Genomic DNA, 70,405 nt, shown 5'->3' with positions numbered 1-70,405 from the left:
TTTGAGACAGGGTTTCTCTGTGTAGACCAGGCTGGCCTCGAACTCAGAAATCCGCCTGCCTCTACCTCCCAAGTGCTGGGATTAAAGGCATGCGCCACCACTGCCTGGCCAGCCTGAAACTTCTGAGCCTTTACTAGCGCAGGGTGATGACCCCCACAGGCTCAGATACTTGATTGTTTAGTTTCCAGCTGGTGAGCTGTTTGGGAAGGATTAGGAGGTGTGGCTTTATTGGAAGAAGTGTGTCACGGGAGCAGGGGTGGTAGGTGATGGGTGATGAGGTTTGAGGTTTCAAAAGCCCATTCCAAGGCCAGTCTCTGTACCCGCTGCCTGTGGATGAAAATGTAAAGCTTGTAGGTACTGCTCCGGCACCATGCCTGTCTGCTTTCAGCCATGATGATAAAGAGCTAACTCTGACACTGTAAGTGAGGCCCCATTTGATACCTTCCTTAGAAAATTATTTATTTTACATTACACGTATGGGTGTTTTGCCTACATCTTATGTATGTGTATACTGTGTGCTCCTGGGGGGGTCACAAGAGGACATCGGATCTCCTGGAACTGGAGTCATCCATGTTTCTGAGCAATCATGCAGGTGCCAGGAACTGAACTCTGGCCCTCTGTAAGAGCAATACATGCCCTACCTGCTTTCTTTTACAAGAGTTGCCTTGGTCAGGGTGTCTCTTCACAGCAACAGACCACTGACTAAGACACTCAGCTAGGGTGTGCTAGCTAACAGGGCTGATGACACGTGGGCTCCATGCTTGCCCTAGGTTGCATTGAGCTCTGTTGTTTCCTGAAAATTACTCCCCAAACCTCTCTACAAGAGAGTACCAGCAGAGGCTCTGAGGCCCCAGGGGCCTGGGTCCTGGAGCTTGGAGCAGCCATGGACACTTAGTATCTGGGGTCATGGAGCTTAGAGCGGCCACGGACACTTATTATCTGTCAGTTACAATTAGGTAAGGTTGAAAACAAACACATTTCATGCTCTCAATGACCACACAGGGACAGTGGCCATTGTGTTGGACACAGGACAGACCCAGAACACTCCCATGAAGGCAGAAGTTTCTATCTATGAATGCTGCTTTGGACTACAGCCAGCCCTTCAGATAGCGGTTGCTTGGCCTTCCCTGACCCAGTTCTAGATCCAGGGAGGGCAACAACGATGTGGCTCATCACGTGATCATCATGCCTCTATCAGAAGCAGGGCAGTCGTCAAGGCCCGGGACCAGGAAGCCACGGTGAGGTCAGAGAGCTACAAAGAGGCCTCAAGAGTTAACGAATTAATTCGCTTTAATCTCACCTTGATCCACTGTTTATGGCGGGGGTCATACCTATAAAGAAGGTTGGAGGCTGCATTCCCTCCGTTGTCTCTCGAGAAGCTGCCACCAGCAATGAAGATAAAGCCCCCCAGCACAGCGACACAATGGTGGCTCCGGCGGGCCGGCAGGGATGTCTCCTTCACCCACTGTTCGTTCTTGGTGTCTAGGTAGCAGGTGTCATCGCTCAGCTCCAGACACCGCTCAGAGACCTCACCACCCACGAAGAGCAAGCACTCCTCGGAACGCAGCAGCGTCCGCTTGGTCTGCAGGACAGGCTGGGCCACTAGGCTATTGTGGTAGTGCATGGCCTCTTCCACAAAGCCCTCGCCGTTGGCCTCGCTGGGCAGCAGTGAGCCCATGGCCAGCTTCACCCGCTGTAGCAGGATGTCCTCGGGGAAGAGGGGGAAGCGGATGTTCTCTAGCACGCGGCAGGTGTGCACCTCGCGCTCGGGCTGCTGCGTGAGCCACTGCAGAGCCGCCTGCAGCAGGTCATATTCCCACTTGTGCTGTACCTGGCCACTGCTCAGGTACATACATAGCTTCTGCACAGAAATGGACTGCAGGAAGTCGGGCGTGAAGGACAGCGTGCTGAAGTGGCTCAGGACGAAGCTATCGATGAAGGCGTCAAGCCTCTTGAGGCTGTAGATGGAGGCCAGCTCCTGCAAGTATAGGTAGTTGTCCTCGCTCACCTCCTGCTCCAGGTACTCGCAGCAGAAGTCCACCACCGTCCAGATCTGCAGCAGGTGCGCCGTCTCCAGGATGTAGTCAATGTTGCTGCCGTCCAGTTCCAGCTCGCTGGTGTAGAGGAAATCCACCACCGCCTTGAGCCCCACGTAGGAGGTGCCCACCAGCTCCACCTCCTTCTGGAAAGCTTCGCGCATGCCCAGTGTGAACATGGAGTTGAAGTAGTCGCTGCATACAGCCAGAAGGTTGCGGTGGGCTGGCACTTGCTGCTCTTCGACCACAAGGACCACGTCGCAGAAGAGGCCGTGCAGCCGCTGCTCGTTCAGCCTCTGCAGCACCGTGGTGGGGTGGTCGGGACAGTGGTACACCTGCACAAGAAGGTGTGTCAGGGGGAGGAGCACTAGGCTGCCACCCACGTCCTGCCGGGAGCTAGTGATACGATTGAGATAAGATGGAACACGAACCCTGGAAGTAAACCCCAGAGCGTCACAGTGCTTCTGAGAGCATGTGTCTCCTTCCTTCTTTCTCTCCCTCCTGAAATAAGATTTAAAAATTTGGCTGGGCATGGTGGCACATGCCTATAATCTTAGCACTCAAGAGGCAGAGGTTGGTGAGCCTCTGTGAGGTCAAGGCCAGTCTGGTCTACTTAGAAATTTCCAGGCCAGCCAGGACTATACAGAGAGACAGGGTCTCAAATAAAATAAAACAAGCGAGTAACATTATGTATTAGCCCGTGTGCACATTCGACGACAGTGTGAATGTGGAAGGGAGAAGACAGCTTTCTCTCATTCCATCTGAAACCTCCGCGGTGCAGAGCTCAGGTTGTCTGGCAGACTTGAGCAGTAAGGGATTTTCCATGTTGAGCCTTCTAGCCAGCCTCACTATATATATTTCCTAGAAACTGTCTGCTTGGCAAATCTCTGTGAGTTCAAGGCCAGCTTGGTCTATAGAGGGAATTCTGGGACACGCAGGGCTATTACACAGAGAAACCCTGTCTTGAAAAACCAAAACCAACAAGAAACTGCTTGCTTTCTGTCTTTCTCCTTTATAACCAGGAGTCCAAGAGTTTACTTTTTTCTGTCTTTCCTTTCTTCCTTCTTCTAGGTCGTGACAGATGTTTTGTAAATGTTTTCCCATCCAAAAAGTGGCATTCCCTAGGGAGAAGCCCCTAAATCCAGATGGACCAGCTCTGCCTCCTGCTGGCTGTGTGGTCTTAGGTTAGCCACCGACCTTCTGTAACTCTGCATATTTTTATAATTTAGAGTTAGGGATCGGTCCATGGGACAGCCCAACAGGCACTTGAAAAGCTTTGTCTGTGCCTGAGGCCCTGGGGGCGGGGGCAGCCTTCTCTCTTCTTACAAAAGGCTGAATTCACACGTGGTAACACCTCTCCCCCATCCACTCACTGCCCAGTCTCAGGAGCCCACAGCTGTCACCACCTATCTGATGCATGTTCTTGGATCCTGGGCTGAGAGTCCAGGGACATAGTTGCAGGAATGCTGTCCTTCTCAGGGCTCATTTTGTGCTGTCCACAAGACAGAAGCAGGTGAGAGAGGAGAAGGGAGAGGATGGAGAAATGAGAGAAGGAAAAAGGAAGAGGAGGAGGACAAGAAGAAAACTCAACATAAGGAAGAACAGACTGTTCAAAACAAATAGCTGGTCCGTTCACGGAACACCAACTGAGAAGGGCTAGCCTGAGACCCAAGTGTGGAGGGAACAGGAAAGTGGGAAGACAGGCTGATGGTATCTGCTGGCCCTCACCTCCCTGAGTAACTAAGTCTTCTCTGCACAGTTCTGTGGCAGGGCTCTATGTATCTATCTATGTGTCTATGTATCTAAGTTTCTGTATCTATGTATCTATGTATGTATCTATCTACATATGTATTCATCTATGTATCTATCTATATGTATATATTTATCTATGTATCTATGTATCTATCTATATGTATATATTTATGTATCTATCTATATGTATGTATTATGTATGTATGTATGTATGTATGTATCTATCTATCTATCTATCCATCTATCCATCTATCTATATATTGGGAAACAGGATCTCATGTACCCCAGGCTGGCCCCAAATTCTCTATGTAACTGAGGAAGATTTTGAACATCTGGTCTTCCTGAGATTACAGGTGTGTGCTGGAATTACAGATGTACACTACACATGCAGTCCTGGGGATTGGGCGAAGGGTTTCATGCATGGCAGGTAAGCATCATAACAACCTAGCCACATCCCAGCTCCTTCCCTACTTCCCCTGCAATCTGCTCCTTAGCACAGCTGGTGCCTTCCTCCCACCCCTGGCTGATGCCCTTGGAACTGAATTTCTTTATCTCCTCACGCTTCTATGTCCGATCACTCTGTCTATCTTGCAGGCTTGTGGGAAGGAGCAGGTGACCTTCCTACAGACTGAGGAAGATGACAAGTCCTCCCCAAGGTAACCTTCTTCTTGGTTCAGTTCAAAGGGCTAGGCTCTCCTGCTTGTTCTTCTGTGACAGAATGGCTGCTGTCACTCCCCCCCCCCCCACACACACACACACCTCTGTGGCTCTTTCTTCTGTCTACCCTCTTATAGGGAGGCCAGTTGGCCTTAAGCAGGAATGCTCTGGGCTCTTTCAGATACTAGCCTGGGGACTCTCCCAGGGAAAGAAGGAAACTGGGATAGACCATGGCCACATGTGACAGGGTGCTGCAAAGGCCCAGTGTATGCAGATGGTTGTGAGCTGGTGAGCTGCTGGGGGTGGGGGGAAACTCAACCACTAGACCTGATTTGGGTTCCATATTACCAACTATGGTTCTTCTCTTCCTGGGTCTCAACAGCAGTTTGCCCTGGCATTGTGACACAGCTGCAGATAGCACCTTTAAACACACCCACCACTCCCAACTTCAAGGGAATACCAAAAGAGAGTGTCAGCACGTCAGGGAATTAGTCACACCCTACACAGCATTTCTTGACAGTCCTATACAATTATTAGTATTATTACTGTTGTTTAAGATGCAGTTTCTTTATTGTAGCCCTGGCTGTCCTCGTTCAGGAGCCCAGGCTGGTCTTGAACTCAAGTTTACCTGTCTCTGCCTCCTTGATGCTTGATTAAAGGCATGTGCTACCATATGTGACTCTAAACCATCGAATGTCAGGGGTGGAGGGACCCTAAGTGGTCAGGAGTGAGAACAGAGAACAGCAGGTATGGAAGGATGTCTTCTATGATAGAACTTGATACCACTGCAAAGCAACCCACTTTAGAGTGCTCCAGAGGACAGTGGCATTGCTCTCGCGGTGAACAGACTCCATCGCCAAACAGGAGTGCAGGAGCATCCTGCCTAGACATGCTGGCGGCTCCCAAAGCCTCAAGAGGTCTTCCACTGTTTGAAAGGTGCCAAACATATACAGAGTGCACATCAGTAAATCCAGCAGGACCAGGAACAAACAGAAGGAGGCAGGAGGATGGCTGTGAGTGCAGCCACCACCAGCATTTGGTCATGTTCTTTCTCTTTTGCTTAGGAGCTAGTTACATGGGCGTGCCTGATGCCACACTACATACTAGTTACACGGGCCATAGGCATGCCTGATGCCCACACTACATACTAGTTACACGGGCCATAGGCATGCCTGATGCCCACACTACATACTAGTTACACGGGCCATAGGCATGCCTGATGCCCACACTACATACTAGTTACACGGGCCATAGGCATGCCTGATGCCCACACTACATACTAGTTACACGGGCCATAGGCATGCCTGATGCTCACACTACATACTAGTTACATGGGCCATAGGCATGCCTGATGCCCACACTACATACTAGTTACATGGGCCATAGACATGCCTGATGCCCACACTATATACTAGTTACATGGGCCATAGGCATGCCTGATGCCCACACTACATACTAGTTACATGGGCCATAGGCATGCCTGATGCTCACACTACAGAGCTCATTATGATTTAGGCAGTTTTTTTTTTTTGTTGTTGTTGTTGTTTTCTGTTTTCCAGAGAGGGTTTCTCTGTATATCCCTGGCTGTCCTGGAACTCACTCTATAGACCAGGTGCTGGGACTAAAGGTGTGTGTGCCACTGCCTGGCTTATTTCTTTTATTTTTTTCACTACTAGAGATTGGAGGGCTCCATTGAAACCTCCCACTTCAAAAAAAAAAAAAAAAAAAAAAAGAAAGAAAGAAAAGAAAAGAAAAACATGTTAAAAATAAAGAAAAAGTAAACTTTCTGCACCCCAGAGAATCGTTTTTTTCACCCCACTGGGGGCAACACTGCCATCTCAGAGAGTGTACCATCCAAAACAATCATGAGATTTAATATCCATAGAGAAACCTTTGAAGAAAGCAGGACACCATTAGCACATGCAGTTAGGAAATGAATGCATAGGACCATTGGCCACACAGGAGTCTCTCCCAAGGCTTGTCTACAGCAGAGGCGGGGCAGGACCCACTATGTACGACACAGCTCCCACCCCAGCTCTCAGCTTAACCAGAAGACACCCCATCATCTCCTTTCTTCTTCCCTTGGGCCTTTTTGCTGTTGTTTTTTTGTTTGTTTGTTTGTTTTTGTTTGTTTGTTGTTGTCTTTCAAAACACAGTTTCTCTGTGTAGTGCTGGCTATCCTGAAACTTAGTCTGTAGACTTAGACCAGGCTAGCCCCAAATTTAGGGATTTTCCTATCTCTGCCTCCCTTATGCTGAGAAAGGCATGGAACACCGTGCCCAGCCCTCCTCTCCTCTTGCTATGCAGCTGAGGGTGAGCTTTAATCTCGATCCTTCTGCCTCTACCTCCTGAGGGCTAGGATTACAGGTGTGTTCCACTCTTCCCCATACATCCAATGTTGGTCCCCAAACTCAGGGATCTACTTGCCTCTGCCTCCCTAGTTCTGGGATTAAAGGCATGCACCTATACCCACACCCACCCCAACAGGCTGTTTTTGTTTGCTTGCTTGCTTGTTTTTTGAAAGGCGATCTAGCTATGTAACTCTGGCTGGCTAGCCAGACTGGTTCTCATTATGTAGCCAGGGCTGGCCTTACACTCATGATTGTCTCTATGCCCCAGCCTCCAAGTGCTAAGATTATAGATGTGTGCCATGTCTAGCTGGGCAATGGCCACTCCCCCTGGATTCTTTCCGGGCTTGCTGAGGGTGATTCTAATGAAACCAGCTTGATGTGGGCTGGGCCACAGACCAATGAGTCAACATTTGTTCACTCTTGGGATCCCAGGGAGTTGGATGCAACAGGGAAGAAATCCTTAAGGTCTGGAAGTTGAGTTCTACTTTAAAGTCAGAGGCTGCGTTCTCCATGAGACTCATTGGTTGGTAAGCCCCACATGAAGGCAGAAGTCCCATGGTTCATTTCATGTCACCCTCATGGCGATCTGTAGAACGGAGTGGGCGATACCCAGAGCTCCTCTGCAAACCCACGTGTGGCCACAGTTAAGGAGATGTCAGCCAGAATGAGGAGGTCGGAATCGATGCCACGGGTGGGGAGGGACTGTTCACGTACCTTTGAAGACTCGCTGATTTTGTATGGCCGAGACACGCGCATCTGCTTGCCTGCCTCCATTGTGACCGATTTCAGACCTGCAATGAGAATGGCAATTCCTGAGCATGCAGCATCAACTCCGGGCTGGCTGTTCGCTGCAGGCCCTGCAGGCAGGCACCGTTTGTCAGCAAATGAAGAAACCATCCCGTGGAGAGAGTGAGAGAGAACAAAATACTGTGTGGTTGTCATAACTGCTGAGTGTAAGAACTAGGTTCACAGAGGGAATTGAAAGAACAGAAACAGAGAGACCTCAACCACAAGAGCAGATGATATTAATGTGAAGGATGTCTCGAGACCTGGCACACAGGAGAGCACACAGTCTGTACAGTTAAAGTTCTCGCTGTCCTGGAACTTCTGTAGACAAGGCTGACTTTGAACTCACAAGAGATCTACCCGCCTCTGTCTCCTAAATGCTGGGGTTAAAAGTGTACAAACGACACCAGGCTTAAAATAAGTTGGTTTATTTGGGGACTGTGGGGCAGAAGACAGACTAGTTGTTATTATCAAGACCTTAGGTATCTGTAAGGGTATCAGAGTTCCTGGAACTCTGAGCCCATTTTACAGCCTTGGCTGGGAGCAGGGAGCAACGTTTTTACTTCTATTTATTTAAATCATGCTCTTTTATCATCTAAAGTCTGACACACATCACAACGTTTAGTCTGCACCTGGTGTTCATGTTTTCTCCCTTAAATTAAATTTAATTTGTTTATTTTGTGAAAGTCTGGGAGAGTTTGCACTCTCTCTCTCTCTCTCTCTCTCTCTCTCTCTCTCTCTCTCTCTCTTTTCCTCCATCTTTCTGGACCCAGGGATTGAACTTAAGTCGTTAGACTTGGTGACAAACATCTTTATTCACTAAGCCATCTCAGTGGCCCAACACCCACCACCTTTTGATGTTTAATCTAAAGTCTACCTTTGGGCTACGGCAGAGTTTTCGTGAGAGTCATCATTGTGGAGCCTGGACTACAGTGTGGATCCAAGCTAAGGGACTTCCCTGGCTGTCTCACTTAATTCCTCCCACACCTGGGAGGCTAATGGCAACTGTCCTACTTTACAGATGAGGATATTTCAAATTGTCATAATGCCAGTTAGTGTCTGACCACCCAAACTTGGGCCCGTCACCTCTGCAGGAAACAAGGCCCAGACATGACCAGTGTCACACTTTCAGATTCTCAAGAGGAAGTGGAGGGTGAGAGACAGCTGTGACAGATGGGTACAGAGTCTGTTCGGGGTGCCATCCTCAGGGCTTCTGTCTTTATTAATTTTCTCCCAGGTAACTCCACGAGACCACCCCCATCCTGTCCTTGATTCAGAACTCAAGAGGTCACAATGGGGGTGTGAAACAACCCACCCAGCATTCAGCAATCAGGAGAATGTGCAGAGCCTCCTGTTTCTCTGCACCCCGAAGCTGTACTGTCTGGTTGCAGGAGGGAAGAATCCGCAGGGAGAAACCTCCCCTGAGGCTCTGCTTTCACACTACATGAGTAATCTTGCTGTGCTGACCTTTCTGATCAAATCGACAGACCTGACACATGATGTTCCTACCTGCATTAAAATACCAAGGATCTTTGAATACCTAGGAGCCAGGCTTTGGAGGACTTGGAAGTCTAATAGGTGGACACTGGCAGGGGACACCCAGTTAGGAATAAACCTGTTGGGCTAAATTCAGAGAAATTCTGCTCAGGAATTCCCTGCCCCTATATGTTTCAGGGTGAGAGCAATGTGGAGGCCAGAGTGGGGAATAATGACACACTGCAAACAGCCCGAAGTTAACACCTGCAAGTTCCCTACCTACAACTTGAAATAATCTAAGCCTGCCCCAAAGCCCCACCCTCCCCAAAAAGCCCCTCCGTTTCTAGAAGGTTGGAAAGTGCAGCCTCTGGCTGGTTTAGTTAGCAGCCCGTGGAAAGGAGTCTTGTCTTTTCCTGTCTCAATTCTGTAACCCCTTTTCCTTATAAAACCAACATGGGCTAGGCTCATAAGACGAATTTTCCCTCAATTCTGCTGAACCCACATGAAGAATCATTTTGTTACCTATTGAACAAAGAGACTTTGCTAAAGCAGAACAATGTGTTAAGTCAGCACGGCTATGAGATAAATGGGGAGAGCGAGGGGGCTCTAGTGCTCCCCATGGAGGAAGAAATCGGGACATTCCATCCCGTTCGACTCTCCCTGGGAGAGAGGACAAAACTGAATCTTTCCGAGAAAACTAGTAACTTTGTGACTAAGCTGTATCGGTGTAGGGACTCTCCAGGCTGCTCCCGGCCCAGAGAGAAGGGAAACGTTTCATCTATTAAACAGCATCTAATTACTGCATACCCCTGATACCTCGGTTCACCTTGGTGGTCTGAGAATGGGTACCATTGATCCCATAGTGATAATAACATACCGTGGGTGGGCAGGTAGCTGAGGGGTCCACCCAAGGTCACAGACAGGAAACACAGATACCCTCTCTGCCCATCTACTTAGGGCGGCCAGCCAGGTCTCTGGTTTCTCACGGTCTGGAAGCTTTCTTTTCTAGGCCAAGGGATCTAGAGAGAGTTCTCCAGTGCCAGGCTCGCCTTAGTCTTCCGGACCATGTCTCCGGCGCCTAGCTGCGTCCCGGACTATGTGCAAGCAAGTGAGGTGAAGGTGCAGAGTCCCCCACCCGGAGTCCCCGGGAGCCAGCACGCAATCCAGGCTGAACTCACCGTCCCAAGTCCCGCCCCGAAGGTGCTGAGGTGCCAAGGGAGGCGTGGGCTGTACCTGTGCACCCGCGAGCCCGGATCGCGCCCGCTTGCGAGCCGCTACCAGAGCAGCGCACGCTGCGGGGCTACCGGGCCCGCCCGAAGCGCAGCCATCCCTCTGCAAGGAAGTACGAGCCTACACTGTCAATGGCGGCTGGGAGGCGGGGCTGGGAGGCGGGGCCGACAGGCGGGGTCTGCAGGATATGGGGCGGAGCCTCGTCTGAGGGGCAGGTCTGTGAAGGAAGAGTGCAGCTTTAGGGGCGAGGCCTGGATGAGGCTGGGAGGCAGGGGGTGTGGCCTTAGGGGCGGAGTCTGTGGATGGGCAGGAGCTGAGCTGGTTAAGATCTGGAAGAAGCCCCCTGGGTCCCTTACTATTGATAGCACCTGGCTGGACCCCAGATGTCCCCCCTAGGCAGACCAGGCATGCGCCGCAGCTTGCTGGCGCCCAAGGCCCAGGCTCCCGGCCGGATACGAGGTGGCTCCGTGGGACAAACCTCAGGGTGGGTCAGAGGTTCCAGGATGGCTGTACCCTCCTCATCTTCCCTCATGGGCCGCTTCTGCTCACCTATTCTGTCAAGAGGTCTTTGTTAACTACTCTGCTAGTAGCCACACCTCCTACACCCTGTGGCCTGTTTTCTGCTTCTCCATGCCTTTATCCCAATCTATTATTACTTTTTTTTTTTTCAAGCTCAGGAGATTAAGCCCAGGGCCTCAACCACCACTCTCCTCAACTTTGACCTAGTTGATTCAAAATATTTTAAAATAATTCTTTCCTTCCTTTTTGTCTTTCCCTCTCCTGTCTGCCTGTCTGTCTCTGTTGTGTGCGCTCTCGCTCTCTCTCCCTCTCTCTCTCTTTTTTTTTTTTTTTAAAGATTTACTTATTTATTTTGAGTACACTGCAGCTGTCTTCAGACACACCAGAAGAGGGCATCATATCCCATTACAGATGATTGTGAGCCACCATGTGGTTGCTGGGAATTGCATTCAGGACCTTTGGGAGAGCAGCCAGCTCTCTTAACCGCTAAGCCATCTCTCCAGACCCTCTCTCTCCCTCTCACTCTCTAGCTCTTTCTGTTTCTTCTCTACTCAAAGCCCTCCAGCAAACTTTCTGATCTTTTCTGGGCTTTTATGGCAGGTACATAGCCTCTCTGTAAACGTTTGTTGATCTTAGATCATTGTTAATTCATCTATCAATTATCAAACTTCACTCACGTTATAGTCTGGAAGAACCTTGAAGAGGTTTCTCTATGTGAAAGAATCTAGATGCAAAAGGACACTCCCAGCTGCATTTGGTGGCACACAGCTGTCATCTCAGCCCTTGGGAGGCTGAAGCAGGAGGATCGAAGAGTTGAAGGCCAGCCTGGGCTACTTAGAGAGACTGTTTCAGAAAAGCAAACCACTTGAAAACAAAACACATAAGTAACATGTTCAAACAGGAAAACGGGAGAGCCAAGAAGCACAGTAGAGGATGCCAGGGATGAGGGAGGTGGGATAGTTAATAAATGAAAATTAGGGACTTTTGGGGGTGGTGATAAAAAGTTTTGAAATGAGAGTATTGTTAGTTGTATGCCCACGGGAGTATAAATCTGTCTGTTCACCTATTATCTATTAAAATATACCAAAAAAGAAAGAAAGAAAGAAAGAAAGAAAGAAAGAAAGAAAGAGAGAGAGAGAGACAGAGAGAGAGAGAGAGAGAGAGAGAGAAAGAAAGAAAGAAAAAAAGAAAGAAAGAGTGAGAGAAAGGGCAGTGATGGCACATGCCTTTAATCCCAGCACTCGGGAGGTAGAGGCAGGTGGACTTCTGAGTTTGAGGCCAGCCTGGTCTACAGAGTGAGTTCCAGGACAGCCAGGGCTATACAGAAAAACCCTGTCTCAAAAAACCAAAAACAAAAAAAAAAAAACAAAAACAAAACAAAACAAACAAACAACCCCCCCAAAAAAAAACCCAAACAAACAAACAAAACAGAAAAAAGGAAAAGAAAAAAAAAGATATACCTAGAGTTTTAAAAAGTTTTTAAGGTAGATTAAGCAGTTCTACTGCTGTTTGCCATAGACAGCCTAACTAAAGCTTTTTTTTTTTTTTTTTTTTTTTTTTTTTTTGAGACAGGGTTTCTCTGTGTAGTCCTGGCTGTCTTGGAACTCACTCTGTAGACCAGGCTGTCCTCGAACTTAGAAATCCGCCTGCCTCTGCCTCCCAAGTGCTGGCATTAAAGGCGTGCGCCACCACTGCCCGGTTTAACTAAAGCTTTTAATAATGGATACCTACCTTCACAGTACCTGAGGTGTTGGGTTTGGAAATCCAAACCAGAAGACGCACAGCCCTGAGGTGGGGGCTGTAGTCAGGCCTTGGACAAACCTAGAAATCCACAGGTGACCTCGGCCTGTAAGCTAGCCCGGCCTCCTCTTGTCTCCCTAGGAACATGGAGTGAACTGACTTCACTTTCTGCCTTGTGATAGCATTCGGTTTCAATGTCAAAAGTAGTGAATGCTGGCTGATCACACTGGATCACACCTGTAATCCAAGCACTCGGGGAGCAGAGGCAGGAGGATCCCCATAAATCTGAGGTAGGGCCTTGTTCTATGGCCAGGGTTGGCTGGAAATCTTGGTTTCTGTCTCAGCCTCCTAAATTCTGAGATTACATCATTTCTAAACAATAATAATAATTATGCCATTGCTGGTTACGACGTACAGGTTACAACCCTGCAGCTTACCATGCCCTAAACATTGCTCTTAGGTCTGCATGTACAGGAAATCATTCCATCTCTTGACCCTGGGAGGAAGGTACCCCTCCCTTCCTGTTTACAGATTCTCGGAAGGTGAGGCCTGGAGAAGGAAAATCCCTGAGATATCTCACTTTTCAGAAGCCGATCTCTGATGCCACGTGCTCAGCATCTAGACCTTGCAGCCTAGCCTGGGCCCTGCTACCAACAGTACCTCATAGTGACATATCTTCCCCACAACGAGCCCGGAAAACAGGAGTAAGGAGGGAGAAACAGCAGCTACCAACAGTGAACAGCGTGGACATTTAAGGACACATGGTACCCACCTTTAATCCCAGCACTTTGGGAGGGAGACGCAAGGTTATCGTTTTGAGTTCAACACCAGCCTGGTCTACATAGCGAGTTCTAGGACAGCCAGGGCTACATAGAGAAATCCTGTCTTTTAAAAGCCAAGACACACAGCTTAAAGCTTTACCTGTAAATCTGTGCAAGTGAGATCACATGACTCAGTTCTTTGACAACATGAGGTCTTTTCATGTCGGAAGTCTCTCCTGTAGCATGATCCTAATGGAAGTGTCTGGTCCTGCAGTCGTGAGGATGATACACTGGGCCGTCCCTGTTGGTGGCTGTGCAGTTGGTGTCCCTCTCATACATTGCATGGGGGTGAATACTCTTTGCTCTTTTTTGTGTACCTCCTCTAAAGGAAGGTCTTAGTGGATGCCCCAGACAGGGACTCCACACTGTCACCTCAGAGATGCAGCTAAATCAGGACAATGCCCCAGAGGGTCTGCTCTGGACCAATCTAGACCAACACAGGTTCTGGAGTGTGTGTGTTTGTTGTTTTTGTTTTGTTAATATAGGGTCTCACTGTGTAGCTCTGGCTATCCTGAAACTATGTAGACCAGGCTGGCTGCAAACTAACCTGCCTCTGCCTCCCAAGTGCTAAAATGAAAGCCTTGGACCACTATACCAGCTTCCAGTCACTGGTGTTGGAATCACTATCTCATTCCAAATTCCCTGGGACATAGGGAGGAAGAATCAGGAACACTTGTAGACTGTCACAGGCCACCCTGCCCCACACTGAGTACTTTGCAAGGCAGTAAGTACCCACAGGTCCCTCTCGGGTGATGGAGCTTAGTAGGTAGGAATAAAGGTCTTCCTTGGCCCAGAACTCTTATTGCCTGCTCCACCATCCCATCATGCTTTGCACACACAGGACAAATGCAAGACAAAATAACTCCAAATGTTAAGCCAGCTTTGGGCCTTTCTGAACACGGGGTCTGTGTAATCCCTAGAAGCCACAGGCATACACTGCAGGCTACAGAAAACAGTTTGCATTGTCACCGAAGAGGCCCGCTCTAATGGTGTCTGTGTTAATTCTATGTCTACCCCCCCTCTGCTCAGAGATAGATGTTGGGGCTGTGGATGTGCCTCAGGGGCAGAGTACATTCTTCAGGACAGCATAAAGACATTTAAAAAAAAAATCGAAGAAAGTAAGAAAGAAAAGGAGAATCGAAGAGACAGTGGAGGTCGGCTGGGCTCCAGGAGTCGAAAGCTGGGCCCAGAAGGTGGGGCCAGCTCTCTAAACGCTGGATCCTGCTTGCCAAAGGTTTGTTCCTGTCCTTCCTCCCAAGGGCTGAATAATCTAGGTAGTTGACACTCGGCACAAAAGAGCGGGCTTGCTGGTCAACTCAAATCATGTCTTTGTTGGGAATCCTTGGCGGGTCCACCCTGTAAGTCTGTAACTGTTAAGCTAAGAAGCCAAGAATGCTTTGGAGGGTGAGGCTTGCCTGCGGATAGGGCCATAGTGGGCATATAGGGGTGGGGATGGGGTGGGGGTTCCCCTCATCTCTGAGTAGAGAAAGAAGACCTTCATGTGGCCTTTTTTGTTGTTGTTGTTTTTTGTTGTTGTTGTTTATTTTGAGACAGGGTTTTTCTGTGTAGCCCTGGCTGTCCTGGAACTCATTCTATAGACCAGGCTGGCCTCGAACTAAGAAATCCACCTGCCTCTGCCTCCCAAGTGCCGGGATTAAAGGTGTGTGCCACCACTGCCCAGCGAAATTGTGTGGGCTTTTTAGCACCCCTTCCTCCCTTCCCTTCAACATATTTCCCCCAGCCTGCCCCACCCCGTCTGCCCCCCCCCCAGTCCGCCCACCCTCCGCTTCTGGGATAAATCCCCGAAAGGCTGTGCTCTTACTTTGTGAGCTGCACAAACTACTTTACCTCGCCTTCCTTGGACTACAACCTTAAGGCCCTGAGTCCTCAAGCCTTTTAGTCTTTTATTGCTTAACAGAAAGAGAAACTCATCGTAGGGTGGCTTCTCCGCCTCTAACGCGCTTCTTCTTGGTGGTACCATCAAAGTCAAGTGAATTAAGCCACGATTTCATCAAACTGTCTGTGATATAGCTATTAACTTTAGCTATATCACAGGCAAGACACTCAGCAGACCACACGGGCACTCTTCCGTGTAAGCCCTAATCCCTGATTAAGTTGTTACCGTCTGGCGTGGACACTCTCGAGCCTTTTACAGTCAGACCACCGTCTGCTTTAGGCATTGCTCAACATCACCCTTTGATGGGAGGGGTAGGAAGACACCAACCAGCTTGGACAGAGGCCTGGAGGAGGGACAGGGGCTGCTATGTGCGTAGTGAATGCATACAGCAACTCTAGCATGTTACCACTGAGGTCCCTCGTCCCCTGGTAGTGCCCACAGCCTGACTCCCCTGTGATGCATGGCTCCTCACAATGTGTTTCTCTTTCTGTTAAGCAATAAAAGGCTAAGGCTTGAGAATTCAGGACCTCAAGGTTGGAGTCCTTGAACTCTGTCCCAGCTCAGCAGGTTGTCATCCGGTAGTCCAGATCCCCCATCACAGCCATTCACAGCCCGCATAAAACCCCTCCCAGAATGCGGTGGCATAAGGACAGCGAAAGCACTTGCTTCATTAATGACCCTTTTCTTCCCCTGTGGAACCTGAAGTCAGGGTATTTCTACTTGACCTTGTATACGCTTTGCATTCTGAAATCTGGCATTAGTCTTCGGGGATAAAACTCTTAAGCTCCTGGCCGTGCTATTCAGAGCAGCTGCTGTCAGCTATGGATGGCTATTTCTAACGTCACCTTCAATTAGTTAAGACTTATCAGCCGGGCAGTGGTGGCGCACACCTTTAATCCCAGCTCTTGGGAGGCAGAGGCAGGTGAATTTCTGAGTTCAAGGCCAGCCTGGTCTACAGAGTGAGTTCCAGGATAGCTAGGGCTACACAGAGAAACCCTGTCTCGAAAAACAAAACAAAACAAAACAAAAAGACTTATCTATAATTATAAATTCAGATCTCTACACACTGGCCACATTTTAAGTCCTCAGTAGCCACATGTGGCTAGTGGCTGTCATATGGGACAGTGTAGAATCCAGAATGCTTCCATCCTTCCAGAAAGCTCTATATATATAGGGTGATGCCTTAAAGTAGCACTTAGCAGCTGCCTAACTTGGAGCAAGCTACTTACTGTTCTAGGCTCTAGGTTTCCTCGCCTGCAAAATGGAGATTCCCCTGCTCCTCAGCAAACACTTAACTAAGTGCTTGCATGGCCAGGTAGTATTTTAGGAGCCTGGGGTAAAACATCAAATGGCACAGGTATAAAAAAAAAAAAAGTCCCATGGACAGACCTTTTAGAGGAAGGACAATGGCATCTACCTCTGAGGGTTAATTTGAGGACAGAAGTAGAAGACATGAACACATGCTAGCACAGTTGATGTGCTTAATAAATATTACCTGCTATTATTATCTGGCTTAGGAAGCCCAAGCCAGCCTGGAATTAAGTCCTTTTACCTCAGCCTTTCATGGGATGAGATTACCAGTGTTTGCTACTCTGCTTAGCTGAGCTGCTACTGTTGCTAATAATTTCCTACTGTTCTGCCACTCTGGTAAGTCTGTAACACCCGGGCCTCCACTTTCTATTCTGACTCCACGGCAGACATTGCTAATCGAACACCGCACTTTTCCCCCAGTTCTAAGGTAGCAGTTGGACTCTTGGAGCTGAGCATCAGGCTGCACTGACACGTATTCCCAGGACTCTGAACAATCCCTGTGAACTTTTCCTCTGCTCCCCCACTCCAAACTTCCTGACCTACATAATCCTGGAGGCTGAGATCTCGTAGGTCCTAACCATAGAGTTAAAAGCTTTCCTCTTGTGACTCTTTAGAAGAAGCAAGCATGAGGCTAGTACCTCACCAGCTGCATAGCTGCTCCTCTGCTGGTTCCAGTCACTGCCTCTTTGCTGGCCTGTTGGGTGTGGGACTCTGGCTGGTTTCTCTTCAGGTGTCATGGAGTCTGAGACGGTCTTCTCTCTCTCTTTCTCTCTCTCTTTTTCTCTCTCTTTTTCTTTTTCTTTCTTTTTTTTTTTTTTTGGTTTTTCAAGACAGGGTTTCTCTGTATAGCCTTGGCTGTCCTGGAACTCACTCGGTAGACCAGGCTGGCCTCGAACTCAGAAATCCGCCTGCCTCTGCCTCCCAAGTGCTGGGATTATAGGCGTGCGCCACCACTGCCTGGCCTTCTCTCTTCTTCGAGAAAGAATGGACCATGTCTCAGCTGGGCAATTGGTACTGGGCAAAAATGGCTGAACGCTGCCAGCCCTGTATCTAAAGTGTGGGGAGACAGATGCCGAGCTCGGTTACAATAGGAGGAGATAAGGGAGGACTGATACTGGCTCTGCCCCCTGGGAACTGAGGGAGGCAAGAACACAGGGTTCCGAGGAAGAGTCTGCCCACATGCACAAGGAGCTGCCCTTTCCCAGTCACCCTGCCCAGCATCTACAGCCTGACCCCATATAATGCCTGTCCTATCTAGTTCATCTCTCTCCATGGCCTGGGCCAACTCTGCAGGCTATCCTGGCTGAACCTCTGGGCACCTAGTTTTGTTGGTTTATTTATCCAGGTACTTATTCAGTATATCAGACCTTAATGATCATGGCATAAAGACAGATTGACTTTATTTAAATCTTGCCCTGCCGCTTGGCAGCTGTGTGGCTTTGGGCCAGTTACACAGAAAATAATGTTTTCTGAGGCAGGGGTCTTCAGCTTAGGCTGCCTTCCACCTTGCTATTTGGCTGGAGACAACCTTGAACTTCTGATCAAATCCCCATGGTGGTTCTTGATGAGAAAGACAGTCCATGCTTGTCCAAACTGTTCATTCATGATGAAGACGGTGCATACAACTTACTCAGGGTGGACCAGAGATTAAATACCTTTTGCAGGAAGAAATGTCTGGGAAGGGAATTTATTGGCTGAACCCTCGTGGTGGCCCATCTAGATACCTCATTAGTGTGAAGGACTTTGGGCTCTAAGATATCCAACTAGCTGTCACGGTGGTCATGTGCATGCTCCAGGACAGGAACCAGATGGGGAGGGAATTCAAATGTCTACCATTCACTATTATGAGAATTGCTGGGGTTCCTCGATCTGCTCAACCTTCCCAGTTTTTGGTCTGGTGACACGGTTCCACTTGTCCCACACATGACTATAGGAAAAATGAGACAGAGAAGCAGACTAACTAGAGTTCAGCAGGCTGAGACTGCTTTATCGGAACAGCAAGGTGCCCGAACCCTCTCCCGGGATGAAGTTGTACACCCCGGGAACAGGGTGGGTTGCTTTTGATACCCTGGTATATTGTTTCTGTAGATGGAACAGGAATCGTCAGACTGAGGCTAGGCCATTCTTTACAGCTAGGGGCTATTGCTCAGAACAACCTGACTGAATTCCTCATCATCCGCGGCTACTACTCAACAATGGTGAAACTCCATTTCTAAACAAACAAACAAATACAGCTTCCACTTTGAAGTCTCCAGGCTCATTTCCCATAACCCACAGCGGGCTAGAGGCTGCCTTCCAAGCCTGAGCAGATCCTGGGTTCCAGCCATGCACCTGTCTCTTCTTTTCACAAGTCTCTGACTTATTTAGAACAAAGGAGAATGGCCTCCTGCCCTTACAGCCTGGGTGGCCTCAGCCCTTTAAGGCAGCCTGAAGCCATGGCTGAGCTCAGACAACCAGGGAGGTCTTTCTTATTGCTCCTCTCCTTTGGTGACTTAAGGACAGGCTGAGGCTGGCCTCTGGTGGAGGCACCTTTTTGCTGGGAATAAAGAGTCTGACCCCCACCGCACCTTCATTTCTTCATCTGAGTCCTCCTGAGTGGACCCTGGGGTTAGGGCTCAGGTTAATCTGGAAAGTGTTCCCAGGAAACACTGGCTGGGCTGTGTAGGGCTGGTGTCAGGTCGGGAAGGGAAAGGAAAATATCCTAAAGTGCTCAAGTCAAGCAGTCATCGCTAAGGGATGCTGGCAACTCTTGGGGGCCAGGAGGGATGAATTAGAACACTGACCGGCCAATCCTTTGGGGATTGGAGGACAGCTGCTCTCAGGTGTTCAGCAGTTGGCACTTCAAGTCCACTAGGCAGCAGGCAGACACACCCTCTGTGGTTTGCGTTGGCGAACATTCAGCAGGGAGGCAAGGCCCAAAGGACTTGGGTGGAACATCCCACCTCACCCCAACTTTATCTGCATCCCAAGGCCCTGCCTCAGCTTCCACTCGCTTTAATGACTTTGGCCATGCTTTGGGTTGGTGGTCTGCTTCTGTGTGACTAACACACTCTTAGCCACTGAACCATCTCTCCAGCTCCCGAAACCTTTCTTTGTAAGGATGCCACCTAGCTGATTTGTCTTCACCGACCCTCTAGGGTCACAGATGTGTCCCCTCGTGTGAGATACTAGCAGCTGTCATTGATGTACCAGACCTTCCTCCCTTTCCTTCTCACACGGCTGTGTGTGGGTACAGAATCAGTGTTGGCTGCCAGGCTGTGGTGGCAGCCGTGCTCATGACTGTCTCTCATTGCCTAATTAAATAACTTGTACCTGATGAAGCAGAAGGGTAGAAGCCAGTTCACATCTCTACGAAGACAGAAGCAGCTCTGGGAGCCGGGAGGGAGGGAGAGAGGGAGGGAGGGAGGGAGGGAGGGAGGGAGGCTGGGAGGGAGGGAGGGAGGGTAGAGAGGAACTGTGACTTTGCATGAATCTGCTGGTGGAATCCACTGTCAGCTGGATCGACGACGAAAGCAGATGCTTAAGTGGAGGTGGTGGGTGAGGGGGCTGAGGCAGGAGGATTACAAATTAAATGCCGCTTAATGAGGCAATGAAAAGCAAACAACAACAAAAACCACCACCACCACCACCAACAAAACCTGCAGATAAAGTTCACTGGTAGAGTGTTTGCCTGGCAGGCAAGAGGCCAGTTCCACCACTGTAAAAAAAAATTCTTCCAGATGCTAAAGAATGCTGTGTTAGTTAGGGTTTTACTGCTGTGGACAGACACCATGACCAAGACAACTCTTATAAGGACAATATTTCACTGGGGCTGGCTTACAGGTTCAGAAGTTCAGCCCATTATCAAGGCTGGAGCATGGCAGCATCCAGGCAGGCATGGTACAGGAGGAGCTGAGAGTTCTACATCTTCATCTGAAGGCTGCTAGCAGAATACTGACTTCCAGGCAGCTAGGATGAGGGTCTTATAGCCCATGCCCATAGTGACACACCTACTCCAACAAGGCCACACCCACTCCGACAGGGCCACTTCTCACACCTTCTAATCATGGTGCTTCCTGGGCTGAGCATATACAAACCAACACAAATGATTTTTATTTTATTATTTTATTTTATTTTATTTTCCCTTCTCTTCTCCCTCTTGCTCCGGCCCCACTCGCTTCGCCCCCGCTTGCTCCGGGCCCACAAATGGTCTTTAAAAGAGGGCAAATAACACAGGGTGTACAGTTATGTAAATACGGCACTGGAGATTAAGTTTTCTTTATCTAGGTTTTTTGTTTTTGTTTTTTTCAGAGACAAAACCTTATTTTGTAGCTTATGCTGTCCTAAGTCTCACAACCATCCTCTTGCCTCAGCCTTCCAAATTCTGGAGTTACAGTTTGTTTTTGTTTTTGTTTTGTTTGTTTGTTTGTTTGTTTGTTTTGAGACAGGGTTTCTCTGTGTCGTCCTGGCTGTCCTGGAACTCACTCTGTAGACCAGGCTGGCCTCGAACTCAGAAATCCGCCTGCCTCTGCCTCCTAAATGCTAGGATTAAAGGCGTGCGCCACCACTGCCCGGCTGGTTACAGGTTTTAGTAAGTCATTTGTGGCTTAAAATTTATAGTATTTGGGTGTGGTGGTACACCCCTTTATCCCAACTCTTGGGAGGTAGAGGCAGGTGGATCTCTGTGAATTCAAGGTTAGCCTGGTCTACATAGCTTATGATTAGCCAGGGCTGCACAGGGAAACCATGTCTTGAAAGAAAAAAAACAACAAATAAACATTAGAAACTTGATATTTCACTTTAAACGATACTTTCCCAACGGCTGCATGTGCTGTCACAAGCTGTGGAAAACCTGGGAAAATCTCACACAGTGCCGAGTGGCTTCTTATTTGCATATTTGTATTTACATATCATTTCCATTAATTTCTTCCTCCCCCCCCTCCCGCCCCCGTGGGCTTTTAGCAAACAATCTTTTTCCTTCTTCAGCATATAATAAGCTTTTTGGTGGAAATTGTATGTAAGCCTGGCATCACGCGTACGTAATCCACTTTTTACTAGTGAGTGTGTATGTGCTGTGTGTGTGTGAGTTCAGGTGAGAGTGTACCATGGTACAAGCGTTACATGCTGAGCCATCTGGTGAAAATGATCAGGTGCCACGGGACATGGAAACCGGAGAGAGTAGAGGGAAGGCTTTCCCTTCAGCCAGGATGTAGTCTTCAGTTCCCACGGTGGAGTAGACTTTTTTGAGAGAGAGTCTCATTTAGCCCAGTCTACACTTTAACACACCGTGTAGCTGGCACTTGCCTTGAACTTGGGACCCTCTTACCTCAGCCGCGCACGCGCATGCGCACACCCACGCGCGCACGCATCCAGGGCCTTACACAAATTAGGCAAGCGCCCTGCTCCTGAGAGCACCCACAGTCGGGATGAGCCAGAGCACTATAGGATAAGTTCTTCCCCAGTTCTGGGTGTGAATTAAGTTCCGTAAGCCCTGACCTGTCCCTCCATCTTGGTTTACTCATTCTGAACTGGCTGCAGTGGGCAGGACGGAGAGGCGGGGTCTTTCCCCCAGGGCTCTGTCCAAGGCTTCCTATAGGGTCACCCCTTGAGGGACTCAGATGTAGACTGCCATTTAGGGAGGGAGGGAAGGAAACCAGGCAAACAAGTTGGTCATGTGCTTGCTTGTGGAACACAACGTCCAGGGCAAAGCAGTCAGTCCTTTGCTTTGTGAAGCTGCCCCTGTGTGGGGTATTGCAGGGTGGGGTGGGAATCCGGGTGGGGAGGCGTGGTGCTGTTAGTAGTTCATTTCCGATTGCCATTTTTATTTTCTATACTGTCAGGATCTCTGTCTATTTATGAAAGACTCAGCTTTGAACTTAGCAACTGTTTGCTTGCATTTATAGTTTAGCTTGTTATTTTATATATGATTTGAATGGGGGGGGGTACACCTCTTTAATCTTCTGCACTTGAAAAGCAGAGGCAGGTGGATCTCTGAGTTCGAGGCCAGCCTGGACTACAGAGTGAGTTCCAGGACCGCCAGACATATACAGAGAAACCCTGTCTCAAAAAAGTAAAAAAAAAAAAAATAATTAATTAATTGAGGTGTTGGAGAGATGGCTCAGTGGTTAAGAGCACTGATTGCTCTTCCGGAGGTCCTGAGTTCAATTCCCAGCAACCTTGTGGTGGCTCACAACCATCTGTAATGGGATCCCATGCCCTTTTCTGGTGTGTGTGAAGACAGCTACAGGTTACTCATATACATAAAATAAATAAATAAAAAATAAATGAATTGAATGCTATTTTCTCTAGTCTATTTTAAACTTTTTAAATTTATTGTTGTTTAAAAATGTATTTATCCTGAAACTTGTTTATAGACTGGCCTGGTCTTGAATTCAGAGACCCTCCTGCCTCTACCTCTCGAGTGCTGAGATCAAAGGCATGTGCTACGACATCTGGTTCTTAAAGATTTATTTTATTCTAAATGGTGTGTGCGTACATGCATGTGTGTATGTGTGCCTGTGTGTGTGTGTACATGTGTGTGTGTGAATGTGTGTGTGTGTGTGTATATGATGTTGAATTTGATCTGCTCCTATGTATTATAATGCTAATACTGGCCCCCAGGTCTGGCTGCCTCAGCAATGTGGAAATCCTCACGTATTCCAAGTGATGCCAAGTAACCTTGTTCCTTAACTTAAAACTCTTGGCTGAATAAAGATGCCTACAGCCTATAGCTGGGCAGAAGTAGGCAGGGCTTCAGTTGCCAAGCTTGGAGTCTGAGGAGGAGCACAAGGAGGAAAGAGGAGAGAGAAGAGAGAAGAGAGAAGAGAGAAGAGAGAAGAGAGAAGAGAGAAGAGAGAAGAGAGAGAAAGATTCCATGGAGTAAGAGATGGTGAGAACTGGCCACAAGGACTGGCCAGTCAGAGTATGAGCTGCCCAGACAGAACATGGCAAGTTCTATCTCAGGGTCATTGAGGAAAGTAGGTAAAATAGCTTGGAGGGTTGACATCTGCCCAGCTCTGGTGTTATTAAGGGTTATTATAAATATGAAGGTTTTGTGTCTTTTATTTGGGAATTATATAATCAAAGGTGGGGTAGAATGTCCTGTTAATTTTAACTACAACAGATTAACAGTGCCCCTAGAGGCCAGAGGAGGGCATCAGATTCCTGGGAGCTGGAGTTACAGGCTCTTGGGAACTGTTTAAACTTTGGATAGAGACTGAACTCTGGTCCTCGGAAGAGCTCTGAATCATTGAGCCATCTTCCCAGCCCCTAGTTGTTTTTAAGCTAACAAGTTATGATGATTAGAACAGAAGAACAACTAAGCAAAAGACAAATCCCAGTTCCATGGAGCAGCTTGACTTGTCAGGTTTCACAAAAAAAAGTGTAAAGCTTGGTGTTTTAGGAGCACAGCCCTCTAAAATTAGGCGCAACTTTCTTTCTTTCTTTCTTCCTTTCTCTTTTTCATTTTTATTGGATACTTTCTTTATTTACATTTCAAATGTTATCCCCTTCCCAGGTCTCCCCTTCAGAAACCCTCTATCCATCCCCCTTCCCCCTGTCTCTATAAGGGTGCTCTCCCACCCACCCACTCCCGCCTTCCTGCCCTGGTATCCCCCTACACTAGGGCATCGAACCCCCTCAAGCCCAAGGGCCAATCTTCCCACTAATGTCCATCAAAGCCATCCTCTGCCACATATATGGCCAGAGCCATGGGGCCCTCCATGTGTACTCTTTGGTTGATGGTCCAGTCCCCTGGAGCTCTGGGGGGTCTGGGCGACTGACACTTTTGCTTCCCTTATGGGGCTGCAAACCCCCTCAGCTCCTTCAGTCCCTTCTCTAACTCCTCCATCAGGTACCCCGCGCTCAGTCCAATGGTTGGCTGTGAGCATCCGCCTCTGTATTTGTCAGGCCCTAGGAGAGCCTCTCAGGAGACAGCCATATCAAGCTCCTGTCAGAATGCACTTCCTGACAACAACAGTAGTGTCTGCATTTGGTGACTGTATATGGGATGGATTCCCAGGTGGGGCAGTCTCTGGATGGCCTTTCCTTCAGTCTTCACTCCACACTTTGTCTCCATATTTCCTCCTGTGAGGATTTTGTTCCCTCTTCTAAGAAGCACTGAAGCATCCACACTTTGGTCTTCCTTCTTCTTGAGCCTCATGTGGTCTGTGAATTGAATCTTGGGTATTCTGGACTTTTGGGCTAATATCCACTTATCAGTGAATACATACCTTGTGTGCTCTTTTGTGATTGGGTTACCTCACTCAGGATGGTATTTTCTAGTTCCATCCATTTGCCTGCGAATTTCATGAAGTCATGGTTTGTAATAACTGAGTAGTATCTCATTGTGTAAATGTACCACATTTTCTGTTGTAGGCACAATTTTCTAATATTTTTATTCATATTTTTATTCATATTCTGTTCTTGGTGCAGCCAAATGTTTGCGTTGTTTTCTAAGTTCCTATTTTTTCTAAAACAAAACAAAGAAAAAAAACACCCCATATTTTTTCCTCAAGTCTGACCATCCTGAAGCTGGCTGAGCCCCCTAATAGTATAGAACCCCAGGGATCACCCCAGCATGCCCCTCCTTAGACATTATGATAAGGTACTGGCCACTGGTAGGACTCGGCCACATTGCCTTCTACTAGATCTATGTAAAGGCTGTGAAAAGGATACCTCAAAGACAGGCTTCAAAGCAAATTCCAAGGAGACTTTCCACAGCTGCGTAAAAATTTCGAGAAAGAAATATGATCCCTGCCTGAAGTGTAAAGAACTGCATCTTCAAAGTGAAGACGTGTGGGCACCTGCTCCAGTGACTGAAATCAACCTCACCTCGAAAGAAAAACAAAACCAAAACACCTGTCTTCATAGTTAATGATGCCAATAATTGGACATATGGTTTCCTTTCAAAAAAATTACACTTAAAAATTATGTGTGCATGAGAGGAGGGGCACACTTCAAGAACACAGTTTATTTATTTATTTATTTATTTATTATTTTGAATTTATCTGAAATGGGCCTGCCAGATGGCTCAGCCAGTAAGGGGGCTTGCTGCCAAGCCTGAAGACCTGAGTTTGATCCCCGGGACCCACATGGCGGAAGCAGAGAACTGACACCCACAAGTTGTCCTCTGACCTCCATATATGCACACTGGAGCATGCCCACATGCCTTTCACCCATACACACATAAAATAAACATTTTAAATGTCAAGAAAAGACACTGAGGCAGGCTTGGGGCTGATGCCTATCCAGCCCTTTATCAATAAGAAACCCTAACCTTTGTGCAACCTGGGCTTCCATCCTGGGCTTCTGAGTAGAACCTAAGTAGCATTGCCAACAGTCAGTTCCCACTTAGGCAGCTTAATCTTTCCGAAGTTCCTGAGGGCCTCTTTGTAAAGCGTTGACAATTGGTGAGATCAGCTCACTCTAGAAATAGACCTGTCTATAAATATCCCTTCCCAGGGAGGCACCTGTCTCCAGGTGCAGCCGTTTGCAGGAGGAGGGAGACTCGGGTGTATGCTTTGCCGGGGTAGGGGGAGTCGGGTGTGTGCTGTGCAACCTGGCAGTTCAGCTGAGGAGAGACTCTTTTCTTTCAATTCTCAGCCCCAAGGAAAATGAGTCTGTCAGGTTTCTGCAAGAGTGGAAACACAGCAGCCGGATATGATGGATTTTTTTTTTTAAAGATAACCAATTTATTTTTACTTTATATGCATTGGTGTTTGGCTTGTATGTGTGTCTGTGTGAGGGTGTCAGATCCCATGTGGGTGCGGAGAATTGAACCCGGGTCCTCTGGAAGAGCAGGCAGTGTTCCTAACCTCTGAGCCACCCCACCTGCCCCAAATATGATGGATTTTGCTGGTTTGTTTTTAAAGATTTTTTTTTAATGTGTGAGTGTGTGTGTCTGCATGAGTTTACGGATGCCGTGTGTATAGATGTCTGTGGAGGCCAGAGGGGGCTGTAAACCCTAACACTGGAGTTACAAAGGACTGTGTACCATAAAATGGGCGTTGGGAATCATCCATGGATCCTCTGAAAGATCAATGAGTTCTCTTAACCACTGAGCCACCTCTCCAGCCCTTCGTTTTTGTTTTTGTTTCAAGACAGAGTCTCAGGTAGCTCAGGCTAGTCTTAAACTGGCTGTGTAGTCAAGGATGGTCCTGGACTCCTGATCCTCCGTTCTCTGCCTCTCCGGTGCTAGAGTTACCTTTCTATCTAGGTAAATAGGGCATTCTTGAAAACTCAGCCCAGAGTCCTCTCAAAGGCCAGGTAGCCTGACTCCGTCTCATGATCTCCAATCTCTGCTTCCCGATGAAGAAGCATGGTCTCAGTGCATGTACACCTGTAATCCCAGTACTCAGGAAGCCGAGACCGAAGGATTTCAAGTTCAAGGCCAACCTGGCCTACAATTATGAGAGGCTGTCACAAAAGAAAACCTGCTCTGGAGAATGGCTTCAGCTCTCACCTGGGTTGATACAAGGCCAGAGCCGATTTGAGAATTAACTGAGAAGGAGCTGTGAACAGCCAGGCACTTAATCCTAATGGAGTACGTTTGTAATCCTAGCCCCTGGGGGCAGAGGCAGCAAGACCAGGAGTTGAGGCCAGCCTGGTCTCTAAGAGACCTAAGATCTAAGGATCTTAGAGACTAGATCCTTAGTCTCTAAAAACTAAGAAATAAAAGGGTGGATATGATCAAAACACATTGTACATGTGTGTGACATCCTCTAAGAAAAATGTGTAAGGAAAGAAGTCGGAGCAGATGGAAAACAGCCCCACAGAACTTAACATGGTGTCTGGCGCTCCGTGCAGGATCACAGGACGGTGCCGGATAACCAACACACAGGGTTATGATACCATTACTGTTTATGCTATATAATGCTGCAAAAAATAGAATTGCGATTGCATTTCATATAATATCATGTATATAGCTTCTCTGGTGTGGGCACGGGGCTGAGAGAAGGCTATGAAGGGATTTACAGAAATTAGTCTCCAGTCTGCGGCCATGGTCCATCTCTTGGGACAATTAACAGGTCCTGACAAGACCTTTGAAGCTGGAGGTGTGTGTGTGTGTGTGTGTGTGTGTGTGTGTGTGTGTGTATCTATCTTGGATTCCTGTGGCTCTTGGAGATGGGCATCTCTGGTGACCTAGATAGACAAACCCCTGCTGGTGCACCTGGCATTCTTCTAGGGGCAGACAGAGAAGACTCTAAGATGAAAGACAGGAGACTTCAGAGAGTGACCAGTGGGGGTTGTGAAACAGAAGGCTGTAGAATAGGCTGTGGATGGAGACTTTCAGAAGTAACTCTGTAACACTGGAGTGCTGGTGAAAACCAGGAGGAGGGGGACATTTGAGTCCCCAGTGAGAATCCACTGTGCTGACTTAGGGTTCCTATGTGCCACACAGAAATATATATCTATTTATTTCTGTATATGTATACTTTATTAATTTCTATATATATTTATTTATGTATATGTGTTTTGTCTGTGTGTACATATATACACCAGGGATGGCATCAGACAGTCATGAGCTGTGGTTCCTTGGATTGGAACTCAGGACCTCTGGAAAAGCAGCCAGTGCTCTTAACCACCGAGCCATCTCTCCAGCCCCTTTTCACATATTTTACAATTTTGAGTATTTTGTCTGCATGTATGTCTGTATACCATGTGTGTGCCTGGTGCCTTCAGAGGCCAGAAAAGGGTGTTGGATCCCACGGAACTGGAGTTACATACAGATAATTGTTAGCCACTATGTGGGTGCCAATAATCGAACTGTGGAAAAACAGGCAAGTACTCTTAATTGCTGAGCCATCTCTCCAGCCCCTAAAACTTTTTTTTTGGTGGTTTTGTTTTGTTTTGTTGTTTTTGTGTTTTGAGACAGGGTTTCTCTGTGTAGCCCTGGCTGTCCTGGAACTCACTCTGTAGACCAGGCTGGCCTTGAACTCAGAAATCCGCCTGCCTCTGCCTCCCAAGTGCTGGGATTAAAGGTGTGCGCCACCACTGCCCGGCCCCCTAAAACGGTTTAAAAAATTATATTTATTTCCTTTTAGGTGTGTGTGTGTGCACGTGCGTGCATGTGTGTGTTTGCATTTTGTCATGGAGGACAACTTATTTTCTCCTTTATGTGGATCCCAGGTTTGAACTTGGGTAGTCGGATTTAGTACCAAGCATCCTTACGCACAGAGCCATGTCAATGGGCCGTTATTTGATTTTTGTCAGAAGATCTTACTCTGTAGCCCTGGTTGTCCTGGAACTTATTCTGTAGATTCAGCTGACCTGAAATGTCTGTCACTCCTCCTGCTTCTTTTTCTGGGGTCCTGTGGTTACAGGTGCAGGCCACCACTCCCAGCCAGATTACTTTCTGTGTCGTGATATTCTATGGATCCCAACTGAGGTCAAGAATTATAACTCAGCACCTCTGGTATGTAATTGTTTTATTTGTGTTAGCTGAGTAGACAGACAAAATTTGTATTCAGAATCAAGGTTCCCCGGCAAACAAACCTTTTTACATGTTCATCCCAGTAGAGGGCGCGCTCAGCAAGGAGCAGAAAGAACAGTTGCCAGCCCTGGGGCGTTCATTCCGGTTACCCACTTAGGTGACTGACATCATGGTATCTGGAATATAGATCCGGAAGATATAAGGTTGACTTCACTTTATTGGTAGTAATTAGCATCTTCCTTCTTTCTTTCTTTCTTTCCTTCCTTCCTTCCTTCCTTCCTTCCTTCCTTCCTTCCTTCTTTCCTTCCTACCTTCCTTCCTTCTTCCTTCCTTTTTCCTTTCCTTTGTTTTTGAGGCAGACAGGATTTTGCTATGTAGGTCCAGCTAGCCTGGAACTCACTATGTAGCCTTGACTGGCCTACAACTCAGAGATCAGTCTGCCTCTTCTGTCGTGGGACTAAAGATCATGCACCACCATAATTGGGTCTTTGATAGCAATTGCATATGAATAAACAATATATTCACATGGTTTTAAAAACACACACAGGCCAGGCCTGGTGACACAAGTCTTTAATCCCAGTACTCAGGAGGCAGAGGCAGGCAGATCTCTTGAGTTGGAGGCCAGCCTGGTCTAGAAAGTGAGTTCCAAGACAGCTAGGGCTACACAGAGAAACCCTGTCTTGAAAAAAACAAAAACCCAAATCAAACCAACTAATCAAGCAAACACAAGACAGGGGCAGGAGGGATGGTTCAGTGGTTAAAGCCCTTGCTGCATTTCAAGAGGACCCAAGTTCAGTCCTCAGTACCAAGGCAGCTCACAACCCCCTGGAACTGAGGTTCCAGGGGGTCTGATGCCCTTTTCTGGAACCTTTTTATGTCTTTAAGGGTCATCTGAAGGCCTGGCCTGGTGGCACACACCAATAATCCCTGCATTTGGGAGGTGGAGGCTGGAGTATTGGGAGTTCTGGGTTATCCTCTGCTCATAGTAAATTGGAAGCCAGCCTGGGCTATATGAGACCCTATCTCAAAAACAAAACAAAACAAAAAAACCAAAAGCAACAAAACAAAAACAATACACACACACACACACACACACACACACACACACACGAACAGAGGGGAAATGACTAAATCAGTAAAATGTTTGCCAGGGAAGCATGGGGCCCTGATTTGACCCCCCCCCAACTCATGTTTAAAAAAATTAAGCTACATGGTGGCTCTGCTTATCATCCCCGTGCTGGGCACATTAGAGAAGAGTTGTACCCCTGGGGTTCAGTGGCCTGCCAGACTTGGTAAGCTCCAGGGCAGTGAGAGACCCTGACTGAAAAGACAAGGTGGAGGCACCTGAGGTCCTGTGCTTCACATAGGGAGAAACACACACAGACACACAGACACACAGACACACAGACAGACACACAGACACACAGACACACACACAGACACACAGACACACAGACACACAGACAGACACACAGACACAAATATCCATCGGACCTGACCGGTCACACATTTGACCAGTCTTTGTGATTTGAGCGGTAAATAGTTTTCATGGATTTTATTTTATTTTATTTTATTTTATTTTTTGTTTTTTTCATTTTGAGGAAGGTAATACTTTTTCTTGGCAGCACCCCACCGCCACCGTGTGTGTGTGTGTGTGTGTGTGTGTGTGTGTGGTGTGTGTGTGTGGTGTGTGTGTGTGTGTGTGTGTGTGTGTGTGTGTGGTGTGTGTGTGTGTGGTGTGTGTGTGTGGTGTGTGTGGTGGGTGTGTGGTGGGTGTGGTGTGTGTGTGTGTGTGTGTAGTGTATATTGAGATAATTTCATGTAGCTCAGGCTGGCTTCAATTGTCTATGCATCTGAGGATGACTCTGAATTTCTTGATTCTTTTGCAGACACCACCCAAGTAGTCGGACAACAGGTGTCTATCACTATGCTTTTTATTTATTTGAGTGTATGTGTGTATGTGTATCAAAGAGTGTGTGTGTGCATGTGTGTGTGCATGTGCGCGCTTGTGCAGATACCTACAGAGGTGAGAGGAGGACATCAGATTTCCCTGGAGCTGTAATTACAGACACGGGTACTGGGAAAGAATCTAAAGTCCTCTGCAAGAGGATGAACCATCTCTCCTAATCAGACGGGGTCTTATTTTGTAGTCCAGGCAGGCCTGGAAATCAGTACGCAGCCCAGGATGGTTGTCAATGGTTCTTTCTTAGCCTCCTGGGCTGGGAGCTGCCTGGTGTGAGCTACTGTATTCAGACTAATTTTTTTTTTTAGGTGAGGTGCAGAGAGAGAGAGAGAGAGAGAGAGAGAGAGAGAGAGAGAGAGAGAGAGAGAACCTGGATCTCACAGATGCTGGCTCCCTGGGCCACACTTTCAGGCCTAAGGGTTCTCGTATCCTTTGTACATGTTCCAGAGCTTTTCAGTTTCTGTCTATGATCTGTTTTAGTTAATAGCAACAGTGACCTCTTTTGATGCCTGCCCTGGCTTATGTACATCTTTTCAGTTAAAGCTGAAGGCACCCGATGAGGCTGGCCATGTTCTTCTTACCATGGGGAGAGAGAGTAGTACTCTCTCTCCCCATGGAAAGGTTTCAGGGCTTGCCCTATGGCTTGGGGCTGAGAATTACACTCGGTGCAATTCTAGAGCTGGGCCTCCCGGGCCAGCCTTTCACCTGCTGGTAGGACAGATAGTGGAAGATTAGTGAATGAATGACCCAATAAGGGAGTTAAGGATGCCGCCACCCCCCCCCCCACCCAAGAGTGCAGATAGCCAGGCTACAAAGTCAACAGTGATTCCCAGTCTGCCCCTTTCCAAATGAAATGTTTCCTCCTTCTTTCCACCTCTTTCCATTCCAAATCCAAAGAGCAAACACTGAGTTAGGGAGCCAGCCTTGGCCAGCCAGGCTCATCTGAGCGCTGACTTAAGCTAGCCTTCTGGAGGGGAGGGGGAGGGGCGGAGAGCTCTGCAGCTCAGCTCGCAGGTGGAGGGGAACGAAGGAGGAAGAGAGAATAAGATTCGAGAGAAGATGGAGGGGAAGAAGAAGAGGGGAAGGAGGCAGGAGGCCTTAGGAAGGAGGGAGATGGGGCTTGGGGTGGGATAAATAGGAGAGATGAAAAGAAAGGCGAACAAGGTAGAGGCTGAGAGAAGAGGAGGGCAACGGCGAAAGGGAAGGAGAGGAATGGAGGGAAGGAGGAAGGAGAGCGAGATCGGAGAACGCAGAAGGGAGTGGAAGAAGAGAGGGGCTGGGGCCCACGGAGGGAAGAAGGCGGAGGAAAGGAAGATGAGGAGGAAGGGCCCCTCCTCCAGTCCTCCGTGGAGTTGCGCAATCCACACAGGCTGGGATTGGTCACGAGATGTGCGAGACGCTCCGCCCCCGCCCCGTGACCAATGGGAGAGGAGGGGGCGTGGCCTCCATGGGAGTGGAGTCCCGGCGCGCGCTCCGGCGCTGCAGTAACCGCGGGCCCCTCTCTGAGGACCTTAGCTTGCTTTTCCGAGCGGCCACCCTCCCCTGCTCACTATCGGAGCCCGCTCGACCCTCGCAGCGGATCAGGGACGCGTTCACTGGTTCCAGCAGTGTCCTCGCGGCGGCCATGGCCACGAAGATCGACAAGGAGGCGTGTCGCGCGGCGTACAACTTAGTGCGGGACGACGGCTCGGCGGTCATCTGGTGAGCAACGCCGCGGGGCCGGGGATACCAGTAGTGACCTGCTTCGTGCCGCTCGCCGCCGCCGCCGCTCACCTATATTTTCTTTTCTTCCTCCAACCCAAAGGGTGACTTTCAGATACGACGGCGCCACCATTGTCCCCGGCGATCAGGGAGCTGATTACCAGCACTTCATCCAGCAGTGCACAGGTAGGGCGACCTGAGACCTTTTGGGAGAGGGTGGGCACTCTGAGCAGCGAGGTGCTGGGCATCCAAGCAGCAACAGATCTGGGCTGGGGTTTTGTTTGTTTTGTTTTTTCCATTGTGTTTTTGGAGCTAGGGGCTCACTTTATATCCAGGGTGACCTCCAACTGGCCATCCTCCTGCCGCCAGCGTCTAGTACTTGGTATGGTGGGCGTGCACAGCCATGTAAAGCTCTGATCTGAGCTTTCCAAAGTCCCCAGTGTATCTCTCCCCAACCCTGACCCCAGCCCCGGTGGACATCACCATCATGTGACCCCTCCCCTGATTCCTCCCCTGGCAGTGTCCGAGAGCTTCTTCCGCTCCCCGTGGTTCACTGGGTTTCCAGGTCAGAAATGGGCAATTCAAACTCCACCCTCTCTGATTGGTCAGTGAACAATAAACGCTGAAGCCCCTGGGGGCTGCAAGCTAAAGGCAGAACCCAGGGCCCCACCCTCCTTTCTCCCTTCCATCTTTGTCTGTATCTGCATTTGTACAAGCCTTTAATTTGAAGAGTATAGAGACTCATACCAAGAGTGTATACCCGATGTTGCTATATGAGGCTTGGTATAAAGTGAAGCTGACTTGTGAGGTCCCAGAGGCCAGTTTCCTTTGGAGAGAATCGCACTGGCTGGGGTGGGGCATGAGGGACAGCTCCGGGAGCTGAAGTGCTCTGTGATTTGGTGTGGTAGAGTCATGCAGATGTGTGACTTACTAAAAGCGTCCCACCGGAACCCTAAGGTTTTTGTGTGTTAAGCTTCCCTGGAATGTGTGGACCATGAAAGAACACCGGGCCTGAATGGCCATAGACCCGGTAGAAGCAGCTCAACACTGTTGGTAATGAGATCTCTAAAGGAGCTGGTGTGCAGAGCAGCTCAGTGTATTCTGGAAGCAGAGGTGGGGGATGAAGAGTTGGAGGCCAGCCTGGGCTGGGCATTCCCCTTGCCTTGGGGGGTGGGGGGTCGGGGGTGGGGGAAGAGCCTTTAAAGAGACTGGAAGTAAGAGATTCCCAGGCCCAGTGTCTCCTGTTGTCTTTAGCTTTCAAACTAATGTCAAACAAAAGCAGGCAACCTGGAAGCTAGGGTGTAGACTCCTGGGGATGGCTGTGGGTTAGAATCCCTCTGGGGCTGCCTTCCAGCTGGGTGGGTTGGGGCTCGGTCCCTGGGGGGGTCACAGTTCCTCACCTGATCTCTCTTGATGTTGCTGTGAGATTGGTCAATCTCAAGTGTAAGTGTTCAGGACAGTGCTGGTCTGAGTCATAGGTGACAAACAGACAAAAAAAAAAAAAAAAAAAAGAAAGAAAGAAAGAAAGAAAGAAAGAAAGAAAAGAAAGAAAGAAAAAGAAAAAAATTAAGCCAGGATCATGTGACTTCTTTTCTTTCCCTCTTCCCCCCCCCCCCCCCCCGTACTGGGCATTGAGTATGTTGGCCACATGCTCTACTACTGAGGTACACCTCAATCTTTTTAAAAATTAATCCACTTTATTTTGAGACAAGTTCACCCGCAGTAGTCCAGGCAGGCCTTGAACTAGCGATCTTCCTGCTTCTGCTTCCTGGTTTGTGCCACCCAACTCTTTACTTGCTTTCTGGCCTCAAACGTGGCCGTGTAGCCAAGCCTGGCCTGAAACTCCTGATCCTCCTGCCTCTGCCTCCAAAATGCTAGGGTTATCGGCGTGCGCCACTTTGCCCGGCCGAATAACTTTCTTAATTGAATCATCTTTTGCATTTTAGTTCGTCTCAAAGGGCATTCACTTCGTGCTCTGTGGTACTAAGATGAGTGTGAGATTGTGTGTTCGTGTGTAAGTGTTCTCCCGGCTAAAAACGCCTCCTGGGAGTTGCCGCTAGACTCTGTCCTCATTGCTTTTGTAAATAATTCACTTAAAACAACGTCGGCGTAAAGAGGGATGCTGTCGAGTCAGTGTGCAGGCTTTGGCTCCAGAGCAGGATCTCAGCCGCTCTGACTGCAGCAAATGCTCCCAGAGGGGGACAAGTGCAGGCTCAACTTTCCCGAAGTTGGCGGCACCATCAGCAGGATTGGGGCTGGGTGCCGAAGGTCCCTTTCCCTCCTCACGGGAGCCCGTCCCCAGCCCTCCTTCCTCTGACTGTTTTTTCCAATTAGCTGGAGATGTCAGAGCTGAAGGCCAAGCATCCTGCTGGTAGATTCTCAACTGATGCTCCTGCTGCCGCACATCCGGCCTGGATGCTGCTTCGGGGGACACTTCCTTCCTCTGGTGGGCTGTGGTTTTTCTGCTCAGATCTCCCATTGCTAACCCTCTACAGGGATGGGATGGCAATCGTCTGGCATATGAGCTTAAAATGCTCTGCAGGCTGCTGTTGGTCTTTGTGAATGGACTGTGGGATTGAGGCTGCAGCTGCAGTCTGCTTTCCCCAGCCATCTGGTGGACATCGTCCAGATGGTTCTGCTTGCCACGTCCGCTCATCTGCTCTCTGTCCCTCCCCTGCTGAGGCCTCCTGAGCTAGGGACCCCACCCTCAGCATTCTTATTTGTAATCTTACCTATGACTGTACCTGACCCGGGTGTCGGCCATGCTTCCTGTGGGTTGGCTCATTCTGAAGATGGCAAACAAAGGACCAGAGAGGTGACTTACTTGACACCCAGGAAGAACAGAGCTAGGACTGGACTCTGGGACCCATTGCTCTTGGCCCCAAGGAAGTGGTTTAGGGTCTTGTTCTTTGTGGGATGGTTTGTGGATTAGAAGATTTGCTTACTGTGATGTAGGGAGAGCTCGAGTTCCCTGTCAGCTGCCTTAGCAAGCCCTAGAAGAAAGGCTTTTTTTTTTTTTTTTTTTTTTTTTTTTTTAAATTTCCAAGCACCTCAGAGATGTGTAGAGACCCACTCTGCCTTTCCTGTGGAATTATGTCTTCTTAATAAGTATAAAACTAATAACAGAATGACTATATAAATATTAGTTAACCACCAAGTTACTTTCCATTCCTGTGACTTTCATCCTGAGACTCTCAGTGGGTGCTCAGCCCAGCATACAGTGGGTCCGCCTACAACCATCCAACTTGCGATGGCCTCCTGTGGCACTAACCTTAGCCTGGGTCTGCTTGCTGAGCTGTTTATTCCGTGGGGAGAAACAGTTGCCATGGTGATGCGGGTGCAGGCTGTGCCAATGTTCTGAGTTCAGATTCATGTTCCCGGAGCAGGCAAGCTGCCCATCTGTTGACCCTTCTGCCACAGTGCAGACAGCAGGAGTGTATGCTTAGAGGATAGTAAGTTCCTCAAATGTCCCTGAGTAGGACTAGTGTTTTATTTGGGGACGGAGGTCCTGTGGAAGCAGAGAACAAGCCGAGAGAGTGGCAGAAAGGTAAGGGCGGGAAAGTAAGGGAAGCAGCTGAGCTGGGGGCTACAGGAACCCCAGAGAGCCACGCAGAGATAGGCAGCATCACGGGTGGAGCCCACAGAGGTGGAAGGACCCCTTGCCAACAAGAAGGGATGCACCCATCCACATGACAGCTATAGAAGTGGGCTCATAGGTCTGGCATAGGTGATAAGGCAGAGACTCCAGCTGTCTGGAGTCACATTTTGTTTTTGTACTGTGCAGGCAGCTCAAGAATCTGTGTGTGTGCACATGTATATGTGGGAGCATGTGTGTGCACATGTATGTGGTGGGAGCATGTGTGTGAGCATGTATGTGGTGGGAGCATGTGTGTGTGCATGTATGTGGTGGGAGCATGTGTGTGTGCATGTATGTGATGAGAGCATGAGTATGGCTCACCTGTGTGAAGTGCAGAGATCACTGTTGATGTTTCCTTGATTACTCTTTACTTTGTTTTAAAATATGTGTGTGTGTGTGTGTGTGTGTGTGTGTGTCTTCCCATGCGTGTACGTGCCATGGTGCACATGTGTGGTCAGTGTACAGTTTGTGAGAATCTGTTCTCTCCTGCCACCTGGGTTCCAGAGACCAAATGCGGGGGGTCAGTCTTGGGAACAGGCGTTGTCATCCGCCGAGCCACTTTTTGAGACAGGGTCTTGTGTTGAACCTGGAGCTTGCCTGTGGATGACGACGTGCACACCAGGCCTTACTAGCATGCACCTATACCCAGTTTTTATGAGAGTGCTGGCAATCAAGATGTAGGTCCTTGCCGGGTGGCGGTGGCGCACGCCTTTAATCCCAGCACTTGGGAGGCAGAGGCAGGCGGATTTCTGAGTTCGAGACCAGCCTGGTCTACAAAATGAGTTCCAGGACAGCCAGGGCTACACAGAGAAACCCTGTCTCGAAAAACCAAAAATAAATAATAAATAAATAAATAAAATGTTAAAAAAAAAAAAAAGATGTAGGTCCTTAAGCTTGTGCTGCAACGCCTTTATCAACTGGGACCTTCAACTGCAGAAGGTTCTTCTAGGATCGTGGGAGACTCAGTACAAAGAGGAGGTGAAAACCATTCAGAAATGTATCCACCCATTCATTGTTCTTTGGTCCTATCCATGCATCCTGTGCACCAGTGGCTACTCTGTAGACTTACTCTGAGAACTGAGGTGATAACCTATGCTCAGCACATGTTTCATGCTCTCCCAGGAGGATTGGCCACGTGTCCACGGACCTAGTCTTTGTATTCTTGAAACATTTCTTTTTGTATTTTCTGGTCCAAAGTAGGACGGTCCTATGGCTGTTGGGCCACCAACCTTCTGGGGCTGAGTTCCATCTTTACTACCTTTTGTTTTGTTTTTCTTGTGGCCCCTTTAAAGGCTCTGTAAAAATATACCCTGTTAACTGCAACATTGTCTAACCAGGTCCTCTCCTGATGGACCCAGAGTCTTTGCTGGAAGCAGTTTTCTTTTGGAAAGAACCCAGGCTTCTGGGAATGCATCCAGTGTTCTGGTGTAGATTTTAGAGCCTGTGGGGAAGAGCACACAGATGAAGGATCCAGTCTTTCCTCTAACCGAAGCCTGGCTATGCTATGTGACCTTGGGCAGGTCTCCCAGAGTCTCTGTTTCTGTGTCTATGAGATGAGGACAGTTGTGGATGATAAAGTGACAGGATATAGACACACTGCCTGGCATAAAGTAGATGCTCAATGTGTGGACAGCACACCACCATAGCTGTCTTGGGAGGTACCTGGCTCAGGCAGGCTGAAGTAAACTGGATGGGTGGGGTGATCCCTGGAGAAGGGCATGACGGGAGACTGTCAGCAATGAAGTTTGGCAGAGGTGCTGGGTGATTGTGATATTCCCATGATGCTCTGGTCCGCCCACAGCAGAGTAGCCTGAAGCCATTTTGACTAAGGACGTTGATCTGCATCTCATCCTTTGTGAGGGTTGGGGGTGAACAGCCTCTCAGATGGCACGTGACCCAGGCATGGCTAATCCGGGCAAGCCATCCTCATCACAATGTTTAGTCCAAGGCTGGAGCCTCACGTGATCCCTCGGGCTGATCAGACTTGCTTCTGGGACTGGGACTTTGGACAGGGCTGTTGGGAAAGAGTCCTTTAGTCTTTCTCTGGGATTAAACCCAGAAAGAATGAAGGATTGGAGTCACAGGACCCTTCTGCCTCTGACAGAACCTGCGGGCAGCTCAGGCAAAGTCAGGGTTGGAGACTAGTTGGCAAGGGTTACACCCTTGATCCAGCCATGCTTGAAGCTGCCTCTATAGATTGCTGACTTCCCTGAACAATTTGAGTTCTTTTAACTTCCTTCTGAGACAAGGTCTTGAAACTGTAGCCCAGGTTGGCCTGGAACTCACTGTGTAGCTCAGGCTGGCCTTATAGCTTAAAATAATCGCCCCGAGTGCCATGATTAAGGTTCGAGCCACCATACCTGGTGGGTTATTACTTTATTTACCTCCAAGGGTGTTGAGTAGCTTGGATACTGTTTGGTCTCCACGAATACTTTCCCTGCATTCTGTCGCTGAGTACGTGGGCGGCACGGCAGCCCTTTGGCTTCATAGCTTGGTGAAGTTTTTCTTGCCTTTGGGTTTGTGGTCATTTTTGCAGGTACAGGCTGGCAGGTGTCTCTGTCTCACGAGTAGCCTGTGCCCTCTCTTTAGAAAGGCTTCTTTAATCTCCACCCTCAGGAGCTGATGCAGCCTTGGTAGCCTTCCCTCTGACTTTTCTGGGTGTTATAAAATCTCTCCCCCTTCATTCCCACCACATAGAGATACAGACACACACACAGACACACACACACACAGAGACAGAAAGACAGACAGACAGACCACCATCACCAGCCTCTCCCTTCATCCTCTTTGCTTTTTTTTTTTTTTTTTTTTTCTTTTTTCTTTTTTTTTTTTTTGACGGTCTCAATGTTGAGTCCTGGATGGTTGGATAGACCAGGCTGGCCTTAAAGTCATAGCAATCCACCTGCCTTTGTCTGCTGGGATTAAAGGCATGAGCTGCCATGGTGCCCCAGCCTCTTTGACTTTTCTTTCTTTCTTTCTTTCTTTCTATTTTACTTACTTTTTCTGGTGTCTCCAGAGACTTTGGTCTTCAGAAAACCTCTCTGCCCCTTCCCTTCATACTAACCCCTCCCCCTATACTGCTCCTACCCTACCTCCTCTAGCCCCCTGCCTCCTCCTCCTCCTCTTCCCATGTCCCCTCCCTCTCTCTCCCTGCCTTCTTCTACTCTACCCCTCCCTCCACTGTCCCCTCCCTCTACTGTCCCCCTTCCTTCACTGTCTCCTCCCTCCTCCTTGTCCCCTCCCTTCACGGTCCCCTCCCTCCACTGTCACCTCCCTCTACTGTTCCCCCTTTCTTCACTGTCCCCTCCCTCCTTCTTGTCCACCTCCCTCTACTGTCCCTTCCCTCTACTGTCCCCCTTCCTTCACTGTCCCCTTCCTCCTCCTTGTCCCCCTCCCTCCACTGTTCTCTCCCTCCACTGTCCCCTCCCTCCATTCTTCCCCCTCCCTTCACCCTGCCCCCTCCCTTCACTCTGCCCCCTCCCTCTCTTGTTGGGACTTCTCCACTGCTCTCCTTTCTGCCCTTCCTCCTGCCCAGTCAGTCTGAAAGGCCTCAGGGCTCCGCCCTTCCTGCTGGCCTTGTCTCTCTCTCATTTACTAAATCTACTGAATAAGGCCTTTGGGCTGACTTGGGCTCTGTTCTTGATCCCTGTGACCTGGTCCTCCAGCCAGGTCTGAGTTCTGGGGGTTGGGATTCCCCACCCCCCAACTCCTAACAGTATTTTTATGGCTTTTGTCCAGAAGGCCCCTGTGCTGGGAATGATCAAGACTGCCCCCTGCTGCACTCCCTCTCTTCCTCAGACCTCGTGGGCAGTCTTCCTCCATTTTGCTTTCTAGGAAGGCTTCTCTACACTAGTTAAGGCCCAGGGTAAATGTCCCCTCTACTCAGATTTCACCCTTGCCCTCATGGAGTTGGCCACGTGTGTGTAACATGTACATGTGTGTGGGTGTGCACGCACATGCATACGGGTGTGTATGTATGTGAGAGAGACAGGGAGACACAGAGAGAGAGAGAGAGAGAGAGAGAGAGAGAGAGAGAGAGAGAGAGAGATACTATGACAAGGTCCTGAAGAGATTTCATGGTTTTGTTAATGTCTGAGGTAGCTAAGGCCTAAGCACCCCTCCCCCCACCCCCACAACTATGTCGTTCCCTTGACTGGCCTGAGTCATGGTTTCTCTAAGTGCTGGATCTTCTGTTTCCACTCCAAGAAGGAAATCCATGTTTCCTGGCCTCCAATCTGAACTCTATTCTATGTGAGCTGTGTGACCTTGGCAAGTCGCCTAGCTTCTCTGTGTCCCATTGTGCCCACTGGAAGAGCTAGCCCCTGCTCAGGCAGGTCTAAAGCAGCAGGCAGGTCTAAAGCAGCCACCTCCTGTCTACCCAGCCTGCTTTCTCCTGGACACTGATTTAGCTGGTTCAAGCTGACTCTCAGCCCTGGCCCTGGGTGCAGGCCAGGGGTTTGGGAGTGGGGTTAGACCCAGGAAGCAGGAGCGAGGGTGTGGGTTGGGTGAGGGAGGAGGGCGGAGAAGAATTTACTAAGAGGAATCATGCCGGCCGGTGAGGCTGTCCGGAACAGGATGCCATTCTCCTGGGACCCTTCAGGATCTGGTAGGAGGCTGGGGCCCTCGGCTACCAGTTTATGTCCCCACTTCATTGGTTAAGGGGTGTTTCCAGACTTCAGGGCTGTATCTCTGTTGAGACGAGCAGTCAGAGATCGCATTGATAGGCCATAAGCAGAGGCCAGGTGGTTTGGGGGCCAGCACTCCTTGGAGCATGTTTCAATACCCAAAGCCATGCCCACACATGCCTTTTTCCTGCTAGGATCCGAGCCTGGGATAGAGCTGCTCTGTCTCACGATGCTGTACTGAGAGCACTTGGGAGTGCATAAACACACCCCACTATTATCTAGGTGGTCCCCAGCCATGCCCGAAGGCTGAGCCTGCACAGGAAGTCCCACTGTCCCCTCTGAAGCAGTAACTCCGTAATCAGCGCAGAGCAAATGGCCCCTGTCAATAGTCCTGACCACATGGCTGCTTTGGCCTCGTGCCAGGTGTCTTCCTGCAATCCTGTGTCTCAGAGTGCCTCTCCTACAGACTTGTGTGTATTCTCAGAGGTGGCCAGCGGCCTCAGAGCAGCTGTCCCCAGAGGCTATTTCCGAGAGCAGAATTTTATATTGCCTTTTAATATTTATGTCATGGATACACTTCGGAATTAACTTGCAGTAGATCTGGTGGTGCTGGGGAAGGGACAATACTGAGGCTTGAACCCAGGGACTCCTGTGCGCAGGACGTGCTACCATGGAGCCGAAGCTCCAACTGTCTTCTTCCTCTTTTCATTTTGAGATAGAGTGTTGCCAAGTTGCCCAGGATGGTTTTGAACTTAGACTCCTCCCGTCCTCATCCTTCCTAGTAACTGGATTGACAGGCCTGCCCTAGTGGGTCCTGATTGTTTGATATTTATTTTTATTGAGGCAGGGTCTGGGCAGTCCTGGCTGGTCCTTGTAGCACTTACCAGGCTCTGATGATGTCCCTGGCTTTTCGGGTCTCTCATCTGTCCTCATGTCCTTACTGGTGCTTGATACTGTCCTCTGTCATTTCTATTCGTCCTTGCAGGTGTAGTGAGCAAGTTGATAATATTAATAGGAACAGCGGTTAATGGTGACCTTCCTGTGCCCTTGGCCTTTGGTCTCTTTTTCCCCCTTCAAAGCCAGCAGTGTCTGCGTAGTCTTTTCTCACACCAGCTCCTGGTCCTGACTCTGTTACCTTCCTATTTCTCTCCATTTAGGAATTTATAGTGGCGTTTAGCCAAGCTAGTGGGGGTCATCCCTCATTCAGACCTCCACCAATCATATCTATAAAGTCCCCTTGGCCACGTGAAGTCGCTGCCACAGATTCCAGGGCTCAGAACATTGATGTCAGACTGACAAGAAACTAAATAAGATAACATTTAAGTTGTAAAGAAAGAGGATATTCCTCCCTTCCCCCAAGATGACAAAGGACAGTGATAAAGTGAGCCATGTTGGAGAGTGAGTGGTCGGACCCAGCTCAAGCAGCCATGGGGAGTTGGGGTCCTCTAGTCTGCATGCATTTAAATTTTCCCTGTGGCCTACTTGTCATGATAGTTTCCAGGGTGGATTCTGTGTGTACAGAGACCTGTGTCCCAGGGACTGGCTGCACTGTGGCGTTAGGTGTGCCCTCTAGCACCCAGTCTCACCTTCCTGCCTGTTGCTCTGCGGTCTCTGTTTGCTCCCTGGTTGCCATGGTTACCACCGCTGTTCTTGTCTTCAGTACCATCTCACCAGCTCCTTCCTTCCTTCCTTCTTTCCTTCCTTTTTGTTTTTTGGGTCCCCCCCCCCCACCCAGCATAATCTGTCTTTGTAGCGCAGGCTGGTCTTAAGGCCATAATCCTCCTGCCTCAGCCACCAGAGTATGAGAGTGTGAGGTATGAGCTGTTATACTAAGCTTGTCCAACCACTTTTAAAACTTGCTATATGTCAGGCCAATTCAAGGGCTTGTTTTTGTCACCTGAGTCCACCGAGGACAGCAGACTGTGTCACTCTCTGGAGAATGAGAGGGGACTTCTCTCCATCCCCTTGGCTACAGCAGCCAGCCCCTTCTGTGTGATCTTGCTTAGTGAAACATAGGAAGGAAGGAAGCATGGCCCTCACCTCACAGCCTCATCCAGGCCAGCAGCTGTGTATGGATGCTTTATCTTCTCCGTGCCCTTTAGTTAAAGGTTAGTGTGCAAATCTGTCAGCTGCTAGGTGGCCCCCGAGCTTCCTCTGCATCTCCTGCTTGCTGGGGGTGGGGGTGGGGGGGGTGAGGGTGGGGGAGTGAAAGTCACACTGTCAGTGCCCAGAGGGAATGGCACCTCCCACAGCACTGAGCTGCTGACACTGAGAACTGAGAGCTCCCGAGACCACAGAGGTGACTGTTCAAGGCTCTTTCTGAGAGGGTGCCATGTGCCAGGCGCCATCTGGGCACTAGGATTGTTAGGAACAAGATGTAGTCTTCCAGGCTGCGTCTGTGGCCCTGATGGTAGAGTGCTTGCGTAGCTCTCAGGCAAGCCTGGGTTCAGTCCTCTTCTACAAACCGGACATGGTGGGGCAGGTTGTAAACTGATCATCCAATCTCTTGGGAGGTGGAGGAAGGAGAATCAGGAGATCGAAGTCATCCTTGACTGCATGGTTCTGAGGCCAGCCTGGGCTGCGTGAGACCTCTGGGCCAACTTTAAGACTCGGATTCAAGGGGATCTCATCCGTGAAGCCTTCCTTGATCACAGCCGCCAGAAAAAGCTAACTTCCTTCCTTCCTTCCTTTGGTGTTCACAGTCACACCTGAGTAACAGTCATTTGGGTGTTCGCTGTCCTTGCGCTCACAGTTGGAGGGTAGTGATCCGGTAGGGATGTCGTAGTTAGTAGTCTCTGAGTCACAGGTTGACTGTGCGCTTGTCCCGTGACTGACTGAGCAGAATTGTGAAGAACAAATCAGTGCTTGTCGGGCTGTGGCAGTTACAACCCACACCCCACACTGGCCTGAGGGTGTCTGGTCTGTGCTGTTTCAGCAGTTCATCGCTGGAGATTAGCGCAAACACCTGTGGTGTGTTCGGGAAAGCCTGGGGCTCTCTGTAATTTGTGTCTCCGGGTCCGCCTATTCCCTGGAGCCTCCCGAAACCATCTTCCGGTTCCCCTACTGCGTTTTCTCGTGTTCTTTGTCCGACTAGGAAAGCTGGGTGGCTGATGGGAACTCAGCCGGAATGTTTTGGGCTGCTGCTGGGGTGGGGGCGGGGGGAAGCTAGCACATTATAGACAATGTGATCACAGCCGCAAAACTGTACAGGCAGATGCTCGCGTGGTGAGATCACCCTGGAAATTCAGCCTTCTATCCCCCCGAGAAAATCAACCACTGTGGACAGAATCTTCAGTTCTGGGCTTGCAGGCTTTCTTTATGTAGTTCAAAATTATTGCTGTTGTTATTCTATGGTTCTGGGATTGGATTTAGGGCCTTGCGCTCCCTTGGGCATGGTTCTGAGCTATAAACATCCCACCTCTAGTTTTACTTTTTATTTTCCAATAAGTCCCATTGGGTGGACCAGATGGGCCATTCTCCTGTCCCTGCAGTAGCCAGGGGTGCAGCTCCATCGGTAGAATGACCTCCTAGTATGCACACAGTAAACACAGGTACATGTTGTAATCCGGGGACTTAGGAGGTAGAAGCAGGAGGATCGGAAGTTCAGGATCATATGAGTTTGAAGCCAACATAAAACTCTGTGTTAAAAAAGAGAGACAGGCCGGGCAGTGGTGGCGCACGCCTTTAATCCCAGCACTTGGGAGGCAGAGGCAGGCAGATTTCTGAGTTCGAGGCCAGCTTGGTCTACAGAGTGAGTTTCAGGACAGCCAGGGCTACACAAAGAAATCCTGTCTCAAAAAACCAAAGAGAGAGAGAGAGAGAGAGAGAGAGAGAGAGAGAGAGAGAGAGAGAGAGAGAGATGTTTGGGACAAGAGGGTGCTGGTGCGTTTATTTGTTTTGCCCTAGATAGCCAGGAGCTGTGTAATGAACAGAGGCCATTTGTTGTTGTTTTTTTTCCTGGTCTTGAACTCAGAAATCCTCCTGCCTCTGCCTCCCAAGTGCTGGGACTAAAGGCGTGCACCACCACTGCCCGGATCAGAGGCCATCTGTTAACTAACATTTTTCTTGCAATTTCAAATAAGCTTGAGGCTCCCACCTTATGGCCTCATTCATTCATTCATTCATTCATCCATTCATCCATTCATCCATTTTCTTGTGCTAGGGATGGAGTCCACAGAATATATCGAGGGCCAAGGGAGGGAAGGGTGTGGCTTCAGTAGTTTAGCTGCTGTCATGAATGTGGGTACACCAGCCTCCTTCCCCTGTATTAGAAAGAGAGCCTCATCCATCCCCTCTGGGGCCCTCTGCATGGTCCTCAGGAGCCAGGATGCACTGACTGTGTCCAGCTGCCTCTGGGCTTTGACAGGATGTCAGGGTGTTTTTCTGCTTCCTTCTAGCTTCCTGGAGAGGTAGCCCCAACCTCCTGCCTGTAACCCCTTCCCTCCAGCCTATAGCTTCTCCCCTCCAGCCTGTCTCACCCCTACCCCTCAGCCTGCAGCCCTCCCCTCCAACGTGCAGCCCCCCACAGCCTTCCCCTGCAGCCCTGTCCTCCAGCCTGCAGCCCTCCCCTCCAGCCTGTAGCTCCCCACAGCCCTCCCCTCCAGCCTGCAGCCCCCTACAGCCCTCCCCTGCAGCCCTGTCCTCCAGCCTGCAGCCCTCTCCTCCTGCCTGTCCTGTCCTTGTTGTCTCCATGTCCCTCCCACTCTCCGCCTGCCACCCACTCCCCTTGGGATGATGGCTGCTCATTCTTTGCTGTGGAAGTGTTTCCCCTTTCAGAGCTTTGTTTGCACAACTTTTCTGAAGCTGTAAGGAAGGTCAGGACCTGTGTGAGCTGATCCTGGGCTCTGGGCCTGTGACCTGCTTTTCCTTTCTCCCTTTTTCCCTTTGTAGTACTCTGAAGTTCAGCTTCAGAGCAGAAATAGCAAAAAAAAAAAATCTCTTTTTCTCTACCTTCTGTTGGCCCACGGTTTATTTCTATATTGCCTGTGGTGTCCCTGGCTCAGGGGCATAAGAACTGGACAGATGGGCCAACTGCTTAAAAGATCTGATTTGTGGTAGGTCACTCCTGCAATGACAGCACCTGGGAGGAGGCCGAGGCAGGAGCATTGTTGTACATATGAGGTCCGTTTGCACTATGTGGCGGGTTCCAGGCTAGCCCTGGCTAAACAGTGAGGCTTCCGATCAAAATGTTTTCAGAGCCCCTTCCGTTTGTGGTTTTAGTTTTGCTCATTCAGGTCTCTGCTTACTCCACAGCCAGCGTGTGCTGTGTGTGATAAGGAAGTCACTGAGCGCACACTCAGTGTTAAGTGCTATGTGGCAGCTCTTTGGTCCCTGGACCTGCCCTGAAGAGTCATTCCGTCAGTGTGGATGCAGTGTTGAGGGGCACCGTGGGAGAGGTGGAGGGGAAGGGGGAGAGAGGAGGGGAGGGGATGAGCCCCAACTTAAGGGTCCAGTGAGATTCAGATTTGGGAGGGAAGGGCAGAACAGTTCACACGGTCAGCATGGCAGACACTATGTGCTGGTATTTCTTTGGGGAACATCACCAAAGCAGCCTTTCCTAGTGGCTTTGTGGATTGCAGAGGATTCTGACTTCCCCTCTGTATCTGTCTATCTCCCCATCCCCCTTACAGTCACCCCTTCCTTAGTTCACACTCTTCCTCTCACCTCCCAATTGCTGTCCCTGCCCTGCATCTCCTGCCTGGACCCCAGCTGGCTCTCCTTTTTACTCCTGCTAGGAACTCCCTCCACGCCTCATCTCCTGAGTCCTTCCCTCTTCCTAGACTAGAAGGGATACCGGAAGTTGGGTACAGGTGGAGAGGGCATATTTGGGGATAAACCGGAAGAGCAGTGGTTATAGGCCGTCATGAAGAGAGGGACACAAGAGGAACCCAGGCAGAGGCAGAAGGGCCCTGGTGGAGCACCACTCAGGCAGTGCCTCCCCACTATTGTTTATGGGGTGCTCAGTCGATAGAGGCCTGGAGCTTCACAAGCAGGAGCCTGCGGTGGGTGTCCCACCTGTTCCCACAGCCTCCATAGAGATCACTTGAGAAGAGGCAGTAGATTAGATGGTCAAGGATTCCTGGGTAGGGTCTGTATTAACCCTGTGGCTCTCATGAGGAAAGTTCACTGGATGGGGGGGGTGGGGGGTGGAGGGAGGAAGGCCGTTACAGTTCCTGAATTGGAGATGGAGAGTCCTGTGTAGTCACCCCAGGCCTGACACGCACAGGGAAGGCACAGAACTATGTCAACCTTCCAGCATGGGCCTGGCCTCATCTTACCCTTGGTGATGTCCCCCATGGGGATTCAAATGGATTTGTAATATGTGCCCCAGTCCTTGGGATAAGGCTTCCTGACGTGTTAGGTGAGCAGGGAGTTAGACAAGCAAAGTCTGGATGCCCTGACACTACTCAGGGGAGCCTCCTTTTCTGCTGCGACTTTTGAGGAGTTTGGAGGGAGGGTGAGTCTGAGGGATAGCCTTGTCACCTTGATGGTTATACCTCTGGTCCTGTAGAAAACCTGCAGAGGGTTGTGTAGAAAAGGGGGACCAGACCTTCAGGAAGCTTGGCCTGATCATTTCCTTAAAACAAAGCAGCGTGGGGCAGGAGGAAGGGTGAGGCTGGACTCTGAGGACTTCTGCTTTTCTGTGCTGGAGCCCTCTTGTCCCATCTCTTGTCCCCACTAGCTGCATGTCCCATCCCTATGCTGGATCCCTACATCCCCACCTTGCTTTCATCTTTCCATAGTGGCTCTCAAGCTTTGGCTCATCCGAGTCACCTCAGGTCACCCCAAAGTCTTGTTCAAGCTCTGCTCCTGAGCCATTTCCTGGGGTTTCCAGATAAGCAGAGCGCATGTCCTTTGGGGTCATGTGTGTTGACAGACAAGCAAGAACTGTGCACTTACTGAGAACTAGACTTCAGCAAGAAAGGAACCGTGTGTGTGTGTGTGTGTGTGTGTGTGTGTGTGTGTGTGTGTGTAGACATTGGATCACATTACAGATGGTTGTGAGCCACCATGTGGTTGCTGGGAATTGAACTCAGGACCTCTGGAAGAAGTCAGTGCCCTTAACTGCTGAGTCATGCCTCCAGCCCCCAAGAAAACAACTTCTAATTCACTGGATCTTAATCCATGAGTCAGGACCCTTTTGTAGGTCAAACAACTCTTTCACGGGGGTGGCCTAAGACCATGGAAAACCAGATTTTTACATTACAGTTCACAGCAGCAAAAATACAGGTATAAAGTAGCAACAACAATAATTTTATGGTTGGGGGCCACCACAACATGAGAGGTCACAGCGTTAGGAAGTTTGAGAAGTTCTAGTTCCTTGCCACTCAAGTCTCACTTGGGACAGGGTATCACTGAGGAGGGAGGATGGCAGCAGGCCCAGGTGCCAGCCTTCTGACGAGTTTTCCACCTCGGCATGTGTGTGCGTGCACACACACGTGTGCACATGTGGAGAAGTCCCTCTGTTTATCAGCCCACTCCTGTACTCCTGTTCTGTCTGAGAAGAGGGCAGCTTAGGGTGTGTGTTCGGACAACTTTGCGCCCTCATTTTTGGAGAAAGCAGTGGGAATGGACTCCTGAAAGAGCCGCCTGCTCTCCGTGCTGTCAGGATGGCAGTGACAGCCTTGGGCTTCAGTGCAGCCGTAAAAACGCCGCACAGGCCTTGTGTCCACCCTCTGCCGACATCCTGTCCAGGCAGGTCTCCAGTGTCCAGCGTTTTAAAGTGCCATCGCTCCGGATTTCTGAAAATGTGTCTGTCAGCAGTCTTCTTGAGCAAACTGCTGCGAGCTGGATAAGCACCCGGCCAGTCACTCCACATGTGGTTTGCCTGCCTCTCTCCCCCATGGTTGTTTAGATGAAGTCAGCATGAGGTTCTGGAAGGTTCCCTAAGCCTTTAGGGATGTGTGTGTGACTTACTCTCTGTGCATCAACTAGTCCTTAGGATACAAGTTTTACTCGAGGGGCTGACAAGATGGCTCAGTGGGCAAAGGTGATTGCCACGCAAGTATGACAACCTGAGTTCGGTCCTCGGAACCTACATAAAGGTAGACAAAGGGAATTGACTCTATTTATCCTCTAAGCTCCATATACACACCCTGCATCACTTATATGCGCTCAAAATAGGAAATATAACTAAATAAAAAATTTAAAAGAACCATGTTCTTTTATGTTTAACCCAAAGCATATTCAGGTACACACTCAAACATTTCAGCGGTGGCTGCAGAGGATGGTGCTGTCTGGGGTGAGTGTCTGAAATGGATGAAGAGCAGACTTTTGAGAGAGCCATCTTTTGAAAGTCCCTTGAGTCGCAGGAAAGCTGACCAACAGTCAGGGAGGGAGAGCTGACGCCTCTGGCAGGCTCTGCAGTTGGATGGATGAAGGGTGAGGTCAGGAGCTCCAGCCACTGTCCCACACAAAGCCTTTGGCAGGGACCCACAGTAGCTGGGCCCAAGACTCCATGCTGACACAGCAGAACTGGGAAGTCGTCGCCCTGGAAACGGACACTGGTGGTGTTCTGTGTGAGGGCTGGTAGGGAAGCGGCTGGGATGGGTAGCTGCCTCCCCTGCAGGTCAAGGATGAAATTCTGTCAAACATTTCAGTGCTGGCTATTGGACACAGTACATAAAACACTGCCCACAGCCCAACACCATTGATACTGGGAGATGCACTCAGCTACTGGTGGCCCCTGGTGTGCATCTGCGCCAGCTACAAGGCCTGTGTCCACGCAACCTAGAAACCTTCATTTTCAAGAGTTCAAGGTGAGCTCAGGCCACATAGCAGTAACCTGGCAGTCCTGAGCCGCGGCAGTAGTTTCAGATACAAGTTTCTATCTGGTGGGTCACCAAGGTCTATGGCTTGAATGTCTTCTCCTCACAGATGATAAACAGAAGTATAGAGCTACCATTTTAGAAGCCCTGGGGAGGCAGAGACAGGAGGATCCTTGGGGCTTACCTTCTGGCCAGCCTAGCATACTTGCTGGGTTTCAGGCCAGTGAGAGACTGTGTCTCAAAAAAGCAAAGTAGATAGTACTTGAAGCATAGCACCGGGGGTTGTCCTCTGACCTCTACACACATGCATGCAGAACTTTACACACACACAGAGGTGTGCAACACACAGATGAGCCCTGAGAACACAGTGACTTAAGAACTCTGTCCCCACAGGGCACGTGTATATCACATCATGTCACTCATGTAACAATCTAGATCAGTGATCTCGGTGAATCCAGAGACAGAAACAGGTGACTGGTAGCCGGGGGCTGTGTGAGCCTGGAAGCAGCTGCTCTTGGGTCTGGGTTTCCTTTTTGGATGATGAGAATGTTCTAGAATTAGGCTTCGGCGATGGCGATGGTTGTGCAGTTGTGTCCTTTAAAACGATGTGTGTGCCCATGGCCGAGCATGCTTTTTTTATCAGTGACATTTTTATAAGTTCCCAACTTTTATAACATTCAGATTTTTGTTGGTGGTGGTGGGTTTTTTTTTTTTTTTTTTTTTTTTTTTTTTTTTTTTTTTTTTTTCAAGACAGGGTTTCTTTATAGCCCTGGCTGTCCTAGAACTCACTCTGTAGACCAGGCTGGTCTCGAACTCAAAAATCCTCCTGCCTCTGCCTCCTAAGTGCTGGGATTAAAGGAGTGTGCCACCACTGCCTGGCAATGTTTAGATTTTGAAGAAAAGAATTTTAAAATGTAGAATATCTCTACAGTACTCTTTGTTTGAGGACAAAGTGCTTGGGCTGGCAAGAGAGCTCAGTGGGTAAGGGGGCTTGCCACTAGGCCCAACAACATGAGTTCAATCCCTGGTACCAACATGGTGACAAAAGAGAACAGACTTTGCGAAATTGTCCTCTGACCTCTGAACATGTAACATGGCCTTCGTGGATGTCCCACCACTGCCCAGTGGAAGGGTGGTTCTGCCCCTGGGGGACAGCTGAAAGTGTGTAGAGTTTGCTCGTCAGAACTTAGGGTTGCTCTTGTGTCTAGTGGTGGAGGTCAGAGGTATTGTACAACACCCTGTAATTCATAGGACACTGAGTACACAATTGCGTCCCCCTTCTTTCTGGGCACACCTGTGGCTCATGGCCTCTCCCAGGGACATGGTGTCAGGGAGTCCTTACTGAGTGCCACGCTCTCTTTGTTTTGGCCACAGATGATGTCCGGCTGTTTGCCTTTGTGCGCTTCACCACTGGCGATGCCATGAGCAAAAGGTCCAAGTTTGCCCTCATCACGTGGATCGGCGAGGACGTGAGTGGGCTGCAGCGTGCCAAGACGGGGACCGACAAGACGCTGGTGAAGGAGGTGGTCCAGGTAATGTCCTCTGCAGCATGTCAGCAAGGGTCACCATCCAGTTGGGTTGAGGGTGTGTGTGGGGTGGACTCTGGAGAATCTTAACAGTGTTCAGGGTGCCAGCCAGGGCCAGAACTCTGCCATCTTGACTGTTACACCGTAGAACACAGCAGCTGGACATCCTGCTCTGCATAGCCGGCAGCTCACAGACAAGGTGACCAGAATGGAGACTACTGCCTGTCCCCATTGTAGACAAGTTCCAGCAGTGGCCTTGGGGACCTAGGGGAGAGGATATGTGGCAGGGACACTGTTCACACTTGCTCGGAACATCTGATGATTGACAATGGGGTGTGTTGGTAACTTAAGCATGACAGTAGTAGTACTTACCCACAGTACCACAGACTGTGTGGTTGTTTGTGGCTTGGGGTGAGGGGCCACCTCAAGAAAGGAAAATCTGAATTCGTAACAGTAAAACAAGGCAAGCATGCAGAAGTTTCCAATGTAGAAGCCAGAGAGAGCCCTTCCTTCTCTTAGCTTATCCAAACTCCTGCTCAGGTGACCGGAGTAGATGTGGCCAGCCCTTCAGTCTGGCTGTTGCCCAGGGGCGAGTGACATGGGCAAATCGAAAAGATGGGCCAGGAGGGATGGCTCAGTGGTTAGGAGCACTGGCTGAATTCCCAGAGAGCCTTGTGTGCTTCCTGGCACCCACATGGCAGCTCACAGCCCTCTGCAACTGCAGCTCCAGGGATTTGATGCCGTCTTCTGGACTCCATGGTGAGCCACTGCGTGCGTGTGGTACACATACATATATCTGTGTAGGCAGAACACCCATACACAGAAAGTAAAACAAAACCAAAATTACCTTGGCTCCCAGTGGCTCCCTTGCTGACACACTGGCTGCCTTTAAAAAAAAAATTATTATTTTTTTAAAGCAAGTCAGGGAGGAAAGGGTTTGTTCGGCTTATGCTCCCGTGGCAGTTTATCGTTGCCGGAACTTAGGACAGAAACTCACACAGGGCAGGATCCTGGAGGCAGGAGCTGATGGAGATGCCGTGGAGGGATGCTGCTTACTGGCTTGCTCCTTATGGCTTACTCAGCCTGCTTTCTCATAGAACCTAGAACTACCAGCCCAGGGATGGCACCACCTACCAAGGAGTGGACTCTTCCCCACAGATCACTAATTAAGAAAATGCTCTCCAGGCTTACCTGCATCCCGATTTTATCAGAGGCATAGTCTCAATTGAGGCTCCCCCATCTCTGGTGACTCTAGCTTGGGTCAAGCTGTCATAAAACTAGCCAGCAGCCAGGGTCTCTCTGTTATGGTACTCTGGCTTCTTCCTGGAACTCACTGTGTAGAGTAGGCTGACCTGGAACTCACAGAGCTCCCCCTGTCTCTGCCTCCAGAGTTCTGGAATTGTCCATGGAGGCTGGCTATACCCAGCTTCTTCTTTTTCCTTTGAGTTCTGAGGGTCAAGTTGATCTCCTTTCCCAAGGACTTCATAGACTGAGCTGCTTGCAGGTCCTGTCTGGGGGCTTCTGTAGGCACCCTAGGAGGGCTTCCAGGGCCTTCAAGCACGGTAGTCAGCTTTATTGGATTTAAGGTAGGTTTTTATTTAATTCTGTCTCATGTGCATGTGTACAGTGTGTGTGTATACATCACCAAGAACACGTGGATAACATTATAAAGTCACTACTCTCCTTCCATCTTTCTTTGGCTTCCAGGGACAAAATTCAAGTCACCAGGCTTGCACTACCAATACCTTTTTACCCGCTGAGTCATTGGCTGTCCCCCCTAATTATCTTACTCTAATTTTGTTGAGATAGGGTAGCCCAGCCTGACCTGAAACTTAGGGTGATTCTCCTGCCTCTGTTTTCCAAGCTCTGACGAGTGAGCCAACACTCATGGCTAGACTGTTCATCTCATTGCTTATAACATGCTTGTGATTTTGCCATACTGAGGCTCCAACCCAAGGTATGCACTCTGCCACCGAGCTGCAGTCCCCACCGGGGCTTTCTGTGAGCCTAGCACTGGCTACGATGGCCAAGTAGACCCATGAGTAGGGGTAACCCAGGGACTGGGTTCTCTGGTGCAGCCTCCGTGGTGGGAATGCTAGTTCCTAACTGTGGATTTGCAGGCTCCAAGAAGTTGAATTGGTCAGCTCTCCACAGAGCAGGGTGAGGGCATCAGGGATTCATGGCTGGGTCCAGGCTCCAGTAGGCTTTCCTGTCTTCTCCTGGTTGTTTCTCTCTGGATTTGGCCACCCTCGGCCCAGCAGAAGGAATATCCAGGCTTTGGTGATTCATCAAAGTCAGGACCCCAGAAGAAGCCTGCTATCTCTGTGGTAGTCAGTTCCACAAAAGACCCCTGACCCCATCTTGCGGCAGGAGTGGGTGTTAAGATTTGCAGCTACAATGAGGTTCCAGTTCAGAGGCCTGCTGGGAGGTGAGGTATGCTCAAATGAGTAGCTGGGATTCCTGGGCAAGTATGTGAGGGGGTGCAGCACCTGAGTGTGGAGGCAGGAGGATTAGGAATTGAGGCCCATCCGGAACTGAAAGTCAGAAAGTTCACTGAAGGGTCTGTGTTCAGAGCTGAGCTCTGTCCATGGCTAGGAAAACCAAATGTCCCCTTCTCCACCAACCGCAGGGCAGCAGAGGCTGCAGGAAGCTGTGCCGTTCTAGGGACACTAACTGCCCTGAGTTGGGGAATGTGCTGAGCCCACAGCTCTCCTGCTTGACGTTGCCCTGCCACACTGAAGTCTGCTGGTGCCTGGGCAGAGCGCACCCACTCTTTGTTCTGGTGCCTCTGCAGGCTTATGGGGACAATGTGGTAGCCAGCGGGGGAGACTACCGGTGCCATGGCAAGCTGCCTCACGTCAGAGCGGATCAGGCAGGCCTTGCAAAATGCCCTACTTCGAATGTTCTTTCTTTTTTTTTTTAATTTATATTCATTTATTATTGAGTATAAAATAGTATGTATATGTACACAGTGTGTGTGTGGGGGGGGGTGAATGTGGAGGTCAGAGAACAATGTAATGGGGTTTCGTTCCTTTCTGGGGTTTGGGATCGAAGTCCAGTCACAGGAGGCAGCAGGCTCCTTTATCTGTTGAGCCATCTTACTTGCCCAAGGGAGACTGTTTTGAAGGCAGGTTTTCATCTGTGAACACAGGGGGAGCCTGGGAAAGCTTTAAGCTGGGGAGAGAGAGGCTGGCTTTGCTCAGGGAGAGGCCCCGCTTAAAATAAGGTGCTTCAACCAGCTGGCCGTTTTGGGTTTTTTTGTTTTTTTTCCGAGACAGGGTTTCTCTGTGTAGCCCTGGCTGTCCTGGAACTCACTCTGTAGACCAGGCTGGCCTCGAACTCAGAAATCCGCCTGCCTCTGCCTCCCAAATGCTGGGATTAAAGGCGTGCACCACCACTGCCCAGCCCAGCTGGCTGTTCTGTGGCTAGCTGTGGTTTGCTGTCCCCCACCAGAATCCAGACCCACTCGCAGCCCATGGCCAGCCTGCTTGCCTGAGTGTGATGCTTTCGTGGTACCTAGCAGCCACACCCAGCACAGAACCGTGGAACACCCCTGCTGTGGCAGGTGTGAGGCCTCCCCTTGGTAGCCCAGACACCCCAGGCATGTGATCTGGGGGCTTCACCCACCCCTTTTTGCACCTCTCCATTTTTCTGTCTTTTGGTTATTTGTCTCTATATAGTTCCTTTTTTTTTTTTTTTCCGAGACCGGGTTTCTCTGTGTAGTCCTGGCTGTCCTGGAACTCACTCTGTAGACCAGGCTGGCCTTGAACTCAGAAATCCACCTGCCTCTGCCTCCCAAGTGCTGGGATTAAAGGCGTGTGCCACCACTGCCCGGCTATAGTTCCTTTCAGAGTGGACCTACACCACACACAGTTTGTGTGTGTGGCCCCTGGTCAGAGCAGCCAGGCACTGTTTAGTGGGTGCCCACCAGAGACATGGGAGTCTAATGCTGGTCGTATTCAGTCTTAGCCAGCCTTAGCCGGGAGCTTACACAGATCATCATATCTCTGGTCCCTCACCACCCTGGATCTCTGTTTCCTCACCTGAGCAATGGGATGCCAGTCTAACACATGGAAGCAGGGAAATAATAAATAAGATGTCTGTAGGGTGAGTGTGCTGCTACGGATATAGTTCCTTCCCTTAGAGAGGGTCTCGTGTTACCCAGGTGTCTTGAACTCACTGTTTGTAGTTGAGGTGACCTTGAGCCCCTGAAATCCCTGCCTACAACTCTTAAGTGTCCAAATTATAGGTGTGCGCCACTGTGCCCTGTATATACAGACAGTGCTGGGGTGGGAGCCTGGGCTTTGCGTATGCTGAGCAAGCGCTCTGCTGACTAAGCAAGCCCCTGTTTACTTACGTATTCGCTTTTTCTTGAATTATGGACACATCCTGGTATTTGCTGAGAGGGGACATCTTTGAGGCTCAATGTTGTCATTTTAAAACAATTCTGTTTACTGATTCTTTGGAACAAGAAATTCTATGCCTATTTTTTTCTCTTTCTGGAGATGAATCCTAAGGTCTCCTACATGAAGGGTAAGTATTCCCTTATGTGGTTAGTTCCCCAGCCGCAGCTTTGATTAGACAGAAGTTAAGGATCCAGCCTGGATTTGACCTCTGACCTATCAGCTGACTAATAAGTAGGGGCCTCTTGGCACTCTGGGTTAAGGATTCTAAAGTTGAATCTTGACAGAGAAGGTGCCAAGATCGATTTGTGATGTCTGCAGGATTGATTTGTGATGTCTGCCATGGATACAGAAGTGGAATACGTTTCCTACTCCCTTGCCCTCCCAGAACTACATAGAGTCAGAGGTGAGGCCAGGCGGGGTCAGGGCTTTGGTGAATGTCTGGGAGGCAGAGGATTGGTCCCAAGCACTATTCCCATATGCAAAGAGGGACAGTATGGGATCAGCTGCTCAGGGCTGGCTCACAGCAGGATCTCGGGGACATCTGTCTGCTTGCATTCTGTTCCTGGGACATCACAATGTACCTGCTTGTGTGTGCCCTTGGTTTTCTCCCTGAGTAGAAAGGTGACTTGCACCTTCATATCCGAATGTTTCAACCACTTGGCCTGCTGATCCGTTTGTTTCCCTCATCCTTTTTCGATGAGTCATGCCTGCTTTAAGAACCTGCTCTTTTTGAGTAAATTATACCTTGCTGGTCGGGTTTTAAGGACTTGGTCTTTCAGACACTGAATAGGTGTAGGAGGTCACAGAGGGGGCGGGAGGCTAGCAGCACACTTCTGTTTCTTTCTGCTCAGCCTCCTGCGAGGTTGTCCTTTTTCCTGGCAAGAAGGGTTGTTGGGGGACTGATTGCCTGTATTCAGCACTCTGAAGTCTTTGGCTTAAAATTCTTGGGGAATTCCACTTGGGAAAAGGCACTTGATTATTACCAGTGGGTGTCTTGTCCACTCTGCCTTAGCTCATATGTGTGGGAGAGAGTCTACACCCTGCACAGCGGACATTTGCATGGGTCCCAGATGGGCCCAGAGGAAGGAGGGAGCCCTAACTTGGAACCATGCTGTGATCCTGTGTTGGAATCCCATGGATTCTGGTGTCCATGGTGGGACTTTGTCTTATTCTTTGTCTCCGTGCTCCAGGCACTTAGGCAGGAGGACCCGAGGATGTGGATCCGTCTGGAGGACCCTTTTCCCTCCCTCTCCTCTCTCTAGAAATGGGGAGCAGGACTGGGGAGCCACTGAATGCTGCTTTCAGAGCCTCTCGGGGCCTCTGCTCCTTGTCTCTTAGAGAGTCACAACACTGGAATTTGGCCTCTGAGGGTACAGGCTAGTGATTGCCATAGTGAGTGTTAAGCCAGCACAGGTTTAGGGGTGCAGTGAGGGGCATTGCTGTGCTTGTCTTTGGGTGTAGAGGAAGCCACCGAGATCTCTTCTCTCGAAGGTTTCCTCCTCTTCCTCTGCAGGTCTCCTGTAGCCAGCTTTGGATGTTGCTACTGGGTGGGTGGATAGAGCCATCATTTTCCATGTTTACCCAGGAAGCTCTGGGGCTGCCCTTCTTTGCAAATGAACACTGGGGATGAGGAAAGGCTCCCCCAACATTGAACCCTAAGCTTCCCTGCACTCTTGAGGCTGAAGGGAAAGCTCCATCACTTACAAATCGGCTGAAGGCCAGTCAGCACTTGCCCAGTGCTGGGCACACCCAGCAAGGATGCAGGCTCTTTGCATGCTCCAAAGCCTTCATTACAGCCCCAGCATGTGGGACTGTTTCTGTTCCTGTTTGCACAGGAGGAACTGAAGCTCTTGAGGGCCAGGCTGCTGGAGAGCATGGGGCAGCTTAGACTAAACCCCATGCCCAGCCTGTTTTAGCAAGAAAACTGGGTTTAAGCCATGCAGTCGGGAGCCCTTTAAAAAAGAGCTTGGGGTTGGGGATATATCTCAGTGGGTCCCCAGCACCACATGAGCCAGGCTTTGTAAGTATATACCTGAAAACACAGCCCTGGAAAGGTGGAAGATCAGAAGTTTAGGGTCATCCTTGGCTACCAACAAGTTTAAAGCCAGCCTGGGTTTCATGAGAACCTGTCTGAAAAGGAGAAGAAACAATTTAAAATCAAGAATAGGAGAATATTTATGCATATCTTAATCTAATCCTGCAAACAGGGTCATGTGTGCGTGTGCGTGTGTGTGTGAGACAGACCTACTTCTACCCTGTTCTTCACTGGGATAGCTTGTTCAAGGAGAGCAGCCTGGTGTCCACTTTGTATCCGAGAAAGGCTGTGGAAACAAAACCCACCCACAGCCACCTTTACAGGCTGTTTGGATGGAAACCTGAAGATGCCAGACTTGGACAAGGCTGAAGGAGCCTCTTCCTTTGAACAGTCCCAGTAGGCAAAACATGGAAAGTCCCTGTCTGGAAACCTTCAGGGGGACGCCAGGGTCCTGGAGAAAACCCGGAAAGGTGCAGGTGACAGGACCCAGACTGGCAGTTTGTGCTTTGGACTCTACAGGTAGCTTGGTTAGCCTTGAGTGTTGGGGGTGGAGGGGCAAGGAGGAAGGGCAGGCCTAACACGGGGCTCTTTGCCATGAGACCTGAACTCACCCACTTCCCCATCTGGTCCTCTGTCAACAGAGGTAGTCGGCGGGGCTCACTGGACCTTGTTCCATGGGTTCCATCCTCTGTCTTGCCACAGGACAGTTACAGGTGGGTGAAGCTGCCACCAAAGCCACCACCCTCGCATCCCTGCCGGATGCTGTCCCTGAGTGGGCCAGCTGCAGAGCTCGGACGGGAGACTCTCCCGTGTGGCCATGCTGCTTTCAGAATAGATTGTGTTCTTCCAGCCACCAGCAGCTACCATGCACTGTGACACACTAATGGCCAAGCTGAGTGCCAGGGACTGTGAGTTGGCGGCATTTCAGAGTGGCCATGATGTCACCTGTCTCTCTTTATGTAAGGCCCTATATGTGCCATCAAAACAGTTCTCCCTAAGGTCTGGCCTGGGTCCTGCTCCCTGCCTCTCCTTGTGGCTGTTAGACGTATGCATGTGTGTGTGTGTGTGTGTGTGTGTGTGTGTATGTGTGTATGTATGTGTATGTGTGTATGTGTGTCTGTATGTATATGTGTGTCTGTGTGTATATGTGTGTGTATGTGTATGTGCATGTGTGTGTGTCTGTTTGTGTATGTGTGTCTGTATGTGTGTATGTGTGTTTATATGTGTGTGTATGTGTGTGTGCATGTGTGTGTATGTGTGTGTGCATGTGTGTATATGTGTATGTATATGTGTGTGTGTATACACATGCACGCACTATCATCTAAGGGTAAGCGTGGTGGGAGGTGGCCTGTTGGCACAGGTGGCCTCTCAGTGGCCAGCACCCAGGTGAACAGCTCCTTGCTCTTTCTGATCTTGGTGTTACTCGTGGATCAGACTTTATCTGCCTGCTGATGTTGCTTGGTTTCTGCCCTTTTTACTTACATACCTGGAAGGTGACTCCCCTGTGGCACTGGGGACTCTCTAGTGGCTCCCTTAGATCTGAAGCTGACTGCTCAGTAGGAGCGGAGGCAGAGGACAAGGGGACATTTCACATAAGTCTTGAGGTCGGCACCTGCCTTAGGGTTTCCATCACTGTGATAGATCACCATGACCGAAAATCAAGTTGAGGAGGAACGGGTTCATTCGGCTTAGGATTCCACATCATTGTTCATCACTGAAGGAAGTCAGGACAGGAAGTCAAACAGGGCAGGGACCTGGAGCAGGGGCTGATACAGAGGCCATGGAGGGGGCTGCTTACTGGCTTGTTCTCTGTGGCTTGCTCAGCCTCTTTCTTATAGAACCTAGGGGCTTGCATCACACCCGATGGGTTGAGCCCTCCCCCATCAAACACTGAGAAAACGTCCCTGGCTTTCCCTACAGTCTGATCTTAATTTTCTCAGTTGAGGTTTTCTCCTCTCAGACGTATTCTAGCTTGTGTCAAGTTGACATAAAACTACCCAGCATAGTGCCCACCCAAGCCATGCATTTTGGGATATTTTATAGAATTCACACCCTAGATGGGAAGAGTATAGTACTTGTGTCAAGCCTTTTTGTTGGTGCAGTGTCCTGTTTGCCCGCCAGAGTTGCCATCAAAAGGTGCTGCCTCTTCTGCTTCCCCAGATGGGAAGGGACTGCCCTAGGAATAGCAGGAAAGAGGACCCCTCAGTGTTGTCTCCAGAACCATCCATAGGTCACCGGAGCCGTAAAGGGGCTTGGATGGAAATGGGTAAACTCATTTAGAAGGATGTATAAGGAAGGGCTGGATTGATTATTGGACACATGGGGAAACCCAGAAGGTTCCTGCCGTGGGGTAGGGTGTAGGGGTTGGTGAGTGGACAAGGGTGTTAGCTAAAGGCTGGGAGTGACTGCCATTGGTCCAACCACATGAAGCCTCAGAGTCCTCACTGTGAACTGGGGGGTAGGAGTGATTTCCTAGTCTTTGCCATGTACCAGTCTGCTTCTGGGGAGATGCGAGTCTGCAGATGGAGAGGAAGTGCCTCCTCCAGCATCTACACACACCTCTGACTTCAGCTGGACACTGTGGGTACAGTCCCACCTCCTGGTCTCTTGTGGGGTGAGGAGAACAGAGCCAGATGTATCAGCTCCAGCCAGGGTCATGGCAAGGCCGAAGTCTGGCTGATGGTTGATGGGACATCAGCCCGAAGCGTTAGTGTAGATCCAGGATCTGTCTCGGTACCACGGGTATGTCTTGGGCTGCAGTGGCTTCAGAAATGCTGTCTGCCTTGGTCACTCAGAGGGAAAAACCAATCAACCGAGATGCGGGACTCTTGATTCTGCCCATTAACTCTGGAGTTCCCCAGAACGGCAGGAGTGGAACGTCGTGACCTGGGCAGTGGGGGAGGGGCTGGACCATGTGATCCGCACCCTCACACTGCCCTCCCACAGTAACAACCCCTGAAGGACCTGTCCTCTCAGCCTCTGCAGGCACAGCAATAAAAACGTATCTGCAGGCAGAGTTGTCTTCTGTGGCCACGGAAGAGGAGAGAATGTTCAGTGTAGCTGACCCCACATGGCTGTTCTATAAACTTTGGAAACTTGGAAGCATTCGCTTCAGGGCGATTTGGTTTTAAACGTGCTTCAAGGTTGGAGGTTGCCTTTATTTTTTTAGTTTGAGGCGATGGATATGTGTGTACGGGCGTGTTGTATCTTATGGCTGAATGTAGATGGTTTTGTCCATTTACAGTGCTTGCAGTGTTCCCTTCACTGGTCTGATCTCCTTTTTGAGTCCCACGTATTAACTTTGTGTGCGGATTTGTGCACACCACAGTAGCATGCGGCGTCAGGACAACGTGCAGGAGCTGGTCTCTCCTCTCACGGCGTGGGGATCTGAGATCACCAGGCTTCTGGGCAAGTGCCTTTACCTTCTGAGCCATCTCCCCACCCAGTCTTGAATTTCTGATCCTCCCGTCTCTGGGATTACAGGCCTGCACTAACACGCCACCTGGTTTACGGAAGTGGTGGGGGCTTGAACCCAGGGCTCTGTGCATGCTGGGCATGCCCTCTGACAGCTGAGCCACATGCACAACCCCTGTTTGTTTGGTTGAGACAAAGTTTTGCTATGTAACACACACTGGCTACAAAATCATGGGCAGTCTCCGCCGTTCTGGGCTTACTTTCCACACTGCCTGGTTGTAGCGTGACAATGGCCCAGCTCTTGTGGTTTTTGCTGGAGCTGCACCCAGCCCTTTAACACTTCCCTCTAGATTTCATAGTCCTTATCTTGTCTTCCTAAACTCTTGTTCCTGACACAGACTTCAGGTTCTTTACATTGCCTTATATGGCTGTCAGCAAGCAGGGGACTTTGAACTTCCTCTAAGGCTTCTTGCCCCATTGACTTCCTTGCTGGGGCACCCTCGCCCCTCCCCCTGTGCCGCTGGGCTGGGAGTTGAGACACAAGTCGGGCTCTCTATTCTCTTTTCTGACCAGGGTCCACTGCCTTCCATTGTCTGGGTCACATGCATAAACTTAGCCTTGCTGGCCTTGGGGCTGCTGGGAAGAGTCTTTACCTTTGGGGCTGCAAAAGGTCAGCTCGCTTGTTCTCCCCCAGGGCCTTATCTTAACCTGGTAAAAGGCTAATGTATCAGGGTGGATTCAGTCAGATTGTGTGAGGCTGCCTCTCTTGGCAAATATTAACCCCTGCTCCATATCCCGCCATGTCTTGGTGGCCTTGCTCATGGTACTGAGGAAGCTGAGAACTTGATCTTTCTGGTGCTATGGTGACTCTGCCTTTTTTTTTTTTTTTTAATTGATGTGAAATCAATCCATTTAATGTAAAATTAACCATTTTAACCACTCCTCCCTAGTTCCAAAGAAATTTTTGTTCCCCTTTCTTTATATCTACATATTGTAGTTGGGGGTGGGAGCAGTGCTGGGCTTGAACCTGGGACCTCCCGCCTGCTAAGCCACACTCCCAACCTGAGGCACACTCCCAACCTGAGGCAGTGGTCCCCAGGTCTGTGACCTTGGGCAGGCTTTGTAGTCTTCAGATTCTGTCTTGTTTGTAAAATAAAAATACTCTTGAATGTCTTTGAGGATTTTTATTTATTTTTTGGTTTTTTTAAAGACAAGGTCTCTCTGTGTAGCCCTGGCTATCCTGGAACTTGCTCTGTAGACCAGGCTGGCCTAGAATCACAGAGACCCACCTGCCTTTGCCTCCTGAGAGCTAGGAGTAAAGGCACATGCCACCAACCACCACCTGGTGTCTCTTGGATTTTTAAAAATTGCCACTGGGTTTGGGGCAGAGCTGCTGTGCCCCACATGCAGAGAGAGCTGGTCTTCTGACCCTTCCTGGTTTGCAGTCACCTCCAAGAGCTAGCTGTGTAGTTTTGCCACAATCGGTTTTAGATGACATGTGTCATTTCCTGTTTTGTCTCCCACCCCTGGTCACCTCTGGTCTGATTTCTCTGTGGATTCGCCTTTTTTGGGCATTTCCTGTCAGAGGAACCAGACAGTGGGTGGCTGTTCATGCCTGCCTGTTTTTGCTCATGGTGAGGGGTTTGTTCACCCATGTTGCAGCGGGCATTAGAATTTTATTGATGACTAATTAATGGGTCACCATGCGCGAAGTTCATGCTTTGAGGGTACCTTTTACCCTCTCATCTCATCTGTTGGCTAGCTTTCTGGGGTGCTTGGCTGTTGGTGAATCCGGTGAATCACCACGCAGCTGTGAAGTCTGGGCATGTGCTTCTGTGCCCAGGTGATTTCATGTCTCTCAGGCAGAGCTTCCGGGATCCAGTCCCAGGGTCATATAGTTGGAGTTTTCCACATTTTGATGCTGTGGCTTGGTCTCGATACCACAGCTCTGTGTGTGTGTGTGTGTGTGTGTGTGTGTGTGTGTGTGATTATGGTATCATAGGCCTGGGGAATACTCAGTGGTAGAGTGCTTGCCTAAGCAAAACTAGGGCCTGGACCCCTCCCCCAGAACTGGTGTGGGTGTCGGGGTACGATGTGCAGTGTTGAGGCGCATGCCTGTGTGTGTGTGTGTGTGTGTGTGTGTGTGTGTGTGTGTGTGGTGTGTTTGAACCTCTTACCATACAGGCTTTGTTGGCCTTGAACTTGTATTATCTGAGGCTGGCTGTGAACTCCCACGCCTCCTGCCTCCACCTCCCCAGTGCTGACTCTACAAGTGTGCACGCCACCCCCAGCTCTTTTACGTGGACAATTCCCCAACCTTTGGACTTGTGCTTCCCACAGCTTTCTTTGTCTTCCCTTGAGATTTTCTTGGTTTATTGTGCCTCATAATCCACATATAAAGTGATGTAATCCTCACAGTTCAGTGTTACCTGATACCTCCTGCTTCTCATTCTCACGTGGACCAGGCCCTTGAAGCGACTACAGTAACGGTGTGTTTCCCAACTATAGCCGGCCATGTTTGTGGAATGAACACTGCTAATACCCTGCACACCTGCCCAAAACTCAACATGTGTGGTTGGGAAGGCCAGGGTGTCTCCCCCCACCCCCACCCCCGCCCCCAGGGACTCTGGCCTAGTAATGGCTGAGCCGGCATGTGAGAGCCCGCTTCTTCCTACCCTAGGTACAGCAGTAACAGGTGTGATAAGAGTAGCCACCAGCCAGAGCCTTCTTCCTTCTGTGTGCTCCCTCTTGTAATCTTACGAGATAGGGTCTCACTGTGCAGTTCAAGGTGGTCTTAGGATCACGGCGGTTCTCCCGCCTTAGCCTGCTATGTGCTAGGATTGCAGGTATGTGCCAGCGTGTCTAGCTCCTCCTCTGCCCATCTCCTGGACTTAAACATTGGCCAGCTCCCTACCTGCTTTGCTAATTTACATCCTCCCTGGCAGGATTTTGCATATCAAGAATTTGACAGTGGAAAGGGACTTGCCCAAGGTAACACAGCCAAGGGAAGACAGTCCAGGGGTTGTGCTTGGGTCCAGCCTGTGGCCTGGGGGCTGTGGCATCTCTACCCTTCGAACTGGGCTTCTGGCATTTCTTTTTCTTGCAATCCACTAGGAGTGTCTGGGGTGCCAGGGCTTCCTGCTGTGTTGCCTGGGCAACCCTGGACCTGCTCCCCTCCTCCCTCACTGAGACTCTGAGCTCTTCTTTGTCCTTGCAGAATTTTGCAAAGGAGTTTGTGATCAGCGACAGGAAGGAGCTTGAGGAAGATTTCATCAGGAGCGAGCTGAAGAAGGCTGGAGGGGCCAATTACGATGCTCAGTCAGAGTAGCGGCAGCCCCACGCCCCCCAGAGCCATCTGCCTGCTCCACCAAGGAGGAGACTGCCACCTCACCAGCCCACCAGGGAGGAGAAGCCATGAGAGGCACCAGCGCCACCAGTGTGTCCAACCCCCTCCCTCTGCCCCTCCTCTCAGTGGCCCCTCTCAGGCTCACCGGTCATCATTGAGACCCGCCCCCCTTTTGTTTTAAAGAAAAATCATTTTGGTGCCAGGGTCATACACACAGTCAGATCCCAGGTGCCTCTCTGTCACTGGCCCTTGACCTGGCATTACCCCTGCCTTCACTGTGGCCTGCCTGGTCTAAAGCTACCCTGGGCTTGAGTTGCCGAGGCCTGACCTGGTTGCCATCCCAGCTTGCCCTGGCTGTTTTCTGCTAGCCTGATGCCGGCCACCATACCAGGAGTTGTGCACACGCTACAGTCTTCATGAGCTCACGCATGCTCCTCAGAACCCATAGACTTGGCTCCAGGCCTCACCCCTGCCCTGTAGCCTCACCCCTGCCCTGTAGCCTAAGCTGTAAGTCTGGTAGAGGCTGCTTGGCAATAGTAGGTTTAGGTCTGGCGTGGACCGAGTATGAAGTGACAAGTTTGCCTTAAATCTTGCCTGGCAGTGGCTCTGCCACACGGTCTAAACTACCCTTTTGGCGAATCCCTTCTGAAGCATGAGAGGTCCGAGTCCGGCTGTGGTGGGAGTTCAGGGTCAACCTCAGGGCCTCCAGGGTGACAAGGATGGAAAGGTCCCCTGCAAACAGGGAGGCTGGCACAGGCCTCAGGGCACCTGGAAGGCAGCTACGGTTGGAATCTTAGTCTGCAAATTCCAAAGATGGCTTTGTTTGCTTTTTAAAGAAAGCTGAGGCGGGTTTGGCTCCTCGATAGCACTCGAAGATGGTTCTTTTCCTTCCTCCTCGCTCTTATTACTTTGGGGAAGAATGCTGCACCGGTCTGGGCTGTGAGGACCAGCATTCTCTGGCATTCCAACAGTTTACAGAAATAAATGGGTTTTTCAAGAAAAATGAATTGGGTCGTCTGCTTCGTGTGTGTGTGTGTGTGTGTGTGTGTGTTTGATCTGCATTCAGTGAATGAGCTTCTGGGCCCTGAGCATGTGAGGTCAGGAGTTTCCTTCTTCAAAAGCCTCCTTCCTGGAGGGCTGGAGAGATGGCTCAGCGGTTAAGAGCACTGACTGCTCTTCCAGAGGCCCTGAGTTAAATTCCCAGCAACCACATGGTGGCTCACAACCATCTATAATGGGATCCGACGCCCTCTTCTGGTGTGTTTGAAGACAGCAACAGTGTACTCATATATATAAAATAAATAAGCAGTTCTTTAAAAAAAAAAAAAAAAAAAAAGAGCCTCGTGTAGCTCAGGCTATCCTCAAACTTTTGACATAGGAGAAGGGCCCTGAACTCCTAATTCTCATATGGGCGTCTTTCAAACGATGAAGTTACAGACGTGTACCACCTTGTCCTATCTTTCTAATCACTGCCCACACACTTGCAGGGTATCCACGTTCACTCTCCAGCACCACACTGGGCAGCTCACAACTCCCTGTAACTCTAGCCCAGGTGGATCCAAGTTATCCCTGAACTCACTCTGTGGCCCAGGGAGGCCTTGACATTGTCATCCTCCTGCCTCCTCCCAAGTAGCTAGGCTCACAGGTCTGAAATGCACAGCCTTTTGTTTTGTTTCTAGTGAGATAGGGCCTCCCTGGCCTCTAATTTGTGGCAATCCCCCAGCCACAGCCTCCTGAGTATATTGAGATTACAGGTATGTGCCACCACTCCTGGCTTAGATTTTTAAAATCTTAACCACAGAAATAGATACTTATCTTCGTTTTATAAAAAACAAAATCAGAGACTGATCCCCCTCCCCTGTCACAAGGCCACGGCCTTGCTGCTGGGTAACACAGAGCCAGAGGTGACCCCTACATGGTAAGCCAAATCATGGCTCATGCTCGCTCTTCTGTTTATAGTTGTATGTCTTCAGGCAGGTTAATCTCTCTGAGCTTTGAATCCCTCGCAGCAGAATGGGCAGCACAAACTGCTTATGATGGAAATCCCAGCACTTGAGAGGAGACGTGGGGGCAGAGGGGGGGGATCAGAAGGTCAGAGTCATCCTTTGCTACATAGTGAGTTCACAAGGCTAGCCTGGGCTACATGAGACATTTCTGCGCCCCCCCTTCAAAAAAAAGGTGGAGACCTGGTTACCTTTGCAAGCCTTCCCTGACCTCCCATCTACCCCACCCTTGCTTGAGGCCTTATGGAGGGTGAGTTAGAAAGGGGAGCAGAGGAAGGAGAGCTGGGGGAGGAAGCTAGCCTGTGGCTGTGTGTAGTGTATATATTTGTTTTACTGTTGATTGGTCTCTGGGGGACTTATCTGTTTCACAACTTCACCCAGCCCTCCTGGCATTGCTTATACTCCAGGGGTTATCTGGGGCTAGATGGGGGTGGGGGGTGGGGGGGCAGTTCCACCCTGGGCCTAGGTCCCATGGCGCCATCCAGACTGGGGGAAAGGCCTCTTCCCTGAGGGTAGACGTCCTGGATTTAGTCTGATTTAATCTCCTGTTCCCCATTCCTAGAGAACCGCAGAAGAGATTAAAATGAGGCTGAGCGAGGTGAGGTTAGCCCGGTGACCAGTTAAGGAAGAGGCGGTGCTAAGTAGAATCTCTGGACTCAACAAAAGTCTTAGGTAGCCCAGGCTGCCCTTGAATTCAACACATAGCTGAGGATGACCTTAAATTCCTTATCCTCCTGCCTCGACTTCTTGAGTGCTAGGGCACACCACCACACCTAGCTTTCTACCAACCGAACTACTTCCCTAGGCCCATAGTTGGGCCATGATTCTTCTAGAATGTTCTCTGGACCCTGTGAAGTGGGCTAAGAAGGGGCCTGAACAGTAGTTCCCATAAGACATGTTCCAAACCCAGACTGTGGACCTCCATTGGAAAAAGCATCTTTAGGGATGTAACTGAAGATAGGCTGGATTAAGGAACATAGTGGTGTCAGAGGGAGATTTGAGGCCCAGACAAGAGAGAAGAAAGAGAAGAGAGTGAAGAGGAGGCAGCCACAAGCTAAGGAGCCCCTGGGGCCTCAAGAGACAGTACACACTCTGCTGCTGTGGTAAACTTCAGTTTAACCCTTCCTTCCCATTGCTCACTCCAGGTTGGGGCTGCGTCCTATGCCCAGGCTGTCCTTGCACAAGGAGGAGTTTGGGAAGCAGTTGGCAGTCTGGTCCTGCTGGACTATCAGGCGACACAGACACCAGGTCTCAGACCAGGTCGGCGCTGTGCCAGGTAGAACCAGGGACTTCCTGGTTGTCTTCTGGGTGCTTCTGTCCTGAGCCCCACCTCATGAAGAGCCCCGCCTCTTGTTCACTTATCTAACCACCAGGCCAACCTCTCTTCATCAGGGGCCTAAGCCTGTCTAGCCCCCTGACATCTTAATGGTCCACAGGAAGCTGAGGTAATGTGAAGAAGCCCTGCAGCTGAGGTTTCTGTGCTCAGCTCCAGGTGGCAGACACTGGCTGCTCTGGGTGGGACAAGAGAAGTAAATAAACTTCATGGAGGGTCTGAGGTGAGGGCACTGGGCCTGCAGAGCCTGAGGAGCCCTTCCTGCTCTGTGTCAGGACTGGTTGGGGGTGCTGCCTGCAAGCAGGAGTTGGGGATCAAGAGAGGAAGGAGGTCCCTGGGAAAGGGGATAAACGGTTCACCCCAGAGTCTCTGGCAAGCCCACTCAAGCAGATGCTAATGTCTTTCTTTGCTCCTTGGCTCATCCCCAGCAGTTCCCACGGCTGATGTCACTCTTGGTGATGTGCCAAGCCATGGTGGCACACACAGGGGAGGCACACAATGACTCTTCCCAGAAATCCTCAGGCACAAAGGTGAGCACCCCAGGAGATTCTCAGCGCCAGTCAGGCACAGGAGTAACAAGATCTAGGTGTGTGTGTGTGTGTGTGTGTGTGTGTGTCTGTGTGTGTGTCTAAGGAGGTGAGTGTGCAGTGTATACATGTGTGTGTATGTATGTGTCTGTGTGTGTCTGTGTGTGTCTCTGTGTGTGTCTGTGTGTGTGTAAGGGAGTGAGTGTGCAGTGTATACATGTGTGTGTATGTGTGTGTCTGTGTGTGTCTCTGTGTGTGTCTAAGGGAGTGAGCATTCAGTGTATACATGTGTGTGTATGTATGTTTCTGTGTGTGTGTATGTGTGTCTGTGTTGTATGTGTCTGTGTGTGTGTATCTAAGGGGTGAGTGTGCAGTGTATTCATGTGTGTGTACAGGTCAAAGGACAACATTGAGCATCTTGCTCAGCTGATTGCCACCTTATTATTTTAAGTTAAATTAAATCTAGTTTTATTGTGTACTCGTGGATCGTGGGGGTGATGGGCGTGCACACGGAGATGCCATGGCGCTTACATGGAGATCAGAGGACAACTGAGCTGAGGAGTCTGTTCTTTTCTTTGGCTATGATTCCAGGCCTACCACTCAGGTCGTCGGGTTTGTACAAAAAGCACCCTTGCCCCTGAGCTATCTCCCTGGCTCCCCTCCTGACTCTGTGACAGGCTCTCTCACCGAACCTTGTGCTGTCCTGAGCATCCTACAAGTCTCCCCGCTCTGCCTCCTGGACAGTGGGATTTAGACAGACATGTACCGTGCTGGAGTTTTTACACTATGCAGGTGCTGGGAATCTGAGCTCAGACTGGGGCAGCAAATACAGGCAGCACAGTAATGAGCTGAGCCATCTCCCCAGCCCCTAATTGTGCTTTTCCAAACAAATGATCCCATGTGACACCCAGCAGCCTACGGGATCTACAGGTGCCTTCAACAGGTGACTTGGTTTAAAGTCCACCCGGAGGAAAAGCCAGCAGAGAGCTGGAGAATGGGTGACTTACAGGGAATGCAGACAACTTGCAGGGGTGAGAGCAACTTGTAGGGATGTGGGCAACTTGTAGGGATGTGGGCAACTTGCAGGGGTGTGGGCAACTTGTAGGGCTGTGGGCAACTTGCAGGGGTGCAGTGGGAACAACAGGGAGACTGGCTGGGCTGAAGGTGTGGTTCGGTGACAGAGCTGCTACCTGGTGTGCACAGAGTTTGAACCCCAGGACTGTTCAGAAACAAAAACAAACAGACAAAAACTGTTCCAAATTGAGTCTGAAGCTCCCCGCTGTCCCCCAATGAGGCTGGCTCTGTTGGTCTGCAAAATCTAAAAAGTTGTTCTCAACCTGTGAGTCTCCACTCCTTGGGGCTGGGCATCAGATGCTTACCATGATTCATGACAGTAGCAAAAATTACAGTTATGAAGTAGCAGTGAAATAATTATATGGCTGGGGGTCACCACAGCATGAGGAACTGTGTTAAAAGGTCGCAGCAACATCATGAAGGTTAAGAACCGTTGACGTAGAGGGCAGATCTGTACACAGGGGCGTCTAGGACTCTCCTGATGGCCTCCACGCCCAGTGCCTCCTCCAGAGCCCTGCACGTCTTGTCATCCCCAGCAGCCTCCTTTGGCCTGGTCATTTGGCTGCCAAACTGCATGCTTCTCAGTACCCGTGCTTGTTCCAGCCTCCAGCAACTCAGAGCCTGGTGACCACTAAGGACCACTGATAACCACTCAGTCCTGTCAAGGAGAAAATACAACTCTCACCTCAAAGGTGGATAAGAGATGTTTATTCTGGAGTGACCATTGCTGGGGAGAAGAGGTTTTGGTTACTCCAAACTTCATATTCAAACCCGGAATCAGTTTTATGAAGACTCCACAGCAAGAGAGCAAAGGACGTCGAAAGGCAAAATGGCTACAGCAAAGGGAGGCCTGGGTGCTAGCCAAGACACTTAGCCGTTTAGATAGTGGGAATATGGCTTTATTAACACATTCTAAAAGACTTTATCTGCCAGTCACAGGATGGTAGTTCCAACAGAGAGGGAAGGAATAGCTGTTTAGGGGGGCTAAAGAGAGTCCAAGATAAATTGAAATTAGGCTCTGGACTTCCAACATTTCAACCTCTCTGTAGACGTTGAAGT

General features: G+C 49.8%; 2 protein-coding genes across 4 annotated transcripts in view; one reads left to right on the top strand and one right to left on the bottom strand.

Moving 5' to 3' along the window:
- The window catches only part of Klhl36 (kelch like family member 36), a 19,412-nt gene extending 8,979 nt beyond the window's left edge, over nt 1-10,433 (bottom strand). The window contains exons 1-3 of one of the 3 annotated variants that reach the window (XM_034522674.2): nt 10,237-10,433; nt 7,511-7,587; nt 1,301-2,371 (exon numbers count right to left, since the gene is read on the bottom strand). In XM_034522674.2, the coding sequence (XP_034378565.1) occupies nt 1,301-2,371; nt 7,511-7,570 (1,131 nt within the window). In that variant the 5' untranslated portion in view covers nt 7,571-7,587; nt 10,237-10,433. The other 2 variants (XM_034522672.2, XM_076915962.1) reach the window with 2 other exon arrangements.
- A 21,946-nt stretch (nt 10,434-32,379) lies between these two features.
- Nucleotides 32,380-65,416, top strand: Cotl1 (coactosin like F-actin binding protein 1). Its single transcript, XM_034523008.2, has 4 exons — nt 32,380-32,652; nt 32,756-32,838; nt 51,057-51,214; nt 64,281-65,416. Exons 1-4 carry the CDS (start codon nt 32,399-32,401, stop codon nt 64,389-64,391), a joined length of 606 nt encoding a protein of 201 aa, XP_034378899.1. The 5' UTR covers nt 32,380-32,398; the 3' UTR covers nt 64,392-65,416.
- Nucleotides 65,417-70,405: the final 4,989 nt, after the last annotated feature.

This window comes from Arvicanthis niloticus, chromosome 18, assembly GCF_011762505.2.
Source record: "Arvicanthis niloticus isolate mArvNil1 chromosome 18, mArvNil1.pat.X, whole genome shotgun sequence".
In the NCBI taxonomy this organism is placed as follows: Eukaryota; Metazoa; Chordata; class Mammalia; order Rodentia; family Muridae; genus Arvicanthis; species Arvicanthis niloticus.
The sequence above is the reverse complement of the archived record's forward strand: the minus strand, read 5'-3'. Positions and strand labels throughout refer to the sequence as shown.

Bases quoted from the DNA above. Each gene is read 5' to 3' on its own strand.
- Cotl1 (XM_034523008.2), top strand. From the start codon at position 32,399: ATGGGAGTGGAGTCCCGGCGCGCGCTCCGGCGCTGCAGTAACCGCGGG. The intron at 32,653-32,755 runs GTGAGCAACGCC...TCCAACCCAAAG, and splicing joins GACGGCTCGGCGGTCATCTG to GGTGACTTTCAGATACGACG. The intron at 32,839-51,056 runs GTAGGGCGACCT...TTTTGGCCACAG, and splicing joins CTTCATCCAGCAGTGCACAG to ATGATGTCCGGCTGTTTGCC.